The following is a 72,089-nucleotide window of genomic DNA, read 5'->3' on the forward strand; positions in this document are numbered from 1 at the left end:
CTTTTTAAAACATTCGCCTCTGTGGGCATCATCATCATATCGTACCCGGCCTCAAAGAGGACTCGGTAAAAGCGTACCCGACCATCATAAGGTTCGGTAGAATCGTACCCGGCCACGTGGAGCTCGGTAAACCCAACTGATCAGTGGTTGCACAATAGGTGCCGTACCCGGCCGACTATAGCGCGGCTCGGTAGAGTAAAATAGATACTATATATAATGCATGCTAGACTCATGGAATCATCTTCTAAACCTTTTGGAGTGACTTAAGAACATTATGGACATCCCTACCATCAATATGAACCTTAGTAGGATTTAAGGATCATACACACTTGTTTAGAATAATTTTATAAGGAAAGAACAACATGGACAACCTTAGTTGCTAGGAGTAGAGTCATTATGAAATAGCGTATCGTTTATGTTCATTTCATTTTAGACCATGCCAAAAGAAAGAAGAAAGTGCCTTAACATACCTTAAACCCGTTGAGTCCTTAATCCCTTCCAAGCAACTCTTCAAACAAGTCAACTCAATCTATCATAGTATAAGGAGATTCAAAATCAGTGCTGAGCAAAGGCTAAGTCTATAACTTAAGCTAGTAGCTCGTTTACGTAAATTTGGGCAGCATCTCCATTGTAACAAGGGCCTCCTCCAATACCATATACCAACAACAATGACCAGAGCAATCCATCAATACATAATTATCAATATCAAGACACCATATAACCACAACAAGTCACAACTACATTACGACGAGCGGCAAACTCCGATTGGAATCCGTATACCCCTTATCAATCCTTATAGACTTCTTACTTCAACATAAAAGTATCATTAACTTGATAATGAAGTCATTAATCAATGATTCCAGCCTTATACCATATATTTATAACAACGAAAATAATCCACAACTTCAACTATCTCCAACTAGCAACTTTATTCACTAGTTCAGGTCTAGCCCATCCATTTAACTTAATCAATATCAAGATAACCTTAGGCACAAGAAAGAACACAATATACATACCTCCTACAGTAACTTCAAGTCAAAATCCAAGTTATATTCATTTTACAACAACCCTTAATAGCAATACAACACCATAGAAGTGACTTAAGCTAGTCCAAGTATTATCTTATAGTTTATCATCCTAACAACTTAACCAACATACAAGCAAGCTTAAGCACAATTAGTAGGTTGTTATACTCACCTTATACAGCAGCAACAACTTGGAATTTCATCCAAATACAGCCCACAACAATCCTCAATGACAACACAACCTCAAAGAGGTGTTGTTCTTCACTAGAACTAAGTTTTGATGTTGAAATATGGTGTAATCACTTTGGAATCACTTCAAACCCTTGTGATATATGTTTAGGAGGGTTAGGAGAAGTTTGGAGACGAACTTTAGTTGAAAAATGAGCAAAAATAGGCGTCCAAATCGTTTATAAATTGAAGTAGGTCAACCACCGCCTAAGTGGGTCCCATTGGGAGCTGCTTGCGCGGTCTCGCGAAAATGCGAATATCTCTCTACTCCGATGTCGTATTGACAAACGGTTTAATGCGTTAGAAACTAGACTCGTAGACCTTCAATTTGGTAGGTAGAACACCCCATTATTCCAAGTATATTTGGAGAAATTCTCAGATACATTTGACCTAAATTTCAGCAAATTTATGAATGTAACTTGTGATGACCTTTGCCAACTCTTGTTCCACAACTTGCTTGCCTTCAAAATGTAGAAAATGAATATCATACGACTAAAATAACTCATAGAATAACCTCCTTATCATGTTAATAACCCTAGTCTCACCCCAAAGTACATGTTATAACATTCGAAACTTGTCGACTTTCGACGAAACTTATTTTCTTCAATTGGTTTAGCTTCTAAGATTTCCAACCCTCTTGGTAATCGTTATTCATGATCTTAAATATTTGTAACCTCCAAGGTAACATTATTAACTTACTTTATTTGCTTCCAAATAGAATCTCATTTCCGAGCTTACATCAATGACTTACGATGTACTCTCACGTATGAAAACTTGGGGTGTAACATCATTCCCCCCTTTGGAACATTCGTCCTCGAATGTTGACTGATGCACTTATCAATTTCATAAACTATGGCTCTTACGAATACTTTAATGTTCATCTTGCCATCTAAGCAACAGTTTTGTGAATAAATCCAAACGCTTGGGCATTCCCCCCTTTTAGGCCTCTTTGTCACGCCATGACATGTGGTCGGAATTTTTCCAACATCGTAACATTTGCTACCTTATATCATGCAGTATGTACGACTGTGTCCTTATATGAGTGCCTAGCGACTCGTCTTCCCTTTTTCCTCCATCTTTTAGCCAATCTATAAGCCTCACCGTATGAACATATACAGAATTATGAAAAGCTGTCCCTCTAGGCATCTATAGGTGTATTGATGTCTTTCGCTTGGTACTTTATCGAACTTAAGACTATTGCTATCTCTTGTTTCATAGCCTTGCATATCTATCCTTATGGATTTACTACATCTAGGCAGGTTATACTATACCATAAAACTTACTTCGTTTTATAATTACCGAGACTTGCTACCCAACTCCAGGTTACTCTCTCGCTGCTTATCCTATATGTATAAATCTAAGTCCTTTAGTGCTTCCTCATTTTTATTCATCTTAAGAATAACAAACAAATCTCATCTCATACTTTGGAACTTGTACCCATCTATTGTTTATTCACCTTAATGTTGATCTATAATCTATCACTGATAACTTGCAACCTCTTACGTAATACACTGTCACTAGGGCTCACATCTTATTGGGGAACATCTGAAGTGATTTTCCTGATCCACCTAGGGATAATACTATACTTCAATAACCATATTTCATTGCATCCCAACGCGATTCATCTTATGGGGGTATTCTAATCCCGTGCAATTAATGAAATCCCTTTCTCGTTAAATCATTACTCAATCAAAGGCCTAAGAATCATCCTCTTATCTATCACAATTACACCCTTATTCTACCGCCAGGGCAACATTCCATCTCTTCTAAATGCACCTAGTCTTAGACTCCTCTGGGTTCATTCAGGCTGTATAGAGTTTTTTATTCATATGGAAATCATCAGCTCCCTTGTTTTGATGGGTTTAATCCCGAGGACATACATATTCTCGTCACCTTCTCACTCATCTTTTCATATCCTTACTCCTATCTACCTAAAACCTTGTTGCTCTACAATACTTTACCTTAGGACCTACACCGATCTATTTATACTACTCCCAACCTTCCTTTAACTTGATAGCACCATAAATTTCCTTTTGTGCCTTCTCAGTTGTCCTTAAATGTAAGCAATTACTTTTGATGGTCGTTCTATCACTTGTTGCATGAATACTTGGCTTGTCCTTTTTGCCCACGAATACTATAATTTCTTGTACCTTATATGATCTCAAACATCACCTTTGATAGCTTCTTTTTTTACCATTCATTAGCCATGATAGGTGCCACTTTCTTATGGAGTGTATACAATATTGTAGTGAGACTGTTGTTACAGGATCATTTACTCTCTAGCTCACTATGCTTAGGTGGAAACCTTCTTCCTTATTTCCTCAACTAGTCTTTCATTGTAGTACTTAGGGAGACCTTCTGGCTCTTGTAAAGTTGCGAGCTTGATATATCGTACACCCGAAGGTAATTTTCGTTATTCTTACTTGCCTATAATAATCCTTAGTTACATAAATTTATGCCTTTGTGCTCGTAGGGTTACTTCTAAGCTCAAATTTTTATTGTCTCCTTAGTGACACTCTCTCTTATTTTCTTAAACCTTTAAAAGTGGTACCTTTAATTGCCTCAACTCCTATCTGAATTTTTTTTCAAATGATTGCGATCTTGTATCTGCGAGACTAAATTCATTATGCTGCAGTTCACTACATTTATCTTGCATGATCTATTGATTTATCCGTGACCTCTTGTCTAGCCATAACTGGGCTCTTCCTAAATCAACTACTAATTACTCGTTGGTCCATATATATATATATATATATATATATATATATATTTATTCTGCATAATCACTCTTGGGATATATCCTTTGTCTTAACTTATCTCTCACCACTAGCTCCAGATGTATCAAATGTCCATTCATACTTATTTATCAATAACATCCTGGCCGGAAACTTTTACTGCCTCTCCCCGGTGTCGTGCTTGTATAATGTTCTGGATTCGCAACATATCTGCAGGAACTGAATAAATGCAACATCATCCCTTTCTCCTTTTTACCACATTCTTCCTTTACCATTCCATAGTTAACTGAACCGCTTAACTCCGACTTAATACCATATCACACCATATTCCCCCCTTCAGGGGAGTACTAAGATTTAGTACTACGACGATCTACCTATACTTGTTTTACCTTTTCATATTCGGCGTCTTTTCACATTATCAATGAACCTTAATCACCTTATGGTAACCTTCTGTACCAGGGATAACTAAATTTCTTACGCACGAAGGTGACACCTACGGTAACTGGCACATTTAGTCCCTTAAGATTAACTCTGCTCAGAGTGCTTGCTTTAGGTAAGCGACTTCCTAAATAACCTTTAAAGGTTATTCGTCTGTTGTCTATTCTATTATTGTTTGGAGCACGATCTTTGAAATTCTCACGATGTCGACCATTATCAAATCCTCCGGGCCCTAATTCATGTTCGGTTTTATCTTGTTCACCAGCCCATACTGATTTTTATTACTCTGGGGTCTAACCTTTCCTCCTGGTAATCACGTTGAAGTCACCAACTCATTTCTCGAAATAAAAATATGATTTTATGGCTTATACTCTTTTATTGCCTTAAGGCTTGTCACCTCTTGTATTTTCCTTCACTTTGACTATAGACTCTGTCATCGTGTCATATTTTGATTTACTGTTATCACCCCTATATCACATCTTACTCATGATGCTTCATTTATTTTCTTCTTATTCTCCGGATAATATTCTTTTTGTCTATCACTTTATTCTGAAAACTTCAACAAAAAGTTCTTTCCCTATAAGCTCCCCTAGCTTCATCTCATTAGAATGCCTAACATTCTTTTTTTTTACTCGGGGCTAGAGTCATACTAAGGTAAATATTTGTCCCTTCTAGGATCCCACTGCCTATATTCTGAAATTTTTGAATATTCCAGTATTCGTATCTGATTGTACTACTCTAGAGTTCACCATCTGGGTGTCTTAGAAGGATATCTTTTACCACATTTGTACCATCTTTCGGAAACATTGGTTAATAATAACAACCTATCCACAATTTTTGGGTTACTCTAACTCCAACTGGATCCTGATATCCCATCTTTCTCTTAAATAATATCTGTTAGCTCCCATAGAACATAACTGAGATGGGTGTGGCCAATTGTACTTACCTCTGTCATTGATGAAGGTACCAAAATGCTTATATTTCTCTGCCTGATTTGAAAATATTGATAATCTTCATTATCTGGGTGCCTTGTACCCCTCTTCACCTTACTTCTTTTACTTGTTGAAACTTGTATCTAGCTTCTGAATCCCTCATAGATTTTCACCATATTCGTGAATAGATATCCTTGCCTTAAGGCTCCTTATTAAGAAGCATACACATCTTAGTACACACACGATCTGTTGAAGACCTCATATTTACTCATCATAAGTATGATGTGAAATCGAGTTCCTCTGACTCAACTCTTTCACATCCACATGTAATCTCTTACCAACTATCTTTGTGGAAGTAGGTATCGTTGTATTATGACTAAAGTCGAATTTAGGAGTTTGAATTCTTACAACTGAGCTCTACTGCACGATCTAGAGTAAGAAGAAAGAGTGACAGACCTAAATGCCCTGTAGCCTCCTGCTTATAAGTGTGGTGCACAACACACCCATAAACAAGACTCTACTAGACACGGCTTGTAGACTCCCTAGGACAGAACTGCTCTGATACCACTTCTGTCACGACCCAAACCGAAGGGCCGCGACGGGCACCCGGTGCCTTACTCAACCGAGTACCAACGTAACATATCTTTCTTATCATGTTATCATGAGTAAATGAGCTAGAAAACTCGTCCTGAGATAACAAGAATAAAACATAAGGGAATAGTCAACATATGAAGACCCAACATGATATACAAACTAATATATGTGACATACGGGCCTATAAGGCCGACATGACCATTAGTAAACTCGAAACATAGGCCGACAAGGCCATACAATTATCCATACACCTGACATATGTCTACAAGCCTCTAAGAGTACATAAAATCATAAAGGTCGGGACAGGGCCCCGCCATATCAATCAATACATATCCAAAGCATACTGACCAAATAGGCAACTCCGGAGCAAGTGGAGTGCACCAACACCTTCGCTGAGCTGATAGCCTACTAGGAGGACTGTCAACCTATCAATCGGGACCTGCGGGCATGAAATGCAGCGTCCCCAGGCAAAAGGGACGTCAGTACGAATAAAGTACCGAGTATGTTAGGCAGGAAAGCATAAACAAGAACAGTAATGTAAAGAGAGAGATAAAGGAGATACAACCTGTAACATCAGAGTGCCTCTGGGGGTTACTGATATGAAATGCATAATACATATATATACATAAACTTTTTAAAACATTCGCCTCTGTGGGCATCATCATCATATCGTACCCGGCCTCAAAGAGGACTCGGTAAAAGCGTACCCGACCATCATAAGGTTCGGTAGAATCGTACCCGGCCACGTGGAGCTCGGTAAACCCAACTGATCAGTGGTTGCACAATAGGTGCCGTACCCGGCCGACTATAGCGCGGCTCGGTAGAGTAAAATAGATACTATATATAATGCATGCTAGACTCATGGAATCATCTTCTAAACCTTTTGGAGTGACTTAAGAACATTATGGACATCCCTACCATCAATATGAACCTTAGTAGGATTTAAGGATCATACACACTTGTTTAGAATAATTTTATAAGGAAAGAACAACATGGACAACCTTAGTTGCTAGGAGTAGAGTCATTATGAAATAGCGTATCGTTTATGTTCATTTCATTTTAGACCATGCCAAAAGAAAGAAGAAAGTGCCTTAACATACCTTAAACCCGTTGAGTCCTTAATCCCTTCCAAGCAACTCTTCAAACAAGTCAACTCAATCTATCATAGTATAAGGAGATTCAAAATCAGTGCTGAGCAAAGGCTAAGTCTATAACTTAAGCTAGTAGCTCGTTTACGTAAATTTGGGCAGCATCTCCATTGTAACAAGGGCCTCCTCCAATACCATATACCAACAACAATGACCAGAGCAATCCATCAATACATAATTATCAATATCAAGACACCATATAACCACAACAAGTCACAACTACATTACGACGAGCGGCAAACTCCGATTGGAATCCGTATACCCCTTATCAATCCTTATAGACTTCTTACTTCAACATAAAAGTATCATTAACTTGATAATGAAGTCATTAATCAATGATTCCAGCCTTATACCATATATTTATAACAACGAAAATAATCCACAACTTCAACTATCTCCAACTAGCAACTTTATTCACTAGTTCAGGTCTAGCCCATCCATTTAACTTAATCAATATCAAGATAACCTTAGGCACAAGAAAGAACACAATATACATACCTCCTACAGTAACTTCAAGTCAAAATCCAAGTTATATTCATTTTACAACAACCCTTAATAGCAATACAACACCATAGAAGTGACTTAAGCTAGTCCAAGTATTATCTTATAGTTTATCATCCTAACAACTTAACCAACATACAAGCAAGCTTAAGCACAATTAGTAGGTTGTTATACTCACCTTATACAGCAGCAACAACTTGGAATTTCATCCAAATACAGCCCACAACAATCCTCAATGACAACACAACCTCAAAGAGGTGTTGTTCTTCACTAGAACTAAGTTTTGATGTTGAAATATGGTGTAATCACTTTGGAATCACTTCAAACCCTTGTGATATATGTTTAGGAGGGTTAGGAGAAGTTTGGAGACGAACTTTAGTTGAAAAATGAGCAAAAATAGGCGTCCAAATCGTTTATAAATTGAAGTAGGTCAACCACCGCCTAAGTGGGTCCCATTGGGAGCTGCTTGCGCGGTCTCGCGAAAATGCGAATATCTCTCTACTCCGATGTCGTATTGACAAACGGTTTAATGCGTTAGAAACTAGACTCGTAGACCTTCAATTTGGTAGGTAGAACACCCCATTATTCCAAGTATATTTGGAGAAATTCTCAGATACATTTGACCTAAATTTCAGCAAATTTATGAATGTAACTTGTGATGACCTTTGCCAACTCTTGTTCCACAACTTGCTTGCCTTCAAAATGTAGAAAATGAATATCATACGACTAAAATAACTCATAGAATAACCTCCTTATCATGTTAATAACCCTAGTCTCACCCCAAAGTACATGTTATAACATTCGAAACTTGTCGACTTTCGACGAAACTTATTTTCTTCAATTGGTTTAGCTTCTAAGATTTCCAACCCTCTTGGTAATCGTTATTCATGATCTTAAATATTTGTAACCTCCAAGGTAACATTATTAACTTACTTTATTTTCTTCCAAATAGAATCTCATTTCCGAGCTTACATCAATGACTTACGATGTACTCTCACGTATGAAAACTTGGGGTGTAACACATACAAAGATTTGTGCCCTTTTCCTGATGTACAGTTGCCTGCGGGGTTTAAAATGCCGAAGTTTGACTTATATGAGGGGCACGGTGACCCAGTAGCCCATCTGCGTGGTTTCTGTAGCAAAATGAGAGGGGCTGGGGGAAAAGATGAGTTGTTGATAGCATATTTCGGGCAAAGCCTGAGCGGGTCAGCGCTAGAATGGTACACGAGGCAAGACCCCGGCCGATGGTATACATGGGATGATTTGGCCCAGGCATTCATCGGCCATTTTCAATATAACCTCGAAATAGTCCCTGATCGTCTGTCATTGTTGAAACTAGAAAAGAAGCCTGGGGAAAGTTTTAGAGAGTTTGGTTTCCGCTGGAGGGAACAAGCTGCAAGGGTTGATCCTCCCATGCGGGAGAGTGAGATGGTAGATTACTTCTTGCAAACATTGGAACCTACCTATTTTGGTCATCTAGTGACATCTGTCGGGAAGTCGTTTAATGAAGTGGTAAAGATGGGAGCCATGATTGAAGAAGGATTGAAATCTAACAAGATCTTGAGCTACTCGGCGTTGAAAGCAACCACCCAGGCCATCCAAAGCGGTACTGGTGGTGTGCTGGGGAAGAAGAAGAAAGAAGAAGTTGTTGCAGTTGAAGCTAATGTTTGGTCCAAGCACAATAACCGTCCACTCTACTACAACCAACCCAGACCCCATCACCCAAACTATCAATATACCCCATATGGTCCACCGCAACACTATTATCCACCACCAGAACCACAATTTTCTATTCACCACGCCCAGACCTACACTCAACCCCCAGTGCACTCGCAATGGCGTACACCAAGTCCCCAAAATACACAGCCACACCCACAAAACACCTATCCACCTCCCAGGGCTAACAGACCAGGAACCAGCTTCCGCCCAAACCAAGCTTTTAGAAATGAGAAGGCCCCAAACAAAAAAACATTTACTCCGCTGGGAGAATCTTACACTTCTCTTTTCCACAGATTGAAACAGTTGGGGATGCTGACCCCAGTTGAATCCAAAGCACCAAATCCTCTTCCCAGAAACCTGGACCACTCTGTTAGCTGCGAGTATTGCTCAGGGATGCCGGGGCACGATACTGAAAAATGTTGGAAGTTGAAAAATGCAATCCAAGAGCTCATTGATAATCGTCGTATTGAGGTACAGGCTCCAGAGGCCCCGAACATCAATCAAAATCCGTTACCAGCGCATTATGAGGCCAACATGATCGAACTGATACATAAGGGGGCAGAGCCTAAGAAACCTTCGCAGGTGGTTATGGTGATTCGTTCTACGGAAACCAAAGAAAAGACAGTGAGTGCAAGGCCAGTGGTTCAGTTAAAAGCAGTAGAAGACAAGCCAGTGCTAGTAATGGGAAAGGGACCGTTTGTGGCCGAGAAAAAGCAGGAGCCAGTCAAGATAGTGGTACCAAGGTCAGTATCCACGCCCGTGGTGGTTGTGAAGGGAGTCTATGTAGAACCGGTTGTCATAAAACCGGTAGTCCAGTTACCCATGGTTGATAGCAAAGCCGTACCCTGGAAATATGACAAAGTAGTGGTGACATACAAAGGAAAGGAAATTGAGGAAGAAAGTTGTGAAGCACAGGGACTGACCCGGTCAGGACGTTGTTTCGCCCCTGAAGAGTTGAGAAAAGCTAAGGGCGCAAAAGACAATCCAGTGCCAGTTAAAAAAGCTGTAACGGAAGAGGAAGCAGAAGAGTTTCTGAAAAAGATGAAAGGACAAGATTATTCCATTGTTGATCAACTGAGAAAAACACCGGCCCAAATCTCGTTGTTGTCATTATTAATTCACTCTGATGAGCATTGCCGAGCTTTAATGAAGATATTGAATGAGGCTCATGTGCCTGACAAAATCTCAGTAAACCATTTAGAGACAATTGCCAACAAGATCTTTGAAGTGAACAGGATAGCATTTTCTGATGATGAATTGCCTATGGAAGGCACAGAACACAACAAGGCTCTCTATTTGACGGTCAAATGTGAAGGTTCAATGGTTACTCGGGCACTAATCGATAACGGGTCGAGCGCTAATATTTGCACGTTATCCACATTGAACAAGTTAAAGATTGATGAGGATAGAATCCGCAAAAATAGCATTTGTGTTCGAGGGTTCGATGGAGGGGGAACAAACACAGTAGGGGATATTGTACTCGAATTGACTATTGGCCCAGTCGAGTTCACGATGGAATTTCAGGTGTTGGATGCTGCAGTATCCTATAATCTTTTGTTGGGTCGACCGTGGATTCATGCGGCAAAAGCCGTGCCCTCCACACTGCACCAAATGATCAAATTCGAGTGGGACAGACAAGAAATTGTGTTACATGGGGAAGATCCCACATGCGCCGTGAATGATGCCATTTTACCCTTTATAGAGATCGAAGATGATAAGGGGCCATGGGTGTATCAGATCCTCGACACGGTTCCGGTGAGCAGGGTGCCTGAGGGTAAAAGCATGCCATGTCCTAGGGTGTCAGCTGCGACCGTCATGGTAGTGTCAGAAATGTTGAATAACGGGTTCGTGCCCGGGAAGGGTTTGGGGGTTGAACTGCAGGGCATTACTCAACCTGTGTCTTTGCCCAAAAATCTGGACACCTTCGGGTTAGGGTTCAAACCAACAGCGGCAGATGTCAGAAAGGCCCGTAAATTGAAGAAGAAAGCTTGGGTGCTCCCTAAACCAATTCCTCGATTGTCCAGGTCCTTCGTCAGACCGAGTATTAAGAAACAATCATTGGCAAAGATATCGGGTTCGTTAGTTGAGGCGGATGGGAATTTGGATAAGGTGTTTGAGAAAGTATTTGCTGAAGTAAACATGGTTGAGGCCGGGGAAGGGTCAAGCAGAGCAGACATACAGTACATCGGACCACGTGCTAACATCAGCAATTGGGAAGCTACTCCTCTTCCAGTTCGGAGGGAGTCGTGGTAGTGGGTTTTGTTTTCCTTTTTGTCACCTGGATTATTCCAGGGTTTGTAATCCAGTTGTTATGTTCCGTCCGTTTGGATGAGTTAAAACCTTGTTGTCTTTACGTTTAATGAAATGCAATTTTCTTCGTCCCTAATTCTCTTTCCATTTTCTTTTCTTTTCTTTGTACAGTTCTTTTTATGCTGATATCAATGACATGACATGCATGAGGAATCTTCGGCCCAGTTTTAAAAGCCAATCTAGTTCAGAAGTAATAATACAAGAGATCGAGTGTGATGATGGGATGGATTGTAATAATGATGAAGCTTATGAGGAAATTAGTAAAGAATTAAGTCACTTTGAAGAAAAACCCAAACCTAACCTAAATGACACAGAAGCAGTTAATCTAGGGGACCAAGACAATGTACGGGAAACTAAAATAAGTGTTCATTTGGAGCCACAACTCAAGGAGGAGATAATTAAAGTATTGCATGAGTACAAAGACGTTTTTGCATGGTCATATGATGATATGCCGGGTCTAAGCACCGATTTGGTGGTTCATAAATTGCCCACTGATCCAGCACTCCTCCCTGTCAAGCAGAAGTTGAGAAAGTTCAAAACAGACATAAGTGTGAAGATCAAAGAAGAGATCTCCAAGCAGTTTGAGGCAAGGGTCATTCAGGTTACACGGTACCCCACTTGGTTAGCCAATGTCGTGCCTGTGCCAAAGAAAGATGGCAAGACCAGGGTGTGCGTCGATTATCGAGACCTTAACAAAGCAAGCCCAAAAGATAATTTCCCACTGCCCAACATCCATATACTGATCGACAATTGTGCCAAACATGATATTGGCCCTTTTGTGGATTGTTATGCGGGTTATCATCAGATTCTAATGGATAAGGAAGATGCAGAAAAGGCGGCATTCATCACGCCGTGGGGAACGTATTGTTATCAGGTCATGCCGTTTGGTTTGAAAAATGCTGGGGCAACTTATATGAGGGCCATGACAACTATCTCCCATGATATGATACATAAATAAATTGAGGTATACGTGGATGATGTGATCGTTAAGTCTAGACAGCAATCTGACCATGTCAGAGATTTGAGAAAATTCTTTCAAAGGCTTCGCAGATACAATCTTAAGCTCAATCCTGCGAAATGTGCTTTCGGGGTTGCCATCTGGGAAGTTGTTGGGATTTATAGTTAGCCGGAGGGGTATTGAATTAGACCCGTCAAAGATCAAAGCTATTCAGGAGTTGCCACCTCCAAGAAACAAAACCGAGGTGATGAGTTTGTTGGGAAGACTGAACTATATCAGCAGGTTCATTGCTCAGCTCACGGCAACGTGTGAACCAATTTTCAAATTGTTAAAGAAAGATGCCGCGGTCAAATGGACTGATGAATGCCAGGAGGCTTTTGATAAGATAAAGGGGTATTTGTCAAACCCACCCGTGCTGGTCCCACCAGAACCAGGGAGGCCTTTGATTCTATATCTGACAGTTGTGGACAGTTCATTCGGCTGTGTACTGGGGCAGCATGATGTTACGGGCAGAAAGGAGCAGGCTATCTACTATCTCAGTAAGAAGTTCACATCTTACGAGGTCAAGTATACTCATCTGGAAAGGACATGTTGTGCCCTAACTTGGGTGGCACAGAAATTGAAACATTACTTGTCATCTTACACCACTTACCTTATATCTCGCTTGGACCCGTTGAAGTATATTTTTCAGAAACCCATGCCCACAGGAAGGCTTGCAAAGTGGCAGATCTTACTTACAGAGTTCGACATTGTCTATGGTGACACGGACTGCCATGAAAGCACAGGCATTAGCCGATCACTTGGCTGAGAACCCCGTTGATGAAGATTATGAGCCTTTGAAAACTTATTTCCCTGATGAAGAGGTAATGCACATTGATGAATTAGAACAAGCTGAGAAGTCGGGATGGAAACTTTTCTTTGATGGGGCTGCAAATATGAAGGGTGTGGGAATAGGAGCAGTACTTATTTCGGAAACAGGTCAGCATTACCCCGTTACAGCTCGGCTTCGTTTCTACTGTACAAACAACATGGCAGAATATGAGGCGTGTATATTGGGATTGAGATTAGCTGTGGATATGGGTGTACGGGAAGTCTTGGTCATGGGTGACTCGGACTTACTGGTACACCAGATTCAAGGGGAATGGGAAACACGGGACTTGAAGCTTATACCGTATCGGCAGTGTCTGCATGAGCTTTGCCAGCGTTTTCAGGCCATAGAATTCAGACACATTCCAAGGATTCATAATGAGGTTGCTGACGCTTTGGCTACTTTGGCGTCAATGTTGCACCATCCAGATAAGGCCTATGTCGATCCATTGCAGATTCAAGTCCGTGATCAGCATGCTTACTGTAATGTGATAGAAGAGGAAATCGATGGAGAGCCGTGGTTCCATGATATCAAAGAGTATATCAAAGCGGGAGTATATCCAACACAAGCCACCGGTGATCAGAAAAGAACAATTCGACGGTTGGCAAGTGGGTTTTTCCTTAGTGGAGGAGTACTGTACAAAAGAACGCCAGAGCTCGGTTTGTTGAGATGTATAGATGCACGGCAGGCCACAACTATCATGACTGAGGTGCATTCCGGAGTTTGCGGACCGCATATGAGTGGGTATGTTCTAGCAAAGAAAATTCTTCGAGCAGGTTATTATTGGCTCACGATGGAGCGAGATTGTATAAGTTTTGTGCGTAAGTGTCATCAATGCCAAATACATGGAGATTTGATTCATGCTCCACCATCAGAATTACATACGATGTCCGCGCCATGGCCTTTTGTTGCATGGGGCATGGATGTTATTGGGCCAATTGATCCAGCAGCATCAAATGGGCACAGGTTTATCTTGGTAGCTATAGATTATTTTACCAAATGGGTGGAAGCGAAGACATTCAAGTCTGTGACCAAGAAGGCTGTAGTTGACTTCGTGCATGCAAATATCATCTGTCGGTTTGGGATCCCAAAGGTAATCATCACAGATAATGGGGCTAATCTTAATAGCCATTTGATGAAGGAGACATGTGAGCAGTTTAAGATTGCTCACAGGCACTCTACTCCGTACCGTCCCAAGGCAAATGGTGCGGTTGAAGCGGCCAATAAGAACATAAAGAAAATACTCCGGAAGATGGTTGAAGGATCTAGACAATGGCACGAGAAATTGCCTTTTGCATTGTTAGGATATCGCACCACCATGCGTACCTCGGTAGGGGCGACTCCTTACTCATTGGTATATGGTACCGAGGCGGTAATACCCGCAGAAGTGGAAATCCCATCTCTGCGAATCATTGCAGAGGCTGAAATCAATGATGATGAATGGGTGAAAAGCCGTCTTGAGCAGTTGAGTTTGATCGATGAGAAAAGATTGGCATCAGTGTGTCATGGCCAACTGTACCAACGAAGAATGGCAAGAGCATACAACAAAAAAGTACGTCCAAGGAAATTTGAAGTCGGGCAATTAGTACTGAGGCGGATCTTGCCTCATTGGGCTGAGGCAAAAGGAAAATTTGCCCCAAACTGGCAAGGACCATTTGTAGTAACCAGAGTGTTGTCTAATGGAGCATTGTATTTGACAGATGTGGAAGGAAAATGTGTAGAAATGACCATCAATTCCGATGCGGTCAAGAGATATTATGTATGATTTCTTTATTTTCTGAATGTATCTGTTCGTATTTGGCATATCTTAAAGATTGAAATGATGAAGGCATTTTGTTCTGCTATCCAAACACTCTTATCCCTTGTTATCCCCTTCGAGCTTACTTATTTTTCATACACCTCTTTCGGAATCAGCGGCATTATTAGAGAACACAAGTGTCGAACATAAAGAAAAGAAGGAAAGAAAAAAAAAAGAAGAAAAGAAAAAGAAAATGAAAAGAAGAAAAAGAAAGGAAAGAAAAGTGAAGAAAAAAAAAGAAGGGGAAAGAAGAGAAACATAACAACGTAGTCTCTATGAAGTGAACTACGTTTGACTTGATCCCGAAAGGGTACGTAGGCAGCCTTACTCCAAGGTTCAGTCATACCAAATAGAAATCCAAAAATCCCCAAGCAAGAAACTGGGGCAGAAGTGGTGATTGTTATGAAAGTTGGATTCCGAAAGTTGTAATTTGAACCCATTGGAATTGTTTTGAGCCTTTTATACCTTTCTTTCTAACTCAATCCAAAAGCCTACATTACGGTCCAAAGAAAGACCTTATGATCAGTTTTGAGAAATGCCAAGATGAACAGGTAGGAATAACCCACGACAGGGGCAACACTCTGGTTCGAGCAAGAAGAACAAAAATAAATGAGAGAGTCTTATGGGTGAAAACCCTCACGGGCACCGTAAGGCGACGGGAGCTGAGAGAAAAATAAATGAGAGAGTCTTGTTGGTGAAAACCTTTACGGGCACCTCAAGGCGAAGGTGAGATAAGAAATGGAAAACTGAGAAAGGTCTGTTGATAGAAACCGTTTCGCGGTACCGCAGGGAAACAAGGTTAAGGTCTGGATAAATCAAACAAGTGATGGAAGTTCTGGGCAATGAGGTACGACAATTGAGAGTTTGTTTGGTTGGACAGATTGGGCTGATTAATCCAAAATGCATGTCATGACCATTGGTACTAGTTTGTCTCGCTCAGATAAGTTTCTTTTCCTTCTCCTTTCAAACAGTCATCTGGTTTTGGATTCTTCTTATCCTTAACTCAAGAATCATGGCATTTCATTTTCTTTTGAGGGTTTTATCTAGCTGAGATGTTTCAGTGCCAGTTTTGTTGAATGCAAGTAGAAAGGACTTCAAAGTTAACTACCAGCTTCTAGAATTGTAAAGCACAACGTAGTCAAAGCATGTCAAAAAATAACTTGATGTCAAGTGGAATACAGGGAGTTAACGGAAGTTTCATCAGTGAAATGATTGGGTAATGTCGTGGGAAAGGCGAAAGCTCAAACAAAAAGGTCAGAAAAGTGAAATAACAGCAGGGGTGTAAAACATTTAGGTCGCCAGAGGTTGGGAAATTTAAAAGTTGGTCAGAAAGTCAAGCGGTTCAGGGTCAGTGCGTGGAAATTAGTCAACACAAAGCAAGGCAGTGGAAGGATTTTTCAGCAAGAATGCCATCAACTAATCACCGTTTTAAACTGACAAAATTTTCTTTGATTGAGCAGGAGGAGAAAAGTTAGTTGTTGAAGAGGAATTCTCCAGGAGGGAAAAACAAGCACTAATCAGGATAAAATGCAAGTTATCAGGAGTCCGCCTGGAGAATGGAGAAATTCATTTCAAATTTAGCAATTAGGAGTCCGCCTGGAGAACAGAGACATACTTTTCAAGTTTGACGTCAGGAGTCCGCCTGAAGAACGGAGACATACAGTTTAAATTTCAAAAATCAGGAGTCCGCCTGGAGAATAGAGACATTCAATTTCAAATTTAGCAATCAGGAGTCCGCCTGGAGAACAGAGACATACTTTTCAAGTTTGATGTCAGGAGTCCGCCTGAAGAATAGAGACATACAGTTTAAATTTCAAAAGTCAGGAGTCCGCCTGGAGAATAGAGACATTTAATTTTAAATTTAGAAATCAGGAGTCCGCCTGAAGAATGGAGACACATAGTTCAAGTATTGGTTGAAGTCAAGAGCCCCCCCCCCCTGAATAACATAATGACGATTTATTGGTCGAAGTCAGGAGCCCGCCTGAAGAGAGGAATGACATTTATTTTTAAAGTTGTTGTTGGAGTTGGGAGCCCGCCCATAGAACAGAGGCATACATTTCAGTCTTTATATTTCAAGCATTGAAGTTGGGAGCCCGCCCAGATAACAGAGGCATACATTTTAGTCTTTACATTTCAGTTGTTGAAGTTGGGAGCCCGCCCACAGAACAGAGGCATACATTTCAGTCTTTTCATTTCAAGTGTTAAAGTTGGGAGCCCACCCATAGAACAGAGGCATACATTTCAGTCTTTACATTTCAAGAGTTGAAGTTGGGAGCCCGCCCAGATAACAGAGGCATACATTCAGTCTTTAATTTCAAGTATTGAAGTTGGGAGCCCGCCCATAGAACAAGAGGCATACATTTCAAGATCAAGTCAGAGGACAATAAAACAGAGGGTTACAATAGGAATCCCCAGCAGGAGACAATAAAATTCCCCGACACTGGGAAACAGAAGGTTGCAACAAGAGGTCACAGTACAAACTCAAGTACATGTGTCAAAGGAAGAAAAGCACCGGAAGAAATGCAAGCAGACAAGGAAGCAAGGCAACAAAAATAAATTGTACTCTAGCCTAGCTTCTTGTTTTCTTTTAAGCATGGTGTAACAAGGAGATCGGTAAGCAGTGGTAATAGCATGCAACAACAGTAACAATGCAGTCCCACGGTAGTCCCAGCTACCAAAATTTCCCGAACTACATTGACCTGATTCCTGTTTAGCCCAGGGATATGTAGGAAACCTTTGAAGCAAAGGTTCGGTCAAATCTTTTTCAAAAAATGCTTCAACGGAGTACTCGAATGGGCAAAAATCGCTCGCTTTATCTTTGCACGAAAACCCTTCGTGTCTTCGGGCAAAGAGGGGCAGCTGTAAGCACGTGATTTTTGCCCTATATGAGAATTACTCCCAAAAAATTCAAAAATAAAATGATTTTTCTTTGGTGTGCAATTTTGTGATATTTTGTTATATTTTGAATAATTATTGGCATTTGTCTGTGCGTGTTTATTTGCTAAATTAATAAAAAATACAAAAATATGTCGCATTTTGCATGTAGGATTTAATTCTACAATTGTTAGTAATTAAATTTGTTTTACAAAAATTAAAAATTACAAAATAGGCATCGTTTGCATTTCTAGCATTTAATGTCCAAATATACGATTTTATGCTTAATTAATACTTAATTGTGCGTTAATTGTTATTGGGAGTTAATTTGCGCTTTTATAACTTAATTTAGTTCTTAATAATAGTTTAAGTATTTTTATAATTTAGTTTTAGAAAAATAAAAGAAGAAAAGAGAGCGAAAATATAAAGAAAGTCGGAATTGGGCCTCTTCTTCAATTTCAAGCCACAGGCCCAAAAAATGGCCCAATCTTCCCTACGACCCAGTCCATTTCGAACTGGGTCGACCCAGTCCATAACCCAAAAGACCCAAACCCCTTTGTCTTACATTTTACAACACAAAACAAAAGAAAAAAAAAGAAGAAAAAACCCTAAAAAGACTAAGAAGTCATCCGCCCCCTCCTATCTTCTTCTTCTTCCTCAAGTTTCTCCAAGGTCATCCATGGCTTCCCCCTCAAAGCTCAATCATGGCTGCCCAACGTCACGCTCACACACACACACGCACGTCACCCTCACAACCCCGGCTCAACCAAACGACCTCCGAACGCGACCGAACCAACTACCTTCTCCAACCCCGTCGTTGCTTCGTCTTCGACAACCAACAACCAGTCCGTCGAGCTCCACCATGAAAGCCCACAGTTGAGATTTCCGCAACTGTTTCTGTCTCCGAGCTGCTGCATCACGCACATCATCTTCAACACCAAGCTCCCCGTCGCTGCCCTCATCGTCCAGCCCTATCCGTCATTGAAGCTCTAGTTTGCTCGACTATGGCTGCTTCCCCGCTGCGTTTCAGCTGCTTCTGCTTTCTTCTTCGTCGTCCCAAATAGCTGCTGCGTTGTTCTTCGCCATTGGGCTGCCGGACAATGCTTCATCTTCCCTTCGTCTTCTTCGGTTTGTCAAAGGTCGAGGGTTTTTCGTCGAGTCAAGATCCTGTACGTCGTGAGTTCATCGTCAAGTTCGTTGTTTGTTTGGTCGTTGTTCGTCGTTTCGATCCGGTTAGTAGTTTTTGAGTTTTATTTTTGTCCATATTTTTGTTTGATATTTTCCGGATCCAAAATCGTTAAATGATTTAATCCTTGTTTTGTTCGTTGTTCATCATTGAAATAATTTTCTAGTGTGTTCATGTTGTTTGTTAAATTAATTTTCAGATTTCAAAATAGAAGTTTAATTAGTTGTTTTCATATTCATGTCATGTTTGTATTATTGTTTAAGTGAATATTTGTTAGTTTGATGTTTGTTAGATACAAATTGAAATTTAATTAAATATTTCTTCAATTTGTTTCATGTGTTTATGTATTGTTAGAAATTGTTAATATTGTTAAGTTCAAGTTTAAGTTCATAATTGTTTCTTCGTCGATCTTGTTATTTGTTTAAAGAATTTAGTTGTGTTAGAGAAATATGTTGGTTTAATCGTTTAAATCCATCATGTTTGTTGTTTAAAATAGATTTAATTCATGTTCATACTTTGTTTGATTGTTCTTGAATCCGAAATTTGTATAGCTTGATTTCTTGTTTACCATTTGTGATTATTTCTTGAATTTGTCTCATAAAGTTTAATATAGGAATTGTTGGTTGTAATGTTGTTAGAATTGATTTTAAGTTCAATATGATTGAAGTTAGAAATCTAAATATACTTGTTTGTTGTAGTTGTTGAATCCGAAAATAGGATTGTTTGTTGCTAAAATATTGTTCAATCAAATTTTAGTTGTTCTTTGTTGTTCAATTTGTGTTCATGTGATTTGTTGTTGAAATGTTGTTAAAATCGTGTTCATGTGATATTGTTGTTATGATGTTCATCCATGTTCATATTGTTGTTTGAACATTGTTAGAAATTGATCATATTGTCTATATTTTGGTTAAGTTTGATTAATTGATGTGTTATAGCTGATGGGTAGTTTGGTAAATTTGTAATACGTTCAGGGGTAGTTTGGTAATTTCAGTAAGGTCGGAAGGGGTAGTTTAGGAATTGTACATTTTGAAATTGTTTATTTGAAGCATGGGGGACAAAATGAAATGGGGTGGGTTGTGATATGATTATTTAATATAAAGGGGGGACAAGATTTAAATTAAAGGGGAATCTTGCATTATTTTAAATAAAGCATGGGGGACAAAATATAATGGGGTGGTGTGATATGTTTATTTAATGTAATGGGGATGAGTGGAAAGATAATGGGTTGGGTAGAGAAAAAGTATTGATTTTAATTGGTTAAAAGATTTATGGGATGCGATATAAGTAGAAGTCTTGAAATCAGATATAGATATACACAGACAGAAAAAAACGGGAGAGAAAAACAAATCTGAAAATAAGAGAGAGAAAAGGGCTGAACATTTAAGAGATAGAAAATTCCGAAAAATATTTAAGCTTTCAAATATAAAAAAAAACTAAAAAAAATATTCTGTTTTCTTTTGTTGTTTGAAATCAGAATTAATTGTTGTTTCATAAAAGCTGGAAGCTTTTGTTTTTTTTGGATTACTACTCCACCGGTCTGTTACTGGGTTGTTACTGTTGCTGGGCTATTGTTGCTGTGTTGTACTGATTTTACTGCTGCTGCTGATTCTCATATTCATTTTCTTTTGCTTCCAATATCAGGTACACAACTGAAAAGCTGTTTATTGTAATCCGAAATATGAAGCGTGAATACATATGAAGAATGGAAATTTGAAGTTTTAATTTCGTTTTTTTTCTTTGTTCCTTTTGTTGATTGTATTTAAGCTATTTCATGAATTACTAAATAATAACTGGAATAAGAAAATAATATCATACGTTAGTCTGTAATAAATCAGTTCGGCAAAATAGGTTAATTCACTAGTTATGAAGGCTTCAAGATTATAGGTTGATCATGAACAAGTAGCTAAATTTAGCTAAGACACGAATTTAAATTAAACATTGTAAATTAGGCATTAAGGCATGACTTGAGCTTAAGCAAGATTAAAAGAACGTTTAAGTCTAATAAACTTTCTAATAAGCTTTAGTAATTATGGTTAAATCTAGTTTTCAAATGATTGTGAATAATTAATCTCAATAATATTTTTTTAAAAAAATAACAATGCTGAGTTTTAATCTAGCTATATTTGTTTATTTTGAATATTAGTTGTTGAATTTTTATTTTATTTATAATTTCGAAATTAAGAGTAAAATTCCTTTTTCATCAATATTTGTATTAATCAAGCAATTAGCATGTCATGTCTTCTTAAAATAATAAAAAGCTAGTAATTAATTAGGATTTTCTTTCTTTATTTTAGAGACTAATTTTTATAGAAAAATGTAGTCGTTTTAAGATTTGTCCATTTAAAATAAATGAGATGAGCCTCGCTTAATGAATGTATAGATTGCGGGGCCCTCAATAAATGTACATTTAATCGCTTAGAATTAGGGAGGAGCCGTTTTAGCAAATTTCACGGCCCTACCCAAAATAATGATACGCTAGTCGTTCTAGGCGCGTATTTAATAATGTTATTTTCTTAAATACGGGTGTGCATTTATGTAACCCAAATCTAAATCTCAACGGAGTCGAAATGTGTCGATAATCACGGGTACATTGATTGCGACGTGATTTGAAATACGTTTTCACAATGTTGCAATTCTTCGTAAAATAATAACAATAAATAATAATAATAATAATAAAAGCGGCTAAGGGATAAATTTGCACATAAGTTTATAATACGTATTATATCAGATAATCAAGCCAAATATAACAGTTGAGCGACCGTGCTAGAACCACGGAACTCGGGAATGCCTAACACCTTCTCCCGGGTTAACAGAATTCCTTATCCGGATTTCTGGTTCGCGGACTGTAATACAGAGTCATTCTTTTCCTCGATTCGGGATTAAACTGGTGACTTGGGACACCCTAAATCTCCCAAGTGGCGACTCTGAAATAAATAAACAAATCCCGTTTCGACTGTCCTTTAATTGGAAAAAACCCATGTACCCCCGCGAGGGCGGAAAAAGGAGGTGTGACAGGAGGAACTCAATTTATTCGATAAGAATCAAGTCTAGCAACTGTTACCTAAGCCTGCAAATGTTGCCATAGTTGGAACCAAATGGGTTTTCAGAAATAAGCTGAATGAAGATGGGAAAGCAATGCGAAACAAAGCCAGATTAGTAGCTCAAGGCTACTCATGGCAGGAAGGAGTCGACTATGATGAAACCTTTGCTCCGGTAGCACGATTAGAGTCTATACAGATTCTTCTTGCATATGCATCTTTTAAAGGTTTTAGACTTTTTCAGATGGATGTCAAAAGTGCCTTGTTAAATGGATTTATTGATGGGGAGGTGTATGTTAAACAACCTCCTGACTTTGAAGACTCGCAATTTCTTTACCATGTGTATAAGTTGACTAAAGCTCTATTTGGACTCAAACAAGCTCCTCGACCTGGTACAAAAGGCTTAGCTCATTTCTACTTGAGCATGGTTTTACAAGTGGTAAAGTAGATATTACTTTATTTACCAAAAGATCATCAGGAGGTAATCTTATTATCCAACTCTATGTTGATGATATTATTTTTGGAAGAGCTAACCCTCTTTTGTGCAAGGAATTTGCTATCATGTAAAGTGAGTTTGAAATGAGCATGATGGAAGAACTCACATTTTTCCTTGGACTTCAAATTCAACAATCTGATAAAGGAACGTTTGTATGTCAGACCAAATATATAAATGAATTGATTAAAAAGTTCGGCATGAGCAGTACTAAAGCAATTGGTACACCAATGAGCACATCAACAAGTCTTGACAAAAACAAAAAGGGAAATCCAGTGGATGAAACGAAATATTGTGGAATGATTGGCTCCTTACTTTACATAACTACTAGTTGATCAGATATTATGTTCAGTGTGTGTAAACGTGACAGGTTTCAGTCAACTCCTAAGGAATCGCACCTGACAGCAGTAAAGAGAATAATACATTATCTCATCGAAATTGTTTCATATGGATTGTGGTGCCCATTATCTAACAAATTTAAACTTGAAGAGTTTTCAGATGTTAATCTTGCACGTGATAAGAAAGACAGGAAAAGCACCAATGGAATATATCAATTACTGGGAAAGGCATTAATATCCTGGAACAGTAAGAACCAAGGCTCAGTTGCATTATCCACAACTGAGGTAGAGTATATTGCCACCGGACAGTGTTGTACACAATTACTATGGATGTCTCATCAACTGAGTGACTATGAACTATCTCTTAAACTTATTCAAATATTCTGTGATAATTCTAGTATTATATGCCTCTCAAAGAATCATGTGAATCACTCTAGGGCTAAGCATAGAGATATTAAGCATCATTTCATTAGAGATCATGTCATTAAGGAAGATATAGAGTTATCATTTGTTGGCACCGCTGATCAACTAGCAGAAATTTTTACTAAGCCTTTGCTTGACGATAGATTTAGCTCTTTAAGAGAACTACTTGGCATTATTTTGCTTGATCATAAAATTAGGACTTATGTGTTAATTTTAATTCTTGTGTGACTAATGTATTTAGTTTTATTTTATTCTGTAAGTACGCATTAATTGAGCGCCTCCGATTTCCCTTTCTTTTCCCATCAGTCGCAACTTTCAAGAAAGGAAAATGATCATTATTTCCTTTCACTAACACCCTTTCCTTTCCTCTAAATCATATTTCCTCTTCTTCATTGTTATTGTCGATGAGAAACCCTTCTCCAAAAATCCTTCAATACACTCCAGGAATACCTCTGCCTCCACTAGAAAAAGTACTCGTTCCAAGGAAAATCCCTCTTCTCAGCCTCCAGAACAAGTAGACCTAGGGTCGGATCACTCCAAAGGGTTTGCCTCTTCTAAGGCAGAACCGTCTGACAACTCTCAACGAATAGACCAAAAGCTCTTAGAAAAAGACCCAAGGAAGACCCTCCTGAATCTTTTACCCCCAAGAAATCCAAGGTAGACCTCTCGAGTTCTCTAGAGTCAGACCTCAATTTCTGGGATACTCCAAATAGATACTTCTTCGTTTCCCTCAAAGAAAAGATTATTGCCCACGGCAGAGTAATCGCCCGTGACGACATGGAGGCCCTTAATTTTAAGGTAAAAGATCTATTTGTTTTTTGAGGATGGTCAAATTTCCTCTCTTTACCCCCTCCCAAAGTCCATGAACCTATAGTGAGGATGTTCTATACAAATCTCTGCTCTAGCAAACCTAATAAGTTAGAATCCCTAGTTCTAGGAAAACTTATTGTTCTTGATTGTGCCATGTTTGACTCATTTTTTAGTGTAAGTGCTCTGGTTTTCCCATGCTTTTCAAAAATACCTGGTCTGAAGATTTTGAAATTACCTTTGATCAAGAAAAGCTGAGTGTCCCTCTGATTTCCTCCCTAACTAGTTAGGTCCCAGTGATGTTAGTTTCGAAACCTGAGTTCTGGCCCATATTGTTGCAACTACGTTTCTTCCTCACACTGGTTCATTCTCCACTTTCCCTCAACGAGACACATTTCTTGTCTACTGACTAGTAGCCAAACTTAATGTCAAATTGTCCTCATGGGTCATAAATTTTATGGTTGAAAGTACTGATGACCCCACCAGTTTACCTTATGTTATGTTTATCACCCATCTCTTGGAAGCCGACAACACTTCTATCTAAGAATATCCTTTTGTCTCTGTCTCCAAATCCTACAACTCTAGAGACTTTGCTAGTATGGGGTATGTGTGTGTTAAGGGTTCTTCGGTGAAGAAACAGGGCGGAGAAATCAAGAATGTTCAGTCAGCCTGATTCAAAGGTCAAAGCCTCTAGTTCCTATCATAGTGTAAGTGATCCTGATCTTGTAGAAAAATTGACTGATATTGATAACAAGCTGACCATCATCAATTACCTTCTTGCTGCAATTCAATCAACTGTTGGGACAATCATGATATTTCCAAAGAGACATGGTCCGATATTTTGAAGATAAGGGTCAAAATTCTCAAGCTAGCAGAAATGCAGTCAAAGCCTTCAAGGCAGTACATGACAGGATTGATGGGGTGACAATTTTAGCAAATGTCAGGTTTGATTGTCCGAAGGAGGCGATTTGTAACACTCTCACTTATTTCTTGTGTCATTAGTTGTGGATGTTTCAGATAATTTTTTTTTTGGACCGGATAGCCAGCTGTTGGATGTTTTCTTTGTTTTTGTTGAACTCTGCGTGCTTATAATTGCTTATATTTGCATAAATTGCTTGTATATGTTTATTTTAATTTATACATGTGAATATTCCCTAATTGTTGATGATAAAAAGGGGGAGAAGAGGTTAATTATATAGTGCAGGTTAAATAGCAGCACGTGTTGAAGGGGAGTCGACTGCAACTTATGAGGTTACACAAAGCGGCACCTTTTGAGGGGGAGTCGACTGCCACATCATGAAAGTCAACTTAGAAGCCGACTACATCAAAGAAAGTATCAACGGGAAGTAAAGTGCTTTTATATGTTATTTTATCATTATCAAAAAGGGAGAGATTGTTAACCATAAGTTTCAATGATGAAAAATAACATATTACTATTTGTGCAGGGGATAAAAAAGGACTCAAGACGCTCTATCATTCAAGTACGGAAGAAGTAAAAGAATTAAGGAAAAGATCTGCCAACAAAAGCAAGTAAGGAAGGAGAATGATGGAAATTCCAAAAACAAAGGAAAGAAAAAGTATCAATGATTAGAGACGAACAAGGAAAAAGTAGCGAAAATCAAAAAGAAGAATGAATCAAATAATGATTTGATAGCAGATTGATGGAGGACATTATGGAAAGATCCCAAATTAAAGGAAAACGAGACTGGGAAGCTCTGCGCTGGAGATTCTTCTATCAAAGGCAGATCGTTGAAGCCAGGAATTAAAGGATCCAACTTTGATAACTCAAATAGCAAAAAGATCTGTTTAGCGGGAGAAAAGTCTATCAAGGCCACAAGTCAAGGAAAATCAATGAAAACTTCACCTTATTCTTGGAAAGAATCGGTTTATGATTCCTTTCAAGGATCAACTCCCTTAGGTATTTAATCTCTCAAGATTCATGTCAATCAAGAGTCAAGAAGGCCTCACGAAATATATATACATTTGTACCGCTTGAAGCAGATATACTTTGTAAGGAACCACTATCACTCTTTTTATTCTACTTCAAACAAGCATTGTAGTTCTCTTTAGATCTGATGTGTAATTAGTGAGAGAAGAAAAAAAGATAAACACTGGTGAGGTATTGTATTTAGAAGAGAGAGGTGACATAGTGACTAAACTATTGGTGAAAAGCTACATCAACTCCCTTGTAAGCGAGAAACTTCAAATACTGAAAGAAAGCATCCTTGCAAGTGAAGGGGACTGGACGTAGGATTCACATTAAATCTGAAACAGTATAAAAATCCTAGTGTCTTTAATTCCTGCACTTTATTTCTACTTTACTTTTATTCTGTTTTTATCTTCAGTCGACTAATTAGTAAACTAATCAACTACTTAAAATACAAATTAAAAATCGACAATGCACCCCTTTTTAGTACTTTCACTTTCTTATTTAACCAAAGAAAAATAATCACATATCTTGTGCCAATGCCATAAAACAAAATACAAAAGGTTACTACGGCTTATCGCTTAGTGGGAATTTACCACATAATAGGTTATGTTAAATTTTTATTTCTTCTTTTTCCTTTCTGTTTTCGGCTCCTCTATAGTGAAAAATATGAACTAAACGAAAAGATGCACAATAAGAATAAGTAGTATAATTTTTTTAACATAAAAGCACGATAATTATATTACGTAAAACATATTACAAAAGAGGACATAGTCTTTAGGGCATTACTATTGTTCATACTTATTAAATAAGTACAAACACTAGTAGAGATACTTCTAACATTATTACATAGTTCATGCTTGTTCGTTAATACTTCTTGTTCAGCAAAATAAGGTGGACGAGCATGGTAGACACATTTGGTAGGGGCGTGCTTGATTGCTTCTTTAGCCATCAAGTGTGCCACTCCTTGCCTTCCCTAAAGTTATGCTTCAGGGTTGGGAGTTTCAGTTGGTGCATTAACCATCTGCATTAAAAAATAATATTATGGAAATTATTACAATTATCATGCATAAGTTTAATGACATCAGTGCTATCAGTTACAATTTCCATATTTGTAAGATTAAAATCCTTTGCGATTTTGAGTCCTTCTACCAGGGCCATCAGTTCTGCATGTATCAGTGAAGAAGAGTGTATTGCTTTATGATAACCCATGAAAAAGCTCTATCACAGTTTAGTTTAATCATATTTTTAAGCGATTTGTGCCACTTGATCTAAATTAAAACTTTTTTTGTAGTGAAGAGGTTTCTTTCTATGAAGAAAATATATTCCCATGCAAAGTGAATAGGCTTTTTAACATCCAAAAAAATAATTAAGGTTTTTAATGTTATTTCGATTTCTGTTTCTCCATATTTGCCATATGCAGAAAGGAAAAAGGGTTTCCCAAAAAATCTTGTTAGAGTTATGGCGGATGAAAAAATCCCTTAGGTCAACAAGCCAATTTAAATCACTAATTTTGTTTAGGGAAGTGATGCCCATGTTCGTCCAGAATTGGTGTGTGAATGAGTAGTTCAGAAAAATGTATTAGATGTTTTTAATACCTAATCTGCATGTGGAGCAAGTGGTGTCAATGTTCATGCTAATTTTGTTTAGGTAGGCTCGACAAGGAATACGGTTATGCAAGCATTTCCATAGGAAAATTTTAATTTTATTTGGACAACGAAGGTCCCAGATCCATTTGAAGGAGTTAGAAGTATGATTGCCTTTAGTGGGGAGATTGTAGCAAGACTTAGTGGAGAAGGTACAATTTGAGTTAATGCTCCAGCTACTTTCATCAATTTTAGAGTTGTTACAGGGAATTGGAGTTATGTAAATATTTTTTATTACCTCTGGAGGTAATTCAAAAGATATTGCCTTTAAATCCCAATTATTATTCTTGATTAGGCACTCTAAAGTAAGGTTAAGGTCATTCTTGTTGAGAGGACCCTCAATAGAGCTTCTTAGAGATTTAGAATTGTATATCCAAGTGTTACACTCCAATTGGATTTCCAAATGAAAGAAGTATTAGTCATTGATTTAGAATTAGCATATTTGGCCATGATGAGATGGCATCAAGGAGTGGAAGGATTTTTTAAGATTCTCCAGGCCAGGCTAGAAAGAAGGACCAAATTTTTCTCTTTTGCTTGATGAATACCCAAACTCCCTCAGTTTTTCCCGTAGTAACAGTTTTCTAGCTAATTAGATGATGTTTTTTAGCAGTACTGGTGGAGCCCCAGATAAAGTCTCTCTGAATTTTATCAATAGTTTGTAGGGTTTTGGGGGTAAGGAGAGTGTATTGCATTAAGTGGAAAGGAATTTCTCCTAAGGTACTGGATGCTAAAGTGGTACGTCCAGTCATATTAAGAAAAGGCCATTTTCAGTGGGAGAGTTTGGAATGTAACTTGTCCAAGATGAATTGGAAATCTTTGGCGTTTGGGGAATGGTTAAGAATTGGAAAACCAAGGTATTTTCCAAATTCATTGGTAGATTTTATACCAAAAAGAGATGTTAGGAAGTTTGATTGGTCTTTTGAGCAACACCTAGGGATGAAAATCCTTGATTTAGCTTTGTTGATGGCTAGACCAGATTCCATAGTGAAAAATCCATGCATTTTTTTGTGCAACAACTTGTTTTTTTTTTATTTTTCCCATAAGGGTTATGTCATCCGCAATTAGAATGTGGGACAAGGAAGGGCCCCTATGGCCAATATGAATGGGATTCCAATTTCTAAGATCAACTTGGTGGTCGATTAGTCTAGACAGTAGTTCAATACATAAAATGAATATATAAGGGAGAGAGGGTCTCCTTGACGAATACCCCTACTAGGTTGGAAAAAGTTTGTTCTTGTCCCCTTTACTAAAACTCCTATTGAGCTAGTAGTTATGCAATGCATAATGAGCCTAGATATCTTTGGAGGAAAATTGAAGTATTGAAGGGTCTTGTGAACAAAAGATCTAACCTATCAAAAGCTTTCTCTAGGTCCAATTTAATAAACATATCCAAGTTGACTTTTCTTGAACGTCTAAGGTTGTTCATAATATCTTGAATTATGATGGCATTATCACTAGTTCTTCTATTTTTAATGAAGCTGGATTGCATCGGGCTAATTAGGAGAGGGAGGAAAGGCTTCATTCTATTAGCAATTATTTTAGTGATGATTTTATAAGCAGTATTGCACAACCCAATAGGTCTAAAGTTTTTGAGGTTGTTTGCATTAGGGAATGTGGGAATGAGACATAAGTAAGTATCATTGATGTCACTAGGTAAGGATTGGGAGTTGAAAACTTGGTGACAATAGGAAGTGAAAGAGTTTCCTATTATATGCCAATATTTTTGGTAGAAGAATGGATGAATGCCATCCGGACCTGGTGCTTTAAAAGGTTTGAATAAACAAATTGCCTTAGTGATTACCATGTTGGTAAGAGGGTAATCTAGGCAGCTTAGATAAACCTTCTTGGCACTTGAGGGATTAGTGATTGAAGTTTTTTTGGAGAAGCAATCTTAGCAGTTTTAAAAGTTTCTATAAAGAAGGAGAGTGTGTGATCAATTATTTGCTTGGGTTCAGAGATCCACTCCCCAATATCTTTGGTGAAGTACATTATGGCATTACGACGTTTATAATTTGATGCCATGATGTGAAAATATTTGGTGTTGGCATCACCTTCATTAAGCTAATTACTCCTAGACCTTAACTTCCAAAAATCATGTTCCATATGAAGAATGTTGTTATATTCTAGTTGGAGGTTGGACTCAAGATTTTGTAGGAAGTCACTGTTTTGGTAATGAGGGGAAGTTTGTATACCATTTAATCTAGCTAGGATTTGATTTTTCTTTTTAAAAATATCCCCAAACGTAGTATTTTTTAATTTTATAACCTCATTTGTAAAATAGTTTTGGGCATCGACCAAGTCTTTTCCTAGTCAACATTGCTTGACTATATTGATAAAGTCCGGATGCCTACATCAAATTATTTCCAAACGGAAAGGTTTATTTCTACTATCTTCATTCCTAGGGATAAGATTAATGAGTAGAAGATTATGATCCAAATGAGTTTTTGGAAGGTGTACTACCACTGCTTTAGGGTATAAGGAAATCCAATCTTTGTTAACAAAGATTTTGTCTAGACATTCCATGATTAACCCTTTTGATTTTTTGCTATGGTTAGACTATGTATACTTACAACCCTTATAGCCTAGATCTAAAAGGTTACACCGGTTAATACTATTTCAAATCGTGTGGCTACGTCTACGGTTTATGGGGTTACCATCTAATATGTCATAGGAAGTGAGGACATCATTAAAATCACCCCAAGTAACCAAGGCCCCTTAAAACTATCGTTAATATTTTCTATATTGTTCCACATTTCAACACGTTTATATAGCTTGGTATTGGCATAAATAGAAGAAAAGGCCAAGTAGTTTTTGAAGGGAGTACCTCAATAGTGGCATGTATCTCTTGATTATTCCTAACAAAGTCATGCACCTTGACAACACTAGCATCCCATAAGAGCACTATGACACCTGATTGACCTTCACTAGGAACCTCGATCATTTGAGAAAAATCAAAGTCACTTAGAAGGGACATGTGGCTTTCCATTCTAGTTTCTAAAAGAGTAACCATGCAAGGCTTATGCGTATCCAACATTTCCCGAAAATTCATCCAAAATTTTCATTGTTACCTCCACGGATGTTCCAAATTATAATATTGGTAGGTCTAAACATGTTTGCATGTTTGTTTGTTGGCCCATTTTCCCTCTGGGCTTGAAGGATTGCATTCCTCTTCAATGATGGGACTAAGATCATTGCATGGTTTCCTACGGTTGGGTCCTGAGGAGGCCTCACATCCATTGAGAATTGGTAGAGTGCTGCTGGGCAACTGAGTACATATCTCTTCTCTCGTTTGTCCCTGAATAGACACTCTTTTACTTCATTGATTTTTAAAAACTCTAGGCCTGGTCCTGACCCCAGCAGATTTATTTCTTCTTCCTCCTCCATTTGTATGTTTTCTAGTTCTTGTGCATTGGGAGGGGCCTGTGCGTTAGGGATCATTTGTGGGATCTGAGGTGGAGCAGGGAGACCTTGTGGAGATGGTGGGTGTGCATGGGTTGGTATCTGCATGTTGGGGTTATTTTGTGGAGCTACACTGTCGAATGGGGTTGTCCAAGGAATAAAGATTGGATTCATATTGTTGATCTCCCCTCGTGGGAAGAAGGGGAGATCAATTGGAACTTGCTGAGATTGGATTGGGTTGAAATGGGGGGAAGACTCCATTGATTTCTCATTGCTTGAGCTTGACTCAGGTTCAATGATGGGGCTACAGGATGGAGGATGTTGTTCATCCACACAGGGTTGAGATAGTTGCTCATCGCCATGTTCATGCCTTCTGATACTAATTGTGCTAGGAAGTGGGAGTTTTGAAGCACAATAATCGTTTCCTGGCTGTTCAGAACCATGCTGAATGTTATAGCATGGGCCATGAGGGCTTGTTCTACCCATGAAATAGGTTGATAATCTTGTGGTAGTGGTGGTTGGATGAAGCAGGTTCGGTTGCCCGTTGATGAACTTTGTGGTAGAGGTGGGTTGGACATGTTTAGGGCTCATTGGTGCCTTAAAATTTGAACTAAACGATACCTTCTTCTCTGAGAAATTGGGATTCTTGGCATTGACAAGTGAAGAGTTAGGGTTATATGAAAGTTATTAGAAGTATTGTCCAGGGTTGTGTTGTGATTAGCCGTGGTGGGGAGGCTATAAATAATTGTGTCTATAGGGATATCTTTGAGGTTACTTGGAGCAGTGGTATTAAAAATATTTGGCCTTGATTCTGAGTGAGAAACGCGGTTGGTTCCATTAGCCATTTGGGAGTTGATGCAAAATTGTTTGTCCACGTGGTGAGAATTTAGATATGGAGGATTACTCTCCATGCAGAGAGATAAGTCCTAATTAGTGAGGAATTGGATACTATTAGCTAGTTTTATATTTTTTGTGTGTGGAATACGTTTTGTTTTAGGGGGAGTTAGGGAATCAATAGACGTAGTAGTGAAATCATTTAGTTGCATGTTATTTAATTGTCTTATTTTAGGGGCTACCAAATAGATGTCCATTGGTTGAGTGACTACCACATCACTAGCCATGCAAAAAGTGTCATTATTTCCTAGACCATTTTTGTCTGAAATGGTGAGATTAGGCAGAGACTCCAAGGTTTCAAAATTATTTTTTGTAACAATGTATGTTTTGTTATTGTTAAGCTTCCCATCATTTAGTAAAGGAGTATTAATGCATTATTGATAGTAACAATACTTTTACCATCTAGGTTAATATTGTATAGACGGGATTTAGACTTACCTGGGGTGGAAGGAATTGGATCAATTGTCTTACCAGATGTATAGTGTGGCACTTTTGGCTTGTAGTTGGAACTTCTCTTTTTAGGGAATGCAACAGTTTGCCAGGAATCCTCCTTGGGCAGATGAGATCCTGTTTGCATGCTGAAATGAGAAGTGTCCACTGCCTTGGATTGGTACTGGCATAGTCTCCTTTTGGATTGGTAGATTTGCTCATTTGCTTGTAGTTACATGAGGCCATTGAATGCCCTAATCTGCTGTAATTTTTGCAGAGAAAGTTAACCCCTTCACAATGAATTTTCTGCTTGTGTTGGCCAATGAAAATGAATGGTGTAACGGGAACCTCTAATGACACCTCTATGCAAAGTCTAGCATACCGACCCCTTAGAGTGGAAGATGTACATGCATCAATCTTTAGTAGTTCGCCAATTTTGTTGCCAACTTTTTTGAGTATTAGTCCATCATAAAATTACGTTGGCAAATATGGCAAGCATATCCATATAGAGGCTTGTGTTATTTTAGCCTTTGAAGCAATAAAATTAGGGACCCATTTTTGAACGGATAGGAAATGACCAAAAATAAACCAAGGGTCATTGTGGAGGACTTTGAGCATGCTATCTTCATTGCTAAATTTTGTAATATAATAATCTGACCCTAGATCGATCAGTGGGAAGTTTTTCTTTAATTTTCACAGGTCTTGAATCTTCTGTTTGAGTAATTGGTGTTGAATCCTCATTCCTTGTAGTTTTATAATTGTTGAGTACCTCCAGGGAGAATAAATTCTTTGAAGATCTTCTGGAGATAGTTGAATTAGGTGATCACCATTTGAGTGGGAGATGGAGTTCTCCATATCATCAGGATGGTTTGCATGGGGTTGGCCATTTGTATCGATGATCATGTTAGTCTGACCATCTTGTAAGCTATCAATTAGATTGTCTTTGAAACTAGGGTTGGAAGGAGTACTAGTAACCGTGGAATACATTGGATCAATATCGGGTACTTTAGGAGGGATTAGATTAGAGATATTTGGTTGTTGCATGGCTAGGCACTTAATAATTTTTAGTGAGAAGGAGGAGGTTCTCTCTAAAAACTGGCTGAAAACTAAGATGGAGGATTTTTAGAATAAGTAGTATATTACGTGCTCAACATAAATATTTTACTAAAGTAAGAATAAATATTGGGAAAAAGTTATTTTTATTATCTATAAAAGCCATGATGGTCGACCAAGGATAAAGTGGTAATTTCACATAGCTGATCTTAAATTGAATTTTTAAGAATATATGTGTCCTTCCTCACGTTCTTTCTTCTAGAATTCTCTTTTACTATTACTTTGCTAATCATCTACTATTTGCTAATGAGTTATAGCCACAATTATCTGCCATTAGTAGTAGATCTTTCTTGCTAACCTTCTTTTATCCTTCATATCTTCTTTTAGGAATTTTACTTTTTATTATCTATAATCAAACTTTGGACTCAACTCTGTGTTTAACAACTGGGAATAAACTTGTATGTTGCTTCTTGCTGAATGAACTCTTGGAGCAGCAATCATCTACCATGATGGAGTATTCTTGGAGCTTTCGAACTGCTGGATGGGAATATTGAGGTATAGCCTTTCAATTGTTATTTTTGAAGGGTTTATATGTTATTTTTTCCTTTTTTATTTATCATAATTAGTCAGTCGATTGAATTTTTTTAAGGTTTAAAATAGGTGAAATTTACTTATCGCTAATTTAAAATTTTGATATATAAACCCCTTTTAGATTTTTGTTTGTATTGTCGGATTACATTGCCCATTGATTCCTCATCTATACTATTATAGCCATGTTCTTTCGCTCACTGATTTTAGTGTTTTTCATTGTTTCTCTTTTGATTCTTCTTCCCACCTCCTCTTGAAGTTGATCCCTTGATTGGAAATGGCAGCTTTTGTACTTTTGATTCCTTTATTTTATTATTTTAACTGTTAAAATATTTTCAAGAGTCCCATAATATGCGTAGTGGGTTGCCAATGAGTAGTCACTGCAGTGTGCGAGATTTTAGGATCATAAAGGTGATAATCGGTGGATAGTTTTTGAATCATTTTTATCGTTTAACTGGAAAAAATTGAGGAGACTGTGTAGAGGTTGTTTATCTTTACACCATTTGCTTGATTCATTCGGTGGCTTCCATGTGAATAGCAAGAATACGTTATTATGGATCAATTACCTTACTTAACATGATTGTTGTTAAATTAAGAACTTCATACTGCATTACAATATGAATATTTTATTTTCAATTCACATCTTAGAGTATTCATTCTTACCAAACAAAAATTATGAATTCAGTGGTACGGTGTCTACCTATTTAAACTTGCAGGATGTGCATGTCATATTTCAACTATAATTTAGCTTATCGGCGGACATAACCAATGCCCACTTAAGATATTAAAAAGTAGAATAAATAATTTTATACCTTATTCTCTCTTTTCTTTTTAAAAAAAATATGGTTAACCCATTGACATTTGTCTATGACAATACATTTAAATACTACTGGTTATAATTGAACTACCAGTTATGCAAAAGAATAACATATTGCGACATTGGATTATTTCAACAAGTTGTAATTCAAGTTGATGATTTTTGGAAAAAATACATAATAGTTATTTATGGAGTTAAGATTGTTATTCTTTTAATATAGCAAAAAAATCTAGGAAGAGATAATGTCGTGCATGACTACATTAGCACTTTGGTTTATATTGGATTATTTACTTGTTGTAATTTCTTTTTTAATTGATGTTCAAGTTGTAACAACATGTCTAATGGTTTGCTATTCTCGATTACAAGAACCACGTATGGCGGAGAAGAATACAATCAACTTAAAATTTTCAAGTATTTAGAGAAAAGGTAGTTTCCTATTTCCCGCAAAAGTTGAATAAGACCTAAATATGAAGTTCATACGACTTAGAGTCAACTCATTAATTGGTCTCCCTATTCTTTTTTTCGGCTAAAAATATCCACTTGCTATTTCAGTAATTGAGTTCAGAATAATGTATGTATACTTCTTTCTCCTCTATTCGAAATCATTAAAAAGTAAAATAAAACTTGGCATGTGTAGTGCCATAACTTGAACTTAGTGGGATCACTTTCGTGAGTAAAATACTTACCTAGCTCATCTTATGAATACCACGTCTCTCTTGATAGTTTTCCTTATATCATCTCAATTATTGAAGTTATCATCCTGTGAAAACCTTCTCTACCTTACCTTATAAGTATTATATCTCTCTTTTGATAGTTTTCCTTCTCAATTACTGAAGTTATAACCTTTTCAAGTTGTAATTTGAGTCCTCTAGATATATTTTTATTGTTACTTACATTTAATTTTTTCCTTGACACGCATAACATCCTTAATATTTGTAAATGCTTACAAAATGCCTTTCCTTCTTTTACCTTTATATTTATCATTATTTTTTTGTTTATTTAGAGCTTGTATTTTTGTTGTTTGTGGATTAGTGTACCATTTTGTCTTATTTCTTTCCCATGTTCTGTAGCTACATTTGCAGGTACAGATTATCTTTCCTCCCTCCCTCTTTTTTCCCTCCCTAAAAATACTAGCGCGCATCCATATTATTGTTCAGTTCTTCTGGTGGGATTTTATGTCTATACTTTGTGCCAGTTTTATGTCTTACAGAATAAGATCATATATACTTCTAAAGGCATTTACTTCCGATATCCTTGACACATAAAAATAACTGATGTATGTATACTATATACAAAGGTTTATGTTATGCACTTCTACTTGTTTATGAAATTATTTTTTTACTTTTGGTTAATAATCAGTCCATGTACAGGGTCTCGAGAAATAAGGAATACAGCAATGCCAGCTTGGAAGTGGTGTTGAGATTGATCCACGAGCACATTCAGATGATATCCTAAAATTTATGATTGGACAAATCAAGATTTTTGACCAGCTTTCTTAAAGAAGCTTATAAGACATTGTTTCAGGACTTGTGTTTATGTAGTCGAAACTAAGTGACTCAGCCTGCAGGCTACGTGAAGGTCAAGCTCCTAAGTTTTGAAGGAAAAGAATAGTAATGTAAGTTAGTAGGATAGGTATAAGACATATGATATGTTCACGAGCTGTTTCGATTACAACTTGATAATTGAATGAGAAATCGTTTATTTTGTTAAAAGGCCGAATGATGATAGTCAAGACGCAAGTTTTGTCTGTGGTATTTTCAATGGATACTACATCTGATGGTGTTTAGTGATAATTACAACTCTACAGAATTTGAGAACAATAAACCTAGAATATTCCACATTTGGGTATAAGGAATATTCGGATTAGTCCTTTCCTGTAGGGTAATGAAATATTGGTTACTTCCTACGGCTTCTTTGACCATTCCAGTTGGATTCCCAAATGAATTCCCCAAAGCATCATTAGAGAATGATAGTTGGTTTAAATCTACAATATTGGGTCCGTGCTCTGCGCGGGCAATCCTCATCTAGTAAATAAAATAAATCTAAAATATATCCAGTCAGGTCGTAATACTACACTAATTTTGAACATATATGAGTTCATCATTTCATTTTTGGCGTTGTGATTTTTTTTTTTGAAAGTTTCTTTTATTACATCAGAGGAGTGCCAGAAAAAGGGGAATGGATGGCTGAAAACTTACCCGACAAGTATTTATATCAAACTATACTTACAATAGATAAATGATAAATTAAGAAGACAATATGAAATTAGTTTGTTATGACTGCTTTATACATACTCTAGATACTCCGTAAGAAATTAGTATGTATCATTTGAAGGAGAAAATGTTAAGAGTTAATTAATGGGTTAAATTGTGAAGTAATTAATAGTGGTTGGCTATGTAGCTCCTTTTCCCATAATGATAATGCAAAAGTATGATTAGATTCCATTTCAATTTTCAAGTCAATACAAAGGAATGAGCGATCTACTTTAGAATCAATTGGTGCTGCGACTATTTACAAACTTGTTTTTAGTTTTATAATTTTATCTTTTTTTATACATGAAAAATTCAATTTTACACGTAAGAGATCTATCTTTTACACATAAGAGATCTAAAAAGATTAATTTTTTTTAATTTTAAAATTATAAAAGGACATAATGTACAAATAGTCTCATATTTCTTAAGTCATTCTACATTTAATTTATCTTATCGAAATCTAATCTTACTTTGTATGATAAAAAATGAAGCAAGAGATAATTATAATTGCCTCTTTTGTTAATGACACTGTTCGCATATATGTGCAACTTTGTCCCCATTACAATCAAACTTTGTCTTCAACTAACATCCCAAGGAGATTCGTTGTGATTTCACAAACCTAGTGATTGGAGTGTCTAGGCATATACACTCATTGTGGTCCTACAAGCATGTGACCGAAGAGGATGTATAGTTAGTTACCCGATATCTATGTTTGTCAAAAATAGCATAGTAAAATAGTGAGAAATTTTAGTGCTATCTTTAAGTGATTGGAAAACAACACAGTTGATAAATAGAGATCTTTTTTTTGGTCGAAAAGATATAGATATATTATAGATAATTAAACACGTACAAAAGGCTGTTAAGATGCATCAGCTGCATCAAATGTACAAAAGTAGAGTTTGACACTAAGGCCCCCGTGTAGAAACCATTACTAGTAACAAAAGCAGGATTAGTGACTACAACACTACTACTACTAGATACAGTACTAGGTAATGCACTACTATTACACAAAATAGACTTAGTTTTTATCGGTCTTCGTCTGAGCATTCCATTGTGATCTTGTTGGTAATAAGGTGTGACAAAATGTGGTGGACTTCCAAAAAGTAGACAACTCTCTTGTGCATGCATGGCTCCATATTTAGTTAGACTATCCGCAACATAATTTTGCTCTCTGTAGATGCTTTGAATAGGAGGACTATCTAGCTGTAGGAGTAATAACCTGCAATCATTAATTAAATTAGTATATTGCATTGTAGGTGAGTTCAACATACCATACCGAGTAGTGCATGAGCATCTGTCTCAATGATGAGTGGTGTGAGATGCTTTTGGACAGCAATTTTCAGCCCCATGAGCAGTGCTAGCAATTCTGTACCACCAATCCCATATTTGTTTAGAGTGGAGGAGCAAGATCCATCAATGTTAAGCTTAAAAGTATGGAGGTTTGGTGGATGCCATTTTATATAACAAGGTATGAGAGAATGATTTCTCGATATGGGATTTGTAAGATAATAAAATTTCGCAGCCTGTTGGAATATTAAAGGTATATGTAACTTGAGTTTATGATGTTCAATAGAGCTCTTATTTTGTATAATTCAAAGCTGCCATAATGCAAATGGTATGAGAGTGGTATATGGGATGTTATGAGGGGTGGAGAATGACTGTTTATGTATAAAGCTATATAACTAAGTTATACTATCAGTATGAGATATAGGAGAATTGAGGTGTGTAGATGAGACTTTAAGAACACTTCAAAGTATAATGGCATTAGGACATTCTAGAAAAAGATGTTTTAATGTTTCGGGGGTCATATGACATTGCGGGCATAAGGATGAATTAAGAATACCTAATCTAGTAAGATAAACTGTGGGGAGTCTGTCACGACGGATTAACCATAAGAAGATAAATAGAGGTAGATGTCATATGAAGTATCCACTTGGTTCAACTAATTAGTAATTACTTAAAGAATCTCTGAATTCATTCATCATAGTTTACATCATGATTATTAATATTTGAACACTCGGTTATCCACTCATATTAAACAAAGGCCACCACTGGTTGAGTCAATTTTGAGCAGGTCATCTGTTTTTCTTTTTATTTAAAAATAAATAAAACAACACTTAATTGATCATCCTAATGTGAGTTGGGAAATGAGTCGTTATCTTTTTCATTATTCAGGTTATTAATTGTACTTATTATGAATAATTATCCTCTATTAGATCTCTTAATTAATTAGAATGTCACAACTCACAATATAGAAGTTAGAAATAAGTGGAGAAACCGATTACCGAACACACGCAAGAAGACATACTGGAGATATATTTGTTAAATTCAGCTTCTGCTCATGAAAAATGGCACTAAGAATTTTCGACGGGTGCAAATTCAGCACCACTGATGAAAATACAGAGTACATGAAACCAATATAGTACAAATTTACACTCAACCCCAAAAGAATTAGAAGGGGTTCCTTTCTAGTCACAGTTAATTCTAGCTATTCATTTGATTGCTAGATCCGTCAGGAATTCGTGTAGCAAGAACTTAGTGCACCGTACATATTATAAAGATCATCAACTCCTTTGAGTTTCTCTATCTGAACATGGAAATCAGAGAGCAGAAATCATCTTCATCACAAGGAATAGTAATTCCCAAATCATGGCTAAAACCAAACTCTTCTTCAGCTCTTTGAAGCAAGCTCTGAAATCTTGGATGTGTCAACCAAGAAATTGGAATTATGTACCTGCTCCTATTTTCTCCCACATATACAACAAAATGGCCTTTTGGGACATCATGGGGCAAGCCATTCTCAATATTTTTTCCAAAGCTAGAACACTTTTTGAGGATTTGTTTGAGGGCTGCTGTTTGAGTGATGTGTTTGCTTGTTTTCTTAATTAGAGCCATTTTTGGTTTGTTTTCTTAGGAGTATGTTTGGAAAGAATTGAAGGGCTTAGAAAAGAGTAGAAAATAGATCACCTGATAAGAAAGGGAAAAGTTTTGTGTTTGGGAAAAATGGGAATGACAAGAGTGTATTTATGGGGGAAATTGAAGTGGGAGAACGAATGCATGTGAGTGAAAGGGGACAAAGAAACTATAGATAGTGGATGTTTATGTGGGGGTAGTCACTTGAATAGACCACTCACCCCTCTCTTAACCTCAAAACTCGAAAGTCCAACTCTTGTTTATTTATTTATTTGAATATTCTTTTTTTATTATATATATATGTCTCTTCTACGCGTATGAAATTACACTATTAAATCACATGCTATAATTTTATTATTATACATTTCTTGTATAAGGATAGATTTACACGTTTTTCCATTAGATCTCATTTCCTAAATATGCAATATTAATGTGAGAAAATGTTAGGTATTTGCCATAATTTTCTTACCATATTTGATTTTCCTATTTGTTAAAGGAAATGACAATATATTTACCTTAATTGAGTTTTCCTTCTTGTAGAAAGAAATTACAAATCTTCCATATTTTGGTGCTTCTTTTTCTTGTAGGAAAAGGTTTGGACTTCTATAAATTGAGGATCCTTCCTTCTCATTCAGTAGCATCCAAACTGTAGCCATATGGAGTTTGAAAGTCTTGTTTAGTGGGAACTTTACGGGATAAGTGTTAGTGTGTTATTTGTGTTTACCTCTTCGTGAGGTTGTTCTCTCGATATTTTGTACTCTCTTTTATATAGTGAATTGTTCATCTCCGCCATGGACGTGGGTCAATTGACAGAACCACGTTAAATATTTGTATTTCTTTTGATAGATTTCTCTTTGTTGTGTACTTTATCGTCGTTCAAGATTTGCTTTTCTAACTTCCGCATGATACCTGACTTTTTTGGTCATAACAGAAAAACCCTTGACTGAATGTGGTAGTGGATAGTCCTTTCACCCTTAGCCAAGGTTTTCGAGTTCTTAGCACTGAAAATTAAAAAAAAATCTAGTAAGTAACGCTTCCTAAATAGGCCTCGCAAATTTAGATTAGTCTAACCAGCAGATCTGTTGATGGTTCATGAAACTATTTCTTTCTGTGTCGTGTACTAGTTGATTTTAAAAAGATAACATCAATCATCATGTGGTTTGACCATAACCTGGAATGATACAGAATTTGAAGCTTACAAGTTTAGTATTCAAATTTTTTTAAGTTATGAAATTCTAAATTAATAATTTTTATTTATATTGTTGGATTTGGCCAACCTCATAATCTAAACTCTAGCTCCACCTTTGTAACTAAGTTCGCGTAATTCCAATGAGAATGTCATGGCACAAATAGGCAGAAAAGAAGATGCAAGATGTAACGACCCGATCAGTCGTTTTGAGCTTTTGTACTTTGATCGCCAGTTCTCGGGCATGACTTGCCTCGTATAACGTATTATGACTGATGTAGATCGTTGGTTTTGGTTTTCAGAAAAAAAATCAGAATGAATTTTAAGAAACAGTCTCAGTTGAAAGCTTTGAATTTGAAAGGTTGACTAAGAGTTGACTTATTTGTATATGAGCTCGGATCAGAAATTTTATGATTTGGATAGTTTGTTGGGTGATTTATGACTTAGAAGCGCGATCGGAATGCATTTTGGAAGTCCGTGGAAGGATTTGGCTTGAATTGACAAAGTTAGTATTTTGGCGAATTCTGGTTGATAGGTGAGATTTTGATCCGAGGGTCGGAATGGAATTCCGATAGTTGTTGTAGCTTCGTTATGTCATTTGTGATGTGTGTACAAAATTTTAGGTTATTCGGACATCGTTTGGTCGGGTTTTTGATCGAAAGTGTATATCGGATGTTTTTGGAAACATAGGCTTGAATTCGATGAGTTTTGGGTAATTTGATATTGTTTGAGGTGTTTTGATGATTGGAACATGTTTGAATGATATTATGAATTATGTTGGCATGTTTGGTCAGGGTCCCATGAGGCTAGGATAAGTTTTGGAAGAGTTTTTGGAAGATTTTTACCATTTTGAGCATAAACATGTAATGATCCAAAGGTCCATTTTAGTTCTAGAGATCGAAATTTGATTTTGAGACTTCTGGAATTTTGATAATGAATTTTAGGACTGATCTGGAAAGCTTGGTCTAATTTCATCAAGTCGCGATTGGGTTTTTGACACAAAACATGAGTTAATTATTTAACGAGCGAAATGGGTATTGAACTGAGCACATGAGCTCCGAATTGAGTTTCGGCTGAAGGGCTATGTTCGTATTATTATTTGGGACTCATAGGAACAAGAATCATCGAATTCCGAGTTCGTATGATGGAGTTAGAGCCTTTTTAGTGAAAAGAAAAGCTGCTGCAATTTTCTGGGCAGTTTCTGCATTTTTCGCACGTGTGAACAGTAACCGCACCTGCGTGAACATTATCCGTGTACAGTACCATGTACAGTAAATATGAACAGTATCCATGTACAATACATATGAACAGTACCCCATATACAGCACCCATGAACAGTAAAATGCGTGAACAGTACCGCGAAAAATTCTGGATAGTGTATGATTCGGGCAGTCCGAGAGTTTTCTCATTTTTGGAGCTATGGAGCTCGGATTGAAGCGATTTTCGAAGCGATTTTCACCATATAGATTGAGGTAAGTGTTCTATATCTAAAAGTGATTATAGTTAATGATTTCATGGTTATTTTCATCAAGAATTAGTGAATCAAATGGAAGAATTTGGAGGCCAAATTGTTATCGGAATTCAGTAATTTTGGTATGGTTGGACTCGTGGTTGAATGGGTTGTTGGATTTTGTGAGTTTCGTCTAATTCCGAAGCGTGGGCCCGGGGGCCAGGTTTGAGCAATTTCGGAATTTTGATGTTAAATTGGATATTTTTGAGTGGGCTTCGCTCCCTTAGCATAATTTAATGATTATGTACTAATTGTGGCTAGATTTGGAGCATCCAGAGGTCGATTCGTGCAGGCGAGGCATCGCGGGCTAGATTTTGGATCGGATCGAGGTAAGTAATAATTGTAAATATTGTCTTGAGGGTTTGAAACCCCGGATTATACGCCATTGTGTTACTTTGAGGTGATTTGCACGCTGGATGACGAGCGTGGGGTAGAGCACCGCTGGAGATTATGACCTAGTCCATCCCGAACGAATATTTTAATGCGTATTTGATAGTTAATTGTTTGACATTATTATATTTTTGGGTTGTATGCCATGTTGGGGCCTTGTGCCGACTTGTTAGGACCCTTAGGAGCATTTTTACTATCTTTCATCACTCAATTTGTTTGAAAGCATATTCTCAGTCATATTTTACCTATTTACTGATCAAATTTGGCTTTATCACTATGTTCTTAAAATGTGAAAATTGTTTTGGGCTGAGTTCCCTGTTTTACTGAGATAGACCGAGGGTCTGATTGTGAGATTGATGACTGAGATAGACTGAGAGTCTGATGGTGAGGTTAATGACTGAGAGAGGTCGAGGGCCTAGTTGTGAGGATTATATATCTATGGATCGGGCTGCACACCGCAGTAATATATATTGTCACACCTCCTTTTTCCGCGCCCGAGGGGGCGCAAGGGAGTTTTTTCCAATTAAAGGACAATCGAAACGGGATTGGTTTAATTATTTCAGAGTCGCCACTTGGGAGATTTAGGGTGTCCCAAGTCACCAATTTTAATCCCGAATCGAGGAAAAGAATGACTCTATATTATGGTCTGCGTACCAGAAATCCGGATAAGGAATTCTGTTAACCCGGGAGAAGGTGTTAGGCATTCCCGAGTTCCGTGGTTCTAGCACGGTCGCTCAACTGTTATATTCGGCTTGATTATCTGATTTTATACAAGTGTGAACTTATGTGCAAAATTTAACTTTTAACCGCTTTTATCATTTACTATTTTTATCAAGAATTGCAACGTTGTGAAAATGTATCTCGAACCGCGCTACAATCAATGTACCCGTGGTCGTCGACACACTTTGACTCCGTTGAGATTTGGATTTGGGTCACATCAATGTGCACCCGAGTTTAAGGAAATTAAATTATTAAAGGCGCGCCTAAAGCGACTAGCGTGTTTATTTTGGGTAGGACCGTGGAATTTTACTAAACGGTCCATCCCGAAGTCTAAACAATTTTTAAAGCAAATATTTACTGAGGGCCCCGCAATTTGTATTTTTATTTGGCGAGGCTCATCTTATTCTTATTTTTTTTTTTTTTTTTTTTTAAAATAAAATGAATTTGCAACGTCATGGACACGCACCTCGAACCACGCCACAATCAATGTACCCGTGATTAGAAACACATTTCGACTCCGTTGAGAATTGGATTTGGGTCACATAAATGTGCACCCGGGTTTAAGAAGGTAAGATTTATTAAGGCGCGTCCTAAAGAGTCTAGCGTATTGTTATTTTAGGAGGGTTGTGAAATTTGCTAAACAACCCGTCCTGAAACCAAACGCTTTGATAATATACGTTTAATGAGGGCCCCGTATCTTGTGCGTTTCTGTTTGTCGAAGTTCATCTCGTCTTTATTTTAACAGGATATCCTATAGCAACTACGTTTCTTGTCGCATTTGTCTCTACTAGTTGAGGTTAAAAATGACCCTATTCAATTACATGCTTGCAAGTTATTATAACGGAATCCCGAGTGCCTTTGCAGAATAAGAAAACATGACCATGCCCATGGGCAGCTAATCGAGCACCGCGGGCCCAAACCCAGCCCACACAGCATTGGCTGGACCTGGGCCGATGCCTTTCTGATGAAAGGCTGCTGGGTTCGATTGATTCGGGCTCGACCTTCGTGAGGTTGAGAAGTGCAGCCTTGCGCCGTTTATTTTAAAGCGATGGTTTGTCAATTATAAGGAGACAATTTATCAAAAGGACATGAAATTAACTAACATGGATAGTTCTATGTTTTAAGGACATGCTAACCATAAAAACCTAAGATACAGCCTACTGCATTTGAGACCCTTTTACCTATCAACCTACATATACAAACTAGCATTTAATCACCACATATTGCCATCTATTGGGCACACAGGCTACCTTCAGTATTTAAACAAGGATGCAAACTATTACATATTACATGAATATTTAATGTAACCATCTATGTATGAAGACATTCTTCAGGACTTTCATTTATATTCATGCTCAACTTTCCCAATTACATTTGACAGTGCATTGGTTGTGTACCTGATATAGAAGACAAAGAGGAAAGGAATGATCAGCTGGGCAGTACGCAGTAAACACAGCAACAACAGATACACAGCAGCAACACAGCAACAAAATCAACCAACAAGGATGAAGCTCCCGAGTAGTCGAGCAACAAACAGCAATCCCAGAAACAGAATATGAACCAGCGGAGACAGCAAAGTATTCAATGTAAACACCCCAACAATTCAACAACCACAAGCAGCTCAAACAGGCCACGAACAGTAATTGGCCAAGACAGCTAAACCAACATAAACTCTTATGCAATTTTCAAACAGTGTTTGGTTACAATATTCCGAGACTTTATGTTTCTTGTTTTTCTTTTCTGAAGACTAAGAAATGTCCAGCCACAGAAATCCAGTGACCACAAGAAAGCTTGGCAAACGACAGAAAAGCAAAACCACAAAGACAACCTGATCCAACTGGACTCTTACACCGTTTCTTCTAGACAATATTCATTCACAATGCTCTGAAATTTATTTCTGTTTTTCCTTTTCAGTTTTCTTACTCACCGAAATCTCTTAAGACTCAAAAAAAATGAACCCCTTTTCTAACGGATGGTCCTCTCTTTTATAGCCTAACCTTAACACTTTACAGTCTGTTTTACAACTCAAAATTACCCCCCCCCCCCCCATGTTGCTTTTCCACTCACTTGTTTTAAATAACCAAGCCCCCATGAAATCCCTGACAGCCCCTCTCTCTTTTTGGTTGTTAAAGTGTACTGATCACTTGTTTGTTTAATCAAAGTATGGGCAGTAGGAATATAATCTGACAGCACATGCTGTCCGATTATTTTAATTCCTTAAAGCAGACCATACACATGCTGCCCACAGTCCAAACCAAATGGCGTTGTGTTTAAAAACCAAAATCTGAATCTGCCATTATAACCTTTCCCCCTAGATGTTCTTTTAATTTAATTTGAACAAAATCAATAGGCAATACAATTCAGTTCCTAATGGGACTCAAATACGATCACAGCAGAAATAAGCAATACGAATCAAGTTGTTACCATTAACGATTGAAACTAATTGACGACATATATCGACTCGACTATATTAATCGTAACACATAACAATCAATCGTTCATATGAACAACACGTATAGAGTCCCGAATGACTTCAGACCAATTTGTTCAAACACTGGGAACTTATGTGAATTAAACTCGTTCGACGACTAATCTATATCACAGGGTATATTCAGAACACAAACAGAAGACAATTGGCCAAATAAAAAGGCCTTTAACAGAGATGGAAGAAATCCGACTGAAAAATAACAAAATAACAAACAAACACAAAGAAATATGATGACAACTTAATTAGAACCAAACAAAGAGAAAAGGAAACTTACTGAAAAAGTTTGAAATCAAACGGACCCAAATCAAACTCGACTTCGAACTTTTGAGGCCGAACAAACTTTAATCAGGGTGTTCTCACATGAGAACACCTTGATTAAGGTCTATTAGACCTCAAACCTATGTCCAAACCGGCCGGATTCCCCAAGTGCATGTGTTCTAAAGTCTGGATATCCAGATCTGGATTTTTGGGAGTTGTGGGTAGATTCGGACCAAACCAAGTTTGGTTTGGTCACGAGGAAGGTCAGGGGAGTGTCTGGTATGAAGATGGGATGGTTTGGCATAGATCCGGGTTCGACTCAAATCTTCAAATGAAGATTCGAGACGAACGAAAGTGATTCGAGGCTCGTGGTTAGTGGATTCGTGTTCAGGTCAGTGAGGTGGTCCTAGGGTGTTCAGGAGGCGGTCATCGGCGTTCATGCCGCCGGCTTTAATGGCGAGGGATACTGGGGCGGCTGCTAGGGTTCGAGGATGAGAAGGGGTTGGGGAAGGAGATGACTGAAGGGGGGGTTCGGATAGGGGGTGCGGGGTAAAGGGCTGAGTTTATATATGGGGGGGTTGATTGGATCTGAGCCGTTGGATCATACGATCTCAACGGCTTGGATCTGAGGGTGAGAAACAAGACGGGGTCGTTCAGTAGTTAAACGGGGTCGTTTGGTTTAAATGAGGGGTTGGGTCGGATTGGTTATTGGGTCGGGTTTGAACACGGGTTGTTGAAAAAGGTCCTGAGCCGTTGGATTGGCCTGGACGGACGGCTCAGATCGAACGCCCTATACGGCGTCGTTTTGGGGGCGTGCCTGGGCAGGCCTGGTTTGGACTGGGTCTTGCCTTGGCTTTGGGCCTCATTTTGGGGCCCAATCCGATTTTCCCTTTTCTTCTCTTCTTTTTTTTTCTTTTTCAAATCAACAAATTAAACTAAAAATTCCTAAAAATTGTAAAAATTAAAATAAACTCACACACATATTGGTTAGCACCTATAACAATTAACACAAAATGAACAAAATAAATAAAAAAAAATAAAAATAAAAATGGTTAGCTCACAGCTGAGAATGAACGATGCACACATACACACATTTTTTTTGAATTTTCTTTTAACGACATGGCCCTTTTTTTTGTATTTTTGTTTGATAATGACTAGATGCAAAACGGACAGACTCACAAACGATTAACAAAACATGTCACGGAAAGACCGAAAAATTGTACAGCGAAGCCCTTTGCCGCTATTTTTATTTTCTTTTGGAGCAATTGTCCGTGAAGCAAAAATCACGTGCTTACAGCTGCCCCTCTTTGCACGAAGACACGAAGGGTTTTTGCGCAAAGATAAAGCGAGCGATTTTTGCCCGTCCGAATACTCCGTGTGAAGCATTTTTTGAAAATGATTTGACCGAACCTTTGCTTCAGAGGTTTCCTACATATCCTGGGCTGAAACAGGAATCAGGTCAATGTAGTTCGGGAAATTTTGGTAGCTGGGACTACCGTGTGACTGTAGTGTTTGCTGTTGTTGTGCGCTGTTGTATGCTGCTGTAGGATGCTACTGCTCAACCGATCTCCCTATTACATTGCTCTAAAAGGAAAACAAGAAGCTAAGTTAAACTGAGGATCCTGAAATTTCATCCATCTTCAACTTGTTCTTGTTGCCTTGCTTTCTTGTCGGCTAATGCTTTCCTCCGACGCCTTTATTTTGTGAACTTGGAGATGATGCTGGTCCTTCACCTATTCTGAATGTCAGTTCTCATCACTTTGCTTGATTTGCTGGGGACACGGCCTTCTTCTTTAGATCTTCCAATGGTTTCTTCAGTGGTATGGCTTTTCATCAGAATTGTTATACTGGGCATGCTACAATGTTCCCAAACTACTTCTTTTGAGACGCGTTCCCTCTTCCCTTTGAATGTGCGCTTGCTTTTGCAGTTGTCTGCTTCTTGGTGCTGGGGATTTTATTGTTTCCCGTTTGGGGATCTCTGTTGTAAACTTCTGTCTTCAGGTGGGGTGACTGATTCCAAAATCTAGAGCTGAATGTATTCCCGTATTATACTGGTGGGCGACCTAGAACTTAAAAGTATTCCCGCATTATACTGGTGGGCGACCTAGAACTTAAATGTATTCCCGCATTATACTGGTGGGCGACCTAGAACTTAAAAGTATTCCCGCATTATACTGGTGGGCGACCTAGAACTTAAAAGTATTCCCGCATTATACTGGTGGGCGACCTAGAACTTAAATGTATTCCCGCATTATACTGGTGGGCGACCTAGAACTTAAAAGTATTCCCGCATTATACTGGTGGGCGACCTAGAACTTAAATGTATTCCCGCATTATACTGGTGGGCGACCTAGAACTTAAAAGTATTCCCGCATTATACTGGTGGGCGACCTAGAACTTAAAAGTATTCCCGCATTATACTGGTGGGCGACCTAGAACTTAAAAGTATTCCCGCATTATACTGGTGGGCGACCTAGAACTTAAAAGTATTCCCGCATTATACTGGTGGGCGACCTAGAACTTAAAAGTATTCCCGCATTATACTGGTGGGCGACCTAGAACTTAAATGTATTCCCGCATTATACTGGTGGGCGACCTAGAACTTAAAAGTATTCCCGCATTATACTGGTGGGCGACCTAGAACTTAAAAGTATTCCCGCATTATACTGGTGGGCGACCTAGAACTTAAAAGTATTCCCGCATTATACTGGTGGGCGACCTAGAACTTAAAAGTATTCCCGCATTATACTGGTGGGCGACCTAGAACTTAAAAGTATTCCCGCATTATACTGGTGGGCGACCTAGAACTTAAAAGTATTCCCGCATTATACTGGTGGGCGACCTAGAACTTAAAAGTATTCCCGCATTATACTGGTGGGCGACCTAGAACTTAAAAGTATTCCCGCATTATACTGGTGGGCGACCTAGAACTTAAAAGTATTCCCGCATTATACTGGTGGGCGACCTAGAACTTAAATGTATTCCCGCATTATACTGGTGGGCGACCTAGAACTTAAAAGTATTCCCGCATTATACTGGTGGGCGACCTAGAACTTAAAAGTATTCCCGCATTATACTGGTGGGCGACCTAGAACTTAAATGTATTCCCGCATTATACTGGTGGGCGACCTAGAACTTAAAAGTATTCCCGCATTATACTGGTGGGCGACCTAGAACTTAAAAGTATTCCCGCATTATACTGGTGGGCGACCTAGAACTTAAAAGTATTCCCGCATTATACTGGTGGGCGACCTAGAACTTAAAAGTATTCCCGCATTATACTGGTGGGCGACCTAGAACTTAAAAGTATTCCCGCATTATACTGGTGGGCGACCTAGAACTTAAAAGTATTCCCGCATTATACTGGTGGGCGACCTAGAACTTAAATGTATTCCCGCATTATACTGGTGGGCGACCTAGAACTTAAAAGTATTCCCGCATTATACTGGTGGGCGACCTAGAACTTAAAAGTATTGAAATTGTTTCCCCGTTCTTCCGAGAAAATTTTCGACAATCGGCAGAAAATTTTCTGCCCCGGTTTTTGGTGACTTCCATGGCGGTGCATCTTGCAGCCATCATCAATCCTTTGTTTTCCTGCAGCAGACAAAAGGATTTAATCAGTTTTAATCGTGGTGGTAGAGGGTGCCTTTCTGGCGAGCAATTTTTCTTTCTTCCTTTTCTTGCTCTTTGTCCCCATAATTGGTTGGCGGGCAAAGTTGCCTGTTGGGGTCTCTAGCCTGCTGGGGATTGGTTTTCAATTTATCCCCTTTTCTGCTTTCTTTTAAAACACATGATGTGGGAGTCTGCTTCTAACTCCCGAAACCACTCCCTTTTGGAGCTTACTTCTTCCAACATTTCCGAGCACAATCCCTGCATTGCCTGGGGCCGGCCTTTTAAGACTGTTTGTATTACCCTGCATTGGGTGAATTCCCCTTCGGTTTCTGGTAGTAAGCTTCGACAAATCCTTTAAAGACACATTTTAGGAAAAGAAATAAAGATATGGAAAAGAGAAAATCTTTCTGAACCAATATTTTGTGGGAGGAGACAATCAAAAGAACTTATCTGGATGACACAACTGGTCCCCGTGATCATGACATGCACCATAGATTCCCGACCCAGTCTATTTGTATCAATCGATTCGCCCGATGGTCTGACTTGCTGGGGATGATAAAGGAGTGTTCACTTCGTTTCGTATGTGGTAGCTTTGCTGATCTGTCTTGCCGCCTCACAGTGCCCTTCGAGGGGTTTTCACTAATGAGACTCTCTCTTTTCTCTCATCTCCCGGCGCCTTATGGTGCCTATGAAGGTTTTCACCAATAAGACTCTCTCATTTCATATCCCTCATCTTACATCGCCTCTCGGTGCCTGCGAAGGTTTTCACCGATGAGACTCTCTCATTTTATTTCTTTCGAGGAATCGGGGTGTTGTAGATACGACCCTCTCTTCCGGGGATTCTTTTGACTATCAACTCATTCCCAGTCTTACGATCCTTTTCTTTGCTGGGGATCGGTGTATTATTCTCGGCCTTATTTGCCGGATTTGGCATCTCTCGAACATTGATCGGGAGGTCTTTTGGATGTCGATGTTGGTTTTGGTGTGGGATTGAAAGAAGGCTAAAAAATGAAAACAACTTGAGGGGTGATGTGCTACAACTTTTTGGAATCAAACCTTTGTTGGAACTTAAAACATAACTTCTGCCCCAGTTTTCTTGCTTGGGGAATTTATTTATTTTTTACTCTTATGTTGTGCTACGTGCGTTACGCACGCTGTGTCTATTATGCACACTATGTACATTATGCATCCTATATTTATTATGATGCATACTATGACCGAGCCGTGAGGCGCCTACGTATCCTCTTTGAGGAATCAGGTCAAACGTAGTTCCCACGGTTTTATATTCCTTGATTTTTCTTTTCTTTCTTTTCATTTTCTTTTCTTTTCTTTTCTTCTTTTTTTTCGTACCTTTCCTATTAGCGATTCCAAAAAAAGGGGTATTGAAAGAATTTGCTTAAGGCTCAAAGGGGGAAGCGAGGGTTAAAAGTGTTTGGATAGAAGAAAGAATTGCCTCCGTCATCTCATTATTCAACAAATGCCAAATACAAACAAATAAACCAAAATTGCCATAATTTAAAGAAATTACGCATAATATCTCTTGACTGCATCTGAATTGATAGCCATGTCGACGCATCTACCTTCGACATCTGTCAAACACAAAGCGCCGTTGGCCAAGACTCTGGTCACGATATAAGGCCCTTGCCAATTTGGGGCGAATTTGCCTTTTGCCTCGACCTGATGTGGGAGGATCTTCTTCAATACCTGCTGCCCTACTTCAAACTTCCTGGGGCGCACCTTTTTATTATACGCTCTTGCCATTCTCTTCTGGTACAGCTGACCATGGCACACTGCTGCCAATCTTTTCTCATCTATCAGGCTTAATTGTTCCAAGCGAGCTTTGATCCATTCATCATCATCAATTCCGGCTTCAGCGACAATTCGGAGGGACGGAATTTCGACCTCTGCTGGTATCACGGCCTCAGTTCCATACACCAACAAATAAGGAGTTGTGCCTATGGAAGTCCGGACGGTAGTGCGGTAACCCAACAAGGCAAAGGGCAACTTCTCGTGCCACTGTCTGGATCCTTCCACCATTTTTCGCAGTATCTTCTTGATATTCTTATTGGCTGCTTCGACTGCTCCATTTGCCTTAGGACGATATGGGGTGGAATTGCGGTGTGTAATCTTGAATTGTTGGCATACCTCTTTCATCAGGCTGCTATTAAGATTCGTACCGTTATCCGTGATGATCACCTTTGGGATCCCAAATCTGCAGATGATATGGGAGTGAACAAAGTCCACCACTGCCTTCTTAGTTACCGATTTGAAGGTTTTAGCCTCAACCCATTTGGTGAAGTAATCGATGGTCACTAGAATGAACCTATGACCGTTGGATGCTGCTGGCTCGATGGGCCCAATGACATCCATGCCCCATGCTACAAACGGCCAGGGTGCTGACATCGTATGCAATTCTGTTGGCGGAGAGTGAATCAAGTCTCCATGTATTTGGCACTGATGGCATTTCCTCACGAAAGTGATACAGTCGTGTTCCATGGTGAGCCAATAACACCCCGTTCGAAGGATTTTTCTTGCCAATACATATCCACTCATGTGGGGCCCGCAAACTCCAGCATGTACTTCTGCCATAACCGTCGTTGCCCGCCCGGCATCTATGCATCTCAACAATCCCAAATCCGGGGTTCTTTTGTACAATACCCCTCCACTGAGGAAGAAACCATTCGACAAACGCCGAAGGGCTCTTTTTTGGTCTCCCGAGGCATGTTCTGGATATATCCCCATTCTGAGGTATTCCTTGATATCATGAAACCAGGGTTCGCCATCTGCTTCTTCTTCTATGGTATTGCAGTAGGCGTGCTGATCACGGACTTGGATATGCAGAGGATCAACATACATTTTGTCAGGGTGGTGCAGCATTGATGCTAAGGTGGCTAAGGCATCTGCAACCTCATTGTGAACTCTCGGGATGTGTTTGAACTTCACCGATCGAAATTGCTTGCTCAGATCATGCAAGCATTGTCGGTATGGTATGAGCTTTAGATCTCGTGTTTCCCATTCACCCTGAATTTGATGTACCAAGAGGTCCGAGTCTCCCAAGACCAAGACGTCTTGGACATCCATGTCAGCAGCCAAGCGCAGACCCAGAATGCAAGCCTCATATTCGGCCATATTGTTGGTGCAATAGAAGCGTAGTTGAGCCGTAACAGGATAATGCCGTCCTGTTTCAGAAATGAGTACTGCTCCTATTCCAACCCCTTTTGCGTTTGCAGCTCCATCGAAGAAAAGCTTCCAACCTGGTTCCTCAGGTAATTCCAACTCATTCGTATGCATCACCTCTTCGTCAGGAAAATACGTTCTTAAGGGCTCGTATTTTTCATCAACGGGATTCTCTGCCAAATGGTCTGCCAGTGCCTGGGCTTTCATGGCCGTCCTCGTCACGTAGATGATATCAAATTCTGTGAGCAGAATTTGCCATTTTGCTAACCTTCCCGTGGGCATAGGTTTCTGAAAGATATACTTCAGCGGGTCCAAACGGGATATGAGATAAGTAGTGTATGAAGACAAGTAGTGCTTCAACTTCTGAGCTACCCAAGTTAGGGCGCAGCATGTTTTCTCGAGTTGAGTGTACTTGACCTCATGCACTGTGAATTTCTTGCTAAGATAGTAGATGGCCTGCTCCTTCCTTCCTGTGTCATCATGTTGCCCCAGTACACAACCAAATGAATTTTCCAAGACCGTCAGGTAAAGGATTAGGGGCTTCCCGGGCTTAGGCGGGACCAATACGGGTGGATTAGATAGATACCCTTTGATTTGGTCGAAAGCCTCCTGACACTCTGTCGTCCAACCTACTGCAGCATCCTTTCTCAGTAGCCGAAATATGGGTTCACAAGTTGCTGTGAGTTGAGCGATGAACCTGCTGATGTAATTGAGTCTACCCAGCAAACTCATTACCTCTGTTTTGTTCCTTGGCGGTGGCAAGTCTCGGATGGATTCAATTTTGGATGGGTCTAACTCAATCCCCCGTCGACTGACGATGAATCCTAGCAACTTTCCTGATGGAACCCCGAATGCGCATTTGGCCGGGTTAAGCTTGATATCATACCTTCGGAGTCTTTGGAAAAATCTCCTTAGGTCTGCTACATGGTCCTCCTGACGCCAAGATTTGATGATCACATCATCGACGTACACTTCTATTTCTTTGTGTATCATGTCATGAAACACAGCAGTCATTGCTCGCATGTACGTTGCCCCAGCGTTCTTTAACCCGAACGGCATTACCCGATAGCAGTAGGTTCCCCATGGCGTAATAAACGCTGTCTTCTCAGCATCCTCTTCGTCCATTAGGATCTGATGATAACCCGCATAGCAATCCACAAAGGATCCGATCTCGCGCCCAGCGCAATTATCGATCAGGATATGAATGTTGGGTAACGGGAAATTGTCCTTGGGACTTGCTTTGTTGAGGTTGCGGTAGTCGACGCACACCCTGATTTTTCCATCCTTCTTTGGGACTGGTACCACATTGGCCAGCCACTCGGGATACCGAGTGACCCGAATGACCTTAGATTGTAATTGCTTAATCACCTCTTCTTTGATCTTTACACTCATTTCTGTTTTAAATTTCCTTAGTTTTTGCTTGACCGGAGGGTATGCCGGGTCAGTGGGCAATTTGTGAACCACTAAATCGGTGCTCAATCCAGGCATATCATCATATGACCATGCAAAAACATCTTTGAATTCCCTGAGAGTTTCGATCAATTCTGCTTTGACATTCGGCTCAATGTGGATGCTAATTTTGGTCTCTTGGATGATATCAGCGTCTCCTAGGTTCACAGCCTCAGTGTCGTTTAGGTTAGGCTTGGGTTTCTCTTCAAATTGGCACAGTTCTCGGTTTATTTCTTCGAAGGCTTCCCCTTCGTCACATTCGGATTCATCATCACAAAAGACCTCTTGTATCATTGAGTCAGATTCAGATTGATTTACTAGACTAGGTCGAAGATCCGCTGTGCATGCCATGTCATTAGGACCAGTAAAAAGAGAACTGTTCAGAAAGAAAAAGAACAAAACAAGAAATTAAAATGGGACAAAAGAAAAGAACTTTATTAAATTTGCAGGATAAAAAGGGTTCACACTTTTACAAAACGAAAGTAAAGTTGGGATTACACCCTTGAATAATCCGATCAAACAAACAAACAAACAAAACATTAATCAAAGCCTACTACCAAGACTCCCCTCGGACAGGAAGAGGAGTAACCGTCCAATTGTTGATCTTGGCCTCAGGCCCCACAAATTGTATCTCTGCTCTGCTGGAACCTTCTCCAGCTTCCACCATACTGACATCCGCAAATAGCCTCTCAAAACTCTGATTGAGGTCTTCATTTATACCGATCAAAGGTCCTCGAATCTTTGGGATCGCTGACCCCTTGGCACTAGCTTTAACAAAAGACCTTGAGAGGCGTGGCACTGGTTTAGGCAGAAACCAGACCTCTCTTCTTCATTTTTCGCGCTTGCTTCCTGTCTGCTGCGGTTGGTTTGAACCCCAACCCGAAAGTTTCCAGATTCTTAGGAAGGGAGACAGGTTGGACTATCCCTTGAAGTTCAACTCCCAGGCCTTTTCCCGGCACAAACCCATTACCCAGCATCTCCGATACCATCATGACTGTTGCGGCAGCTACCCTAGGGTGCGGGATGATTTCTCCTTCAGAGATTTTGTTGGCCGACCCTGTATCGAGAATCTGGTAGACCCAAGGACCCTTGTCATCAGTGGTCTCTATGAAAGGCACAATGGTTCCGCCCATGGTGCATGTTGTATCCTCACCGTGCAACACGACCTCTTGTCTTTCCCACTCGAACTTCACTGTCTGATGTAGGGTGGAAGGCACCGCTTTAGCTGCGTGAATCCAGGGTCGTCCTAACAGCAGGTTGTAAGATACCGTGGCGTCCAATACCTGGAATTCCATGGTAAACAGGACCGGGCCAATGGTTAGTTCAAGTACAACATCCCCCACAGTGGCTGTTCCGTTTCCGTCAAACCCTCGGACACAGATGCTATTCTCCCGGATTCTTCCACGGTCAATCTTTAACTGGTCCAGGGTGGATAATGGACAAATATTGGCGCTTGAGCCGTTATCCACCAATACTCGGGTTACCACCGAGTCTTCACATTTGACAGCTAGGTATAGAGCTTTGTTATGCTCCGTACCTTCCACCGGCAGGTCATCATCTGAGAATGTCACTCTGTTCACCTCGAAAATCTTGCTAGCAATGGTTTCCAGGTGGTTTACAGAAATCTCACTGGGTACATGGGCCTCGTTCAATATCTTTAACAGGGCCCGACGATGTTCCTCGGAATGGAGGAGTAATGACAATAGTGAGATCTGGGCAGGTGTTTTTCTCAGCTGCTCAACCACAGAATAGTCTTGTACTTTCATCTTCCTCAGGAAGTCTTCAGCCTCTTCTTCTGACACTGGCTTCTTGGTTGCCACTGGGTTTGTTTTTCTTAACTCCACCGGAGCAAAGCATCGACCTGATCGAGTCAGCCCTTGCGCTTCACAACTGACTTCTTCCACCTGTTTTCCTTGGTATGTCACCACTGCTTTTTCATATTTCCAGGGCACAGCCCTGCTGTCAAGCATTGGCAGTTGGACCACCGGCTTTATGGTCACCCGTTCTCTACATACCCCTTTCAACATGACTGCCGGTGTGGGCAGGATCCCTGGTATTACCAACTTGCTTGGCTCGGGTTTGCTTGCTATGGCGGACGGGTTCTTCCCCCATATTACTACCGGCTTGACGCCTTCTCCCTGCGACTGTACATTTGTTCCTCCACTGGTTAAGACTTCTTTTGGGGCAGCTTGGATCATCATCACTGTTTGTGAGGGTTTTCTTAATTCACCTCCCTCACACACCAACTCAATCATGTGAGCTTCGTGGTGCGCTGGCAGCGGGTTTTGGTTGATGTTAGGAGCCTCCGGTGTCTGGACCTCGATCTTATTGGTGTCAATAAGATCCTGTATGGCATGCCTTAACTTCCAACACTTCTCGGTATCGTGCCCGAGCATCCCTGAACAGTATTCACAACTGATTGAACGGTCCAAATTCTGAGGCGGGGGATTTGGTTCCCGGGTATGGACGGGACTAACCAAACCCAATTGCCGCAGCTTGTGGAACACAGCGGTGTAGGTTTCTCCCAGTTCGGTGAAGGTTCTTTGCTTCCGCAACCTGTCATTTCTGGCATCTGGATTTCCCCGGAAACCTGCCCCTGAAGGATTTCTATATGCCCTTGGTGGAGGGTAAGTGTTTTGTGGTGGTGCATATATGTTCTGGGGAGCCGGTGCGCGCCATTGTGGGCGAACCGGGGGCTGAGTGTATATCTGGGCTTGGTGTACGGAACAATGCGGTTCTCGAGGTGGATAGAAATTTTGTGGTGGGTTGTATGGGTAGTTTGACCTGTGAGGCCTGGGTTGGTTGTAGTGCGGCCTGCCAGCCCTGGGCCAACTGCCTGCCTCGATCGTGGCAACCTCTTCTTTCTTTCTTCTTAGCGCACCTCCCGTGCCGCTTTGAATAGCCTGGGTTGTGGCCTTAAGTGCCGAATAGTTTAAGATCTTGTCCGACCTCAAACCTTCTTCTATCATGACCCCTATTTTGACCACCTCGTTGAAAGATTTTCCAACCGTTGTCACCAAGTGACCAAAGTAGGTTGGATCCAATGTCTGCAAAAAGTAGTCTACCATCTCTCCCTCTCTCATGGGAGGATCGACCCTAGCTGCTTGTTCTCTCCAGCGGAATCCGAACTCGCGAAAACTTTCCCCGGGTTTCTTCCCAGTTCTCAATAACGTGAGACGGTCAGGGACTATCTCTAGATTGTACTGGAAATGACCTGCAAAAGCCTGTGCCAGATCATCCCACGTGTACCACCTGCTGAAATCCTGCCTGGTATACCATTCTAGTGCAGATCCGCTCAGACTTTGGCCGAAGTAAGCTATCAAAAGCTCATCCTTGCCTCCTGCCCCTCTCATTTTGCTACAGAATCCCCGCAAATGTGCCATGGGATCACCGTGCCCTTCATATAAATCAAACTTGGGCATCTTGAACCCAGCCGGGAGTTGGACATCTGGGAAAGGGCACAGATCTTTGTATGCCACGCTGACTTGATTGCCCAGCCCGTGCAAGTTTCTGAAGGATTGCTCCAGGCTTTTGAACTTTCTTAACACTTCATCCTGTTCAGGGGCCTTAACCGGCTTCTCAACCTCTGCCGGTACTTCCAAATGGGGATTGTAAACCTGTGGTTCCGGTGCGTGGAAGGTAGGCTCAGGGGGATAGTATTGTGTATCGTGAGCCTGAAACAATGGCTCACTGGTCGTTCGCTGCAAAGGGGCTGATGCAGGTCCCACAAAAATGGGAATATTGGATGTTGGGAGAGGTTGATGGGGTGGTGGAGCTTGGGAATCATGAGGGCTTCTTTCTTGATGATAGAGGGGGTTTGGGCGGCTTGTGGAAGGGCCAGAGTGAGGGTACTCCGGCACCGTGTCCCAGTGTCTCAGGGCTCTTTTGCGTTTTGGCCAGGGCTAGCTGCATTGCATGCATCTCTAGTCCCATCCTTTCAATCTTTTCCATTGCCTCTTTTAGCAACTGGCTCATCGGCCTTTCTTCCTCATTACTATTCTCAGAAGTGGTCATGCTTGTTGCTACCGGTCCTTTGGATCTGGTTTGGTATGAATGTGTTGCCAGAATTCTTTAACAACTAACTGTCTGATATCAGACAACAACAAACTTTGTTAGTGTTAGAGCTTAACAGATTTGATCATAACACATAGAGGATGCAATGCACCTAGGCAATTAATCGTTTCTACATGCCTTGCCTCAAACAACATACGTCATCCCGGTTTGCTCATTCATCCATTTTTAAAGTACTTTGGGAAACCCTGTGTTTTATTTTGTATTTTTATTTTTATTTATTAAAAGCGGTCGAATCTTATGGGGATTGCCTACGTATCACGTCCCCGCGTGAATCAGACCAGGCGTAGTTCTGCCTTAAAGTAAAGAAACACACAATTCTTGTGAAATCATTGAATTCATTCTCAAAATTTTGCTATTACAAATTACATCAAGCAAGGAATAGCAATAGTACAGACTCCACGGTTTTAAACTCGGTTTAACGAAAAAGAAAAATAAGTAACCCCTTAACCGTTATTCCTCTTCCTTTTCCAAACATTCCCGATATTCAGAAACCGGTCAGCATGCAAGCCTTGAAACAAGTAAATGCATAAAGCAAACAGGATGTAGCAGGATGGTCTTTATTCTCAGGTTGCCTGTCCTAGACGGACCCAGCCCCTGTGCTGAGTCCCCTAAGTCAAATGCACATGATGCAAATAAGCGTTCCTACTAGGGATCCGGCATGAAGTTATGTTATGCTAAGCTGTAAAACCTAGGTGCTTGTTCTAGACCTGGCTTACCCGAGCGGACAACTCGAGCCAAGGATGGGAGCTGTGTACCGGTAACCAAAAGGCCATCCGATTTTGCAACTCCTCCGAATCCTCGTTCTATTTTGGGCATATGACACTAACAGAAAGAAGCCACGACCAGCGTGCGCTCCTCAAGAGAGAAGAGAAGGGTTTCGGCATAGTTTATATGTATAGTTCCAACAATATCGAAGCAGTAAAAGCACATTTAGCACGTTAGGCTCAAAACATGTAATAAAATCAGATAATAAATAAAGCCAGATAATAACAATTACTCTAAGCTCGAATTCTTAACCCGGAACCAGTGGTTCTGGTTTAAAGAAGTCCCCAGCAGAGTCGCCAGAGCTGTCACACCTCCTTTTTCCGCGCCCGAGGGGGCGCAAGGGAGTTTTTTCCAATTAAAGGACAATCGAAACGGGATTGGTTTAATTATTTCAGAGTCGCCACTTGGGAGATTTAGGGTGTCCCAAGTCACCAATTTTAATCCCGAATCGAGGAAAAGAATGACTCTATATTATGGTCTGCGTACCAGAAATCCGGATAAGGAATTCTGTTAACCCGGGAGAAGGTGTTAGGCATTCCCGAGTTCCGTGGTTCTAGCACGGTCGCTCAACTGTTATATTCGGCTTGATTATCTGATTTTATACAAGTGTGAACTTATGTGCAAAATTTAACTTTTAACCGCTTTTATCATTTACTATTTTTATCAAGAATTGCAACGTTGTGAAAATGTATCTCGAACCGCGCTACAATCAATGTACCCGTGGTCGTCGACACACTTTGACTCCGTTGAGATTTGGATTTGGGTCACATCAATGTGCACCCGAGTTTAAGGAAATTAAATTATTAAAGGCGCGCCTAAAGCGACTAGCGTGTTTATTTTGGGTAGGACCGTGGAATTTTACTAAACGGTCCATCCCGAAGTCTAAACAATTTTTAAAGCAAATATTTACTGAGGGCCCCGCAATTTGTATTTTTATTTGGCGAGGCTCATCTTATTCTTATTTTTTTTTTTTTTTTTTTTTAAAAATGAATTTGCAACGTCATGGACACGCACCTCGAACCACGCCACAATCAATGTACCCGTGATTAGAAACACATTTCGACTCCGTTGAGAATTGGATTTGGGTCACATAAATGTGCACCCGGGTTTAAGAAGGTAAGATTTATTAAGGCGCGTCCTAAAGAGTCTAGCGTATTGTTATTTTAGGAGGGTTGTGAAATTTGCTAAACAACCCGTCCTGAAACCAAACGCTTTGATAATATACGTTTAATGAGGGCCCCGTATCTTGTGCGTTTCTGTTTGTCGAAGTTCATCTCGTCTTTATTTTAACAGGATATCCTATAGCAACTACGTTTCTTGTCGCATTTGTCTCTACTAGTTGAGGTTAAAAATGACCCTATTCAATTACATGCTTGCAAGTTATTATAACGGAATCCCGAGTGCCTTTGCAGAATAAGAAAACATGACCATGCCCATGGGCAGCTAATCGAGCACCGCGGGCCCAAACCCAGCCCACACAGCATTGGCTGGACCTGGGCCGATGCCTTTCTGATGAAAGGCTGCTGGGTTCGATTGATTCGGGCTCGACCTTCGTGAGGTTGAGAAGTGCAGCCTTGCGCCGTTTATTTTAAAGCGATGGTTTGTCAATTATAAGGAGACAATTTATCAAAAGGACATGAAATTAACTAACATGGATAGTTCTATGTTTTAAGGACATGCTAACCATAAAAACCTAAGATACAGCCTACTGCATTTGAGACCCTTTTACCTATCAACCTACATATACAAACTAGCATTTAATCACCACATATTGCCATCTATTGGGCACACAGGCTACCTTCAGTATTTAAACAAGGATGCAAACTATTACATATTACATGAATATTTAATGTAACCATCTATGTATGAAGACATTCTTCAGGACTTTCATTTATATTCATGCTCAACTTTTCCAATTACATTTGACAGTGCATTGGTTGTGTACCTGATATAGAAGACAAAGAGGAAAGGAATGATCAGCTGGGCAGTACGCAGTAAACACAGCAACAACAGATACACAGCAGCAACACAGCAACAAAATCAACCAACAAGGATGAAGCTCCCGAGTAGTCGAGCAACAAACAGCAATCCCAGAAACAGAATATGAACCAGCGGAGACAGCAAAGTATTCAATGTAAACACCCCAACAATTCAACAACCACAAGCAGCTCAAACAGGCCACGAACAGTAATTGGCCAAGACAGCTAAACCAACATAAACTCTTATGCAATTTTCAAACAGTGTTTGGTTACAATATTCCGAGACTTTATGTTTCTTGTTTTTCTTTTCTGAAGACTAAGAAATGTCCAGCCACAGAAATCCAGTGACCACAAGAAAGCTTGGCAAACGACAGAAAAGCAAAACCACAAAGACAACCTGATCCAACTGGACTCTTACACCGTTTCTTCTAGACAATATTCATTCACAATGCTCTGAAATTTATTTCTGTTTTTTCTTTTCAGTTTTCTTACTCACCGAAATCTCTTAAGACTCAAAAAAAATGAACCCCTTTTCTAACGGATGGTCCTCTCTTTTATAGCCTAACCTTAACACTTTACAGTCTGTTTTACAACTCAAAATTACCCCTCCCCCCATGTTGCTTTTCCACTCACTTGTTTTAAATAACCAAGCCCCCATGAAATCCCTGACAGCCCCTCTCTCTTTTTTGGTTGTTAAAGTGTACTGATCACTTGTTTGTTTAATCAAAGTATGGGCAGTAGGAATATAATCTGACAGCACATGCTGTCCGATTATTTTAATTCCTTAAAGCAGACCATACACATGCTGCCCACAGTCCAAACCAAATGGCGTTGTGTTTAAAAACCAAAATCTGAATCTGCCATTATAACCTTTCCCCCTAGATGTTCTTTTAATTTAATTTGAACAAAATCAATAGGCAATACAATTCAGTTCCTAATGGGACTCAAATACGATCACAGCAGAAATAAGCAATACGAATCAAGTTGTTACCATTAACGATTGAAACTAATTGACGACATATATCGACTCGACTATATTAATCGTAACACATAACAATCAATCGTTCATATGAACAACACGTATAGAGTCCCGAATGACTTCAGACCAATTTGTTCAAACACTGGGAACTTATGTGAATTAAACTCGTTCGACGACTAATCTATATCACAGGGTATATTCAGAACACAAACAGAAGACAATTGGCCAAATAAAAAGGCCTTTAACAGAGATGGAAGAAATCCGACTGAAAAATAACAAAATAACAAACAAACACAAAGAAATATGATGACAACTTAATTAGAACCAAACAAAGAGAAAAGGAAACTTACTGAAAAAGTTTGAAATCAAACGGACCCAAATCAAACTCGACTTCGAACTTTTGAGGCCGAACAAACTTTAATCAGGGTGTTCTCACATGAGAACACCTTGATTAAGGTCTATTAGACCTCAAACCTATGTCCAAACCGGCCGGATTCCCCAAGTGCATGTGTTCTAAAGTCTGGATATCCAGATCTGGATTTTTGGGAGTTGTGGGTAGATTCGGACCAAACCAAGTTTGGTTTGGTCACGAGGAAGGTCAGGGGAGTGTCTGGTATGAAGATGGGATGGTTTGGCATAGATCCGGGTTCGACTCAAATCTTCAAATGAAGATTCGAGACGAACGAAAGTGATTCGAGGCTCGTGGTTAGTGGATTCGTGTTCAGGTCAGTGAGGTGGTCCTAGGGTGTTCAGGAGGCGGTCATCGGCGTTCATGCCGCCGGCTTTAATGGCGAGGGATACTGGGGCGGCTGCTAGGGTTCGAGGATGAGAAGGGGTTGGGGAAGGAGATGACTGAAGGGGGGGTTCGGATAGGGGGTGCGGGGTAAAGGGCTGAGTTTATATATGGGGGGGTTGATTGGATCTGAGCCGTTGGATCATACGATCTCAACGGCTTGGATCTGAGGGTGAGAAACAAGACGGGGTCGTTCAGTAGTTAAACGGGGTCGTTTGGTTTAAATGAGGGGTTGGGTCGGATTGGTTATTGGGTCGGGTTTGAACACGGGTTGTTGAAAAAGGTCCTGAGCCGTTGGATTGGCCTGGACGGACGGCTCAGATCGAACGCCCTATACGGCGTCGTTTTGGGGGCGTGCCTGGGCAGGCCTGGTTTGGACTGGGTCTTGCCTTGGCTTTGGGCCTCATTTTGGGGCCCAATCCGATTTTCCCTTTTCTTCTCTTCTTTTTTTTTCTTTTTCAAATCAACAAATTAAACTAAAAATTCCTAAAAATTGTAAAAATTAAAATAAACTCACACACATATTGGTTAGCACCTATAACAATTAACACAAAATGAACAAAATAAATAAAAAAAAATAAAAATAAAAATGGTTAGCTCACAGCTGAGAATGAACGATGCACACATACACACATTTTTTTTGAATTTTCTTTTAACGACAGGCCCCTTTGTTTTTTGTATTTTTGTTTGATAATGACTAGATGCAAAACGGACAGACTCACAAACGATTAACAAAACATGTCACGGAAAGACCGAAAAATTGTACAGCGAAGCCCTTTGCCGCTATTTTTATTTTCTTTTGGAGCAATTGTCCGTGAAGCAAAAATCACGTGCTTACAGCTGCCCCTCTTTGCACGAAGACACGAAGGGTTTTTGCGCAAAGATAAAGCGAGCGATTTTTGCCCGTCCGAATACTCCGTGTGAAGCATTTTTTGAAAATGATTTGACCGAACCTTTGCTTCAGAGGTTTCCTACATATCCTGGGCTGCGCGCCGCAACAATATAGCGCTTGGGCTGTAGGAGCCCCTCCTGAGTCTGCACACCCCCCAGTGAGCGTAGTCGACTATTTATATGGATCGGGTTGTGCGCCACAGCGATGCATGGATCGGGCTGCATGCCGCAGCGGTTACTTTGATTTCAGTTATTGTGAGAGATATACGGATCGGGTTGCACGCCGCATCGGTTACTATATTGTACCAATTGAGCGTGAATGCTGAGTGCGAGTACTGATTGGTAAAAGTTGAGTCACGAGTGACAGAGAGACTAGACCGAGGGGCGATAGATATATACATGCATATGAGTGATGTTTTTGCATTAGAGGCCTGTTTATGAACTTATTGATTTCACTCCTCTTTAAAGTGAATTTCTATCGAATATGTTGATTTATCGACTGTTTTCACTCATCTTTATATTGAGCCTCTGTCGGAAAGTTGAACAAATGTTTTAAAATAACTTTTATTTAAACTGGGGTTTATGAGATGTTCAGAAATTAATCATTGATTTGGCATTGGTTATTTCCACTGAGATTTTTATGTTATGAAGTGTTTATGATTACTGTTTTGCCCAAGGGACTGTTTTACAAACTATGTTTTGCCCGAGGGGCCGATTATGGCTTTAATCTCTATTATTATCTTAAATGGTATTGAACCCCTACCGAAACTGCTGGAAAGTATTTCAAAATGATTTTTACTAAAAGCTGGATTTTAAAAGGGAAGATTGACTCGTATTATGATTTGAAGGCCTGTTGTGTTTATTGAGCCTAACGTGAATATGGATTCATTGTTTCCTATTGCTCAGCCTTTATTTACTCTTATTACTTACTGGGTTGGAGTACTCACATTACTCTCTGCACCTCGTGTGTAGATTCAGGTATATCGGAACCCGGTAGTGGGTGTTGATAGCTCAGTCACGGAGTCATTAGAGTTAGCAAGGTGGTTGCATGACGTTCGCAGCACCGCTTCCTTCCCCTCATTGTTGTTACTGTATTTAGTACATTTTTAGACTTTTGTTGTATTCAGACCTTGATAGTTGCTCATGACTAGTGACACCCCGATGTCGAGCTGGTATTTTATTCCGCACTGTTGTTCCAAGATTTTATTATGTAACATTGTTTAATTTAAAGACTTAAAAATGACTCTTAATGCTCAAAGGGCTAAGGTGAGTGTTGTGTCGGCTAGCCTTGTCTTCACGAGAGGCGTCATCACGACCAGACCGGTTTGGGGTCGTGACAAGTTGGTATCAGAGCCTAGGTTACATAGGTCTCACAATTCATGAGCATGTTTAGTAGAGTCTCGCGGATCGGTACGGAGACGTCTGTATTTATCCTCGAGAGGCTGCAGAACCTTTAGGAAAAACTTCACATTCTTGAATTCTTATTGTGCGTCATTGATTCAGCTTGAAAGGTAACTCCTTGAACTCTTTCCACGCATTTGTATACGCGCATGATCGCTCGATATCAGATGTGCATCGATGGCTTGTGATTCCCTGATCGAGGGGCGAGATGCGATCTCTGTGAGTTGATGTTGGGCCAGTCTGGAGGACTTGAGGTCGGATCTTTGCCTATGGCTTGAGCACCGAGGTGCTGATTGTATGAGCAACTGTTTTGAACTTATATGTTCGGTATTATCCCTATTAGTGGGAGTGATGGCTGGTTAGCTACGTGATGAGTATGTTAGTACTGTGAGATGTATCTATGTAACTTGGAAGTGACGAGGAAGGTCTGCGGGATGATAGATGAACTATTAAGTGTATGATTTCCATTGTGATTGGATGTGTAGCTCCGAGTTATAGGTGTGCAAAGAGTCTTTTCATGTGTCCTAGTTGGGAGTAAAGTAAATTTCATGTTGCGGTATGAGTTCAGACTCAAGAAGACTAAGTGACTGCGTACAATTTATGATGGTGGAAGGTATACATAAATGTTAGTTAAGGCGGAGCAGGTGGGTTATCTCCTGCAAAGTGTTCTGGAGTTATGTGATCTTTATGTTGTCCGTTAGAAGATCCAATTTACAAGTGAAATATATATGTGAATTTAATTTGGGTCGCTTAAGACAGTGGGTTTAATTGTTATGAGAGTAAATACGAGATTTGTAGAAGATATGAAGTACCAGATGGTCTGTGTTCCGCGAGCTTATGAAGGATTGAGTTAATCTCACTATGGTATTATGGCAGCAATAAAGCGTATGTATTATGAGTTATGGTGCGTGTTTGACCTATGGCTTTGAGCCAAGTGGGGGAGCCCGCTATTGAATAGTTGATTGCACGGTTATATGCTCTAATGGTCCCAGTTCGAGGCGCATTTGTGAATCAGTTATGACTCGAGTAAAGGAAATTGCAATAAAGGCTATGTTATGCTTTATGGGTGTACGAGAATCGGGGAATGACTTGAGTTGTGGTTGGTAAGGAATACCCGGTGCATAGGGCAAGAAGTTGCTTGGTTATATTGGAATGAGGTCACATTCTGCAGTGTCGGAGTGCTAATGAAGCACAGGTTGTTCGGTTCATTTAATCAATCTAACTACGGTTTGAGTAGTATGGATGACTCTAGAGAATGGTCCTATTGTGTTCAAAACTTTACATGCAATAATTGGAGGCTTCTAAGTTGTACTTATGGATAGAAACTGAGTTTTCAGTGGAAGATGGCAAGACTTGTGACATTTTCTATATTAATTATGGGATTCTATATATTAGTATCGGGAAGGTGAAGGTAATGGCTTTGGGGAACACTTAAAAAGTATTCAGCGGCTTAGGAGCCTTAGAAGGTGTAGCTTTATGCTTGGGTTTTGTGTGATAACCCTAGGTTGAGGAAATTGTGGTGCTACAGCAAGAAAGAATATCAAGTTGAAGATGAATCAGAAGGAATTTAGATAGATGGGGTAGTTTGATAGTAGACCGAATCGGTATGGTAAGGATATGATTAATTCCGTGCGTGTGTTCGAGGTAATGAGTTCTTTCAGGTATTTTGCGGTGATGCTCTTAGGTTTTGATAACTTGCTTAGCTTGATCGAGTTAGAAGGATTCAGTCCTGATATGTCTAATTTGTGCAAAGGGAACTCGGAGAGTTCTTGATGGTTTTACCGCGGTTTGGGAATGTATATTTTCTGTGGACATGGGATGTATAGTGATTTTCCTTCTAGATGGGACCAATGGAAGGTTCGTGACTAGTGAATATGTAGTTGATTGTGGCTCGGAAAGGGATTTTAAAGTTCTCATATTTATCATAGGATGACATGTTATATGTGGTATGTTGTGTAGGGCGGGGATTAGCATATGTAAGATCGCAATTCAGTTTTGAAAGGAAGGTCATAAATTCTTAGACAACACAGGCAGTTTTAGATGACTAGGTAAATGATATTACTAAATGGTATGTCTTGATAACGGTATGCACTTCAGAAAGAGGGAAATGTGGTTGAGTTAATAATACATCATAGGTATTGCGGTTGTGGACTATGAGAAAATAGCTAAGGTTAGTCAGAGGGTAGTATGTGCTATGATTCAGTCGTTGTGAACCTTCGGAGAATTATTTATCTGTTGTGTGTGACTAGACTTGATGTATGGTCCATTGGTAGACCTATATGGATGTGTGTTATGTATCACGACAGCTTGGTTGACTTCGAGTTGCCAATGGTGAGGTGTGTGTTGATTCGTCTGTTACTGAGCTTATTAGTAATCTGGGGAGACCTATGAGTTACTTTTCTGTGTTGCGAGGCGTTATGATTTGTTGGTTATAGGCACATATGGTGCAGTTCTATTAGGGTTTCATAGTGGAAGTCGAGCGGGAAGAGTAATTTGGTGTTGCTCGGTGAACGACGTATTGGTTATGTCCTATCGGGTGTGCGTGGTGTATATTATTTGTTTCTCCGTGGGTGTAATGATTGCTTTGGTTCCAGACATCAAATTATGCGTGGTTGTCGATTTCGAGCATAATGACTTGAGGTGTTTCATGTGGAACAGTGTTGGATAGGATCGCGCATCGCAGCGATGTTATGTGGAGGTATGACCTTGCGGGTTAGATTCGTGTGTTATGTTCCTACAATGCGAGACGGGTTCTCAGCCTTGTGTTGTGGCGGTACTGGTGAGCTTGAGGTACAACTCTTTCAATTAAGTCATTTTCATGATTTGAGTATGTTCGGACCGTTGCTTATTGGTGCGCGTATTATGCAAGTGGTGTTTTAGGCCTGTACGGATGTGTCATGTCACCAGAGTAGTGTGTTGGATTAGAGGAGATCGTTGGGATCTTTAATGAATACAAACAGATTCGATTTCAGCATGTCGGGAGGATAAATATCGAGGTTCGGCTCAGAAATTTGCTATGGTCCTTGCCAAAGGAGAAGTGGCCTTATGAATGGTTGATCTGAGAAATGGCTATGGTTTATTGCATGTTTCATTTATCATTGGCAGTATATGGAAGTGTTGGAATGAGACTTTAGTTGATAAGAGGTTTTCTGTCGGTATTCGGTTGTTATGTGCAGTTGCTGTGAATAGAAGTTATCGCTACGAGTGTTTGAGTTATATGGTATATCATATAATTGCACCTGAGGTTGCAGGCATAGGCTATTACAGCTGGTTCGGGCCTATTCAGTGTATGAGTGTGAGGTTTTGATCGTATTGATGGTTTCAGAAGTGAAAATGTGGTTCTATGATTCATGGGCTAGATTGGGTTGTGTAATTTCAGCTTCTATGTGTTATCACACCTATATGAGATAGGGTGACGTGGGATCACCCCCGGGTTATGCATGGTAAAGTTATTCAGCTATTGGTTGGCTTTTAGAACAACTCTGAGTACGTTTGAGGACGAACGTGTGTTTAAGTGGGGGAGGATGTAACGACCCGACCGGTCATTTTGAGCTTTTGTACTTTGATCGCCAGTTCTTGGGCATGACTTGCCCCGTGTAACGTATTATGACTGATGTAGATCGTTGGTTTTGGTTTTCAGGAAAAAAATCGGAATGAATTTGAAGAAACAGTCTCAGTTGAAAACTTTGAATTTGAAAGGTTGACTAAGAGTTGACTTATTTGTATATGGGCTCGGATCGGAAATTTTATGATTTGGATAGTTTCGTTGGGTGATTTTTGACTTAGAAGCGCGATCGGAATGCATTTTGGAAGTCCGTGGAAGGATTTGGCTTGAATTGACAAAGTTAGTATTTTGGCGAATTCCGGTTGATAGGTGAGATTTTGATCCGAGGGTCGAAATGGAATTACGATAGTTGTTGTAGCTTCGTTATGTCATTTTTAATGTGTGTGCAAAATTTCAGGTTATTCGGACATCATTTGGTCGGGTTTTTGATCGAAAGTGTATTTCGGAAGTTTTTGGAAACTTAGGCTTGAATTCGATGAGTTTTGGGTAATTTGATGTTGTTTGAGGTGTTTTGATGATTGGAACAGGTTTGAATGATATTATGAATTATGTTGGCATGTTTGGTTGGGGTCCCATGAGGCTAGGATAAGTTTTGGAAAAGTTTTTGGAGGATTTTTGCTGTTTTGAGCATAAGCATGTATGATCCAAAGGTCCATTTTTAGTTCTAGAGATCGAAATTTGATTTTGAGACTTCTGGAATTTTGATAATAAATTTTAGGATTGATCTGGAAAGCTTGGTCTAATTTCATCAAGTCACGATTGGGTTTTTGACACAAAACATGAGTTAATTGTTTAACGAGCGAAATGGGTATTGAACTAAGTACATGAGCTCCTAATTGAGTTTCAGCTAAAGGGCTATGTTCGTATTATTATTTGCGACTCACAGGAACAAGAATCATCGAATTCCGAGTTCGTATGATGGAGTTAGAGTCTTTTTAGTGAAAAGAAAAGCTGCTGCAATTTTCTGGGAAATTTCTGCATTTTTCGCACGTGTGAACAGTAACCGCACCTGCGTGAACAGTATTCGTGTACAGTAAACATGAACAGTATTCGTGTACAGTACATATGAATAGTACCCCGTATACAGTACCCATAAATAGTACTAATGAACAGTAAAATGTGTGAACAGTAATCGCGAAAAATTCTGGACAGTGTATGATTCGGGCAGTTCGAGAGTTTTCTCATTTTTGGAGCTATGGAGCTCGGATTGAAGCGATTTTCACCATATGGATTGAGGTAAGTGTTCTATATCTAAAAGTGATTATATTTAATAATTCCATGGTTATTTTCATCAAGAATTAGTGAATCAAATGGAAGAAATTGGAGAAAATTTGTAAACTTTTCAAAACGAAAATTCTAGATTTGGAGGCCGAATTGTTATCGAAATTTAGTAATTTTGGTATGGTTGGACTCATGGTTGAATGAGTTGTCGGATTTTGTGAGTTTCGTCGAATTCCGAAGCGTGGGCCCGTGGGCCGGGTTTGAGCAATTTCAGGATTTTGATGTTAAATTGGATATTTTTGAGTGGGCTTCGCTCCCTTAGCATATTTTAATGATTATGCACTGAATGTGGCTAGATTGGAGTATCCGGAGGTCGATTCGTGCTGGCGAGGCATCACGGGCTAGATTTTGGACCGGATCGAGGTAAGTAATGATTGTAAATACTGTCCTGAGGGTTTGAAACCCCAGATTATACGTCGTTGTGTTACTTTGAGGTGACTTGCACACTGGATGACGAGTGTGGGGTAGAGCACCACTGAGGATTGTGACCTAGTCCATCCCGAACGAATATTTTAATGCGTATTTGATAGTTAATTGTTTAACATTATTATATTTTTAGGTTGTATGCCATGTTGGGGCCTTGTGCCGACTTGTTGAGACCCTTATGGGCATTTTTACTATCTTTCCTCACTCTATTTGTTTGAAAGCATATTCTCGGTCATGTTTTACCTGTTTACTGCTCAAATCTGGCTTATCACTATGTTCTTAAAATGTGAAAATTGTTTTGGGCTGAGTTTCCTGTTTTACTGAGATAGACCGAGGGTCTGATTGTGAGATTGATGACTGAGATAGACTGAGAGTCTGATGGTGAGGTTAATGACTGAGAGAGGTCGAGGGCCTAGTTGTGAGGATTATATATCTATGGATCGGGCTGCACACCATAGCAATGTATATATATATATGTATGTATATGGATCGGGCTGCACGCCGCAGCAATATAGCGCTTGGGCTGTAGGAGCCCCTCCGGAGTCTGCACACCCTAGTGAGCGCAGTCGACTATTTATATGGATCGGGCCGTACGCCACATCGATGCATAGATCAGGCTGCACGCCGCAGTAGTTACTTTGATTTCAGTTATTGTGAGAGATATACGGATCGGGTTGCACGCCGCAACGGTTACTAATTGTACCAATTGAGCGTGAATGCTGAGTGCGAGTACTGATTGGTAAGAGTTGAGTCACGAGTGACAGAGAGGCTAGCCCGAGGGGCGATAGATATATACATGCATATGAGTGATGTT

The 72,089-nt window shown here is 39.6% G+C and overlaps 1 protein-coding gene and 1 long non-coding RNA gene across 2 annotated transcripts; one reads left to right on the plus strand and one right to left on the minus strand.

The window, feature by feature from the left end:
* Positions 1 to 34,047: 34,047 nt before the first annotated feature.
* Positions 34,048 to 36,878, plus strand: LOC138886412 (uncharacterized). The gene is made up of 2 exons (XR_011405136.1): positions 34,048 to 34,316; positions 36,537 to 36,878. It is a non-coding gene; the product is annotated as an uncharacterized lncRNA (long non-coding RNA).
* A 2,854-nt stretch (positions 36,879 to 39,732) lies between these two features.
* Positions 39,733 to 40,456, minus strand: LOC104224626 (auxin-responsive protein SAUR50-like). The gene has a single exon (XM_009776308.2). It carries the CDS (start codon positions 40,311 to 40,313, stop codon positions 40,002 to 40,004), a length of 312 nt encoding a protein of 103 aa, XP_009774610.1. The 5' UTR covers positions 40,314 to 40,456; the 3' UTR covers positions 39,733 to 40,001.
* Positions 40,457 to 72,089: the final 31,633 nt, after the last annotated feature.

This window comes from Nicotiana sylvestris, chromosome 2, assembly GCF_000393655.2.
Source record: "Nicotiana sylvestris chromosome 2, ASM39365v2, whole genome shotgun sequence".
Lineage (NCBI taxonomy): Eukaryota > Viridiplantae > Streptophyta > Magnoliopsida > Solanales > Solanaceae > Nicotiana > Nicotiana sylvestris.

Excerpts from the sequence above, each read along its gene's own strand:
- LOC104224626 (XM_009776308.2), bottom strand. The coding sequence starts at position 40,313 with ATGGCTCTAATTAAGAAAACAAGCAAACACATCACTCAAACAGCAGCC.